Source organism: Cupressus sempervirens, chromosome 1 (assembly GCF_028749045.1).
Source record: "Cupressus sempervirens isolate cs-2001-9-10 chromosome 1, ASM2874904v1, whole genome shotgun sequence".
NCBI lineage: Eukaryota > Viridiplantae > Streptophyta > Pinopsida > Cupressales > Cupressaceae > Cupressus > Cupressus sempervirens.
The window spans coordinates 330,407,701-330,479,789 of record NC_143118.1 but is presented as its reverse complement, the minus strand read 5'-3'; the positions used below and the strand labels follow the sequence as shown (position 1 = coordinate 330,479,789).

General features: G+C 35.0%; 1 protein-coding gene across 1 annotated transcript; it reads right to left on the bottom strand.

Moving 5' to 3' along the window:
* Positions 1-30,558: 30,558 nt before the first annotated feature.
* On the bottom strand, positions 30,559-32,065 carry LOC149577513 (uncharacterized). Its single transcript, XM_089788322.1, has 3 exons — positions 31,895-32,065; positions 31,606-31,812; positions 30,559-30,840 (listed from the first exon to the last, which is right to left on the bottom strand). Exons 1-3 carry the CDS (start codon positions 31,949-31,951, stop codon positions 30,814-30,816), a joined length of 291 nt encoding a protein of 96 aa, XP_089644448.1. The 5' UTR covers positions 31,952-32,065; the 3' UTR covers positions 30,559-30,813.
* Between the last annotated feature and the right edge of the window lie 40,024 nt (positions 32,066-72,089).

Sequence of the window (72,089 nt, the reverse complement as noted above, 5' to 3'; positions counted from 1 at the left end):
ATGAATTCACACATCCCATGCCATGCTTTCAACCTTCACAAATGCTCCCTTGGCTAACCTGTCAAGCCTTGTCTCGCTCGACTCTTGCCTTTTGTCACTCTAACTCTCTCTCTACAACAACTACCCTTGTGGCTGCTTATATAGTAGCAAGTCCCACAAAACCACTAAGTGGTATTACATAAACCATGTACTAAAACCATGTGCTACCTAACCCACTGACCCCACATTTAATATTGGGCATTTGATTATTTTCCCCAATATTAAATAATTACATGAAATACTATCACAATGTTACAATACAACTCATCAAGAATATTCCATGGGAATCTTTACATGTTGCACGTCCATCTAGGTACAACATTACATAGTAAAAATAAAATAATAAAATAACAATATTATGCAATGTGTGCAACACCCATTATCTCAACAAACAATACTTAGACATCAATTTTGGACACATACTTTCATACCAAAAACTTTGGGCTTGAAAGGAGAAGATTAAAACTTGGCAACAACTGGCTCTAACTAGGGACTTAGGCAATGCAAATGTCTAAGAAAGGACCCATAATTTCTAGTTTTGAATAGCTAGAATGGAAAATTACAACAAGCAACTAAATTAAGCACACAATAGAAAGGAAAACTAACCTAGGAAAGTAGGAAAACAATGAAAGGAAAAACACAAAGCAAACCTACCTAGGCTAACACTAACTAGGGGTTACCTACTTTCAATGGTAAACTTGATACAAATTTAGATCCTAGCCATTGTAAGAAAATGGGGGAATCTCTCCAAAAGGATACACCAGAATGAAAGAGTTGTTTTGATTTGTTTTCATAATCTTGAAAGGACCCTTCCAAAGTGAGTCAAACTTGTGATGCATACCTTTGGGTTCATGCCTCCTATCCCATACAAATACCAAATTTCCCTCCATGAACTTCCTTTGTTTGGCCTTCTTGTTGAATAATGTCTTCATGTGCTTCCAATGTTCTGTAATATGATCAACCGTCCTTTCATATTCTTCTTCTAACTTAGTTAAGTACATAATGCACTTCTCCCAGACATCTTCGAATATTGGATCCTTGATCACTTGCTATAGTTTGCAAATAAATAACTCTAATGGTAGAGGAAGGCTAGCTTCAACTTTGTATACTAGCTCAAACATGGAAATATTGATTTCTTTCTTAGGGGTTTCTCTATCTACCTAGTGCACATTGTGTAATTTCTTGTGCCATTTCTTCTGGTTCTTAGACCTCCAACTTCTTCATGATATTGATCAAGTTTTTATTTCTTGATTCTACTTAACCATTTCCTTGAGGGAAATAGTTAGATGAATGACTAAGATGTATGCTATTATTATAGAATAATTCCATAATCTCCACAAAAGAAAAGTAGGAGTTGTTGTCTATGACAAGCTTCATTGGTACCCCAAACCTTATCAAAATGTTCTCCTTGATGAACTCATAGATGACCTCAGAAGTAATTTTCTTAGTTGGCTTGGCCTCCATCCATTTGGTCAAGTAGTCCATAGTAGTGATGACATATAAATGACCAACAAAAGAGGGTAGATTGATTGATCGAATGAAATCAATTGCCCACTACTGAAAGGGGCCTTCAATTACAACTAGCTTTAGAGGTAGAGCATCTAACTGAGGCTTGTTGGAAAAAATCGTACACTTATCAACTTGGCCACCCACTTATAAGCATCCTTGAACATGCTAGGCTAGTAATAGCATTGCCTCAAAATCTTGTATGATGTAACTATTGCTGAAAAATGACCACCACAGGCCTCATTGTGGAAATTAGGAAGAAAACTCTCTTGTTGAGGTTTAGCCACACATCTCAAGAAGGTCCCATATATTTCTCTCTTGTATTGTTGGTCATCATATATGACATAATTAACTGATTTAATCCTGAGGTCTCTTTTCTACTTGTATGTTATTCCATTAGGCAATCTCTGTAAGTTAGCAAATAGAAAATGTTTGAGAACTAGGAGTCTTGGAGACTCACCATTAGTGCCCTTGAAAATTCATCTTCTTGGATTAAGTCCCAACTTTCTACAATCATCTTGCACAAGCCACTCCCTCACACCAATTTTGTTGGCTTTAGCTCAATATCATACTCTTGAACTTTTTCTATCCACACACCTCTAGTATTGCAACCTATCTCTTTTTAGGTTAATATTCTTTTGATCACCAAATCAAGAAAAAATACAATAGAATGATAGTGCTCTTACCATTTCATAGGCATGCTTTTCCATTTGAGAATATCTCAACTCATGCTCCTTAAGGGGAGCACTCATGAAACCAATTGGCTCTTGGATATCTTCCTTGTTCTATTGCATGAGTAATGCATATACTGTATGGGATGAGGCATAGCAATATAGTATGAACTCCTTGGTGTAATCTAGATGTACCAACATGAGTGCTTTGGCTATGATATCTTTAATTTGATCAAAATCTTTTCTTCCAAAATCATTCCATTTGAAACTTTGACTTCGTTTCATCATATCTATTATGCATTTGGTGAATTCAAAAAAATTAGGGAAAAAGCATCTTAGAAGGTTCACCTATCCAAATAATGATTTGACTCTAGATTTTCTTCTTGGAAAATTTAACTAATGGATGGCTCTAACATGTCCTGGGTCAATCTCGATGCCTTCTTGAGAGATTATGTGACCCAAAATTTTCCTTTTGTAACAAAAGACTGATTTCTCAAGATTTAGTGAAATCCCATGTTCCTTGCATCTTTTCAACACTTTATCCAAGTCCCTTAGATGATTTTCTCTTTTCTTGGTGAAGATTGATAGATCATTCAAGTAGATAATGATGATCTTATCCTTTAGATTAGTGAAGGAGGAATTCATAGCCCTTTGAAAGGTGGCACCAACATTAATGAGCCCAAATGGAATTCTATTATATGAAAATGTTCCCCAAGGAGTGGTGAACGTAGTCTTGAATTGATCTTCTAGGTTTACCTAAATTTGGTTGAAATTCAAAAATCCATCTAGCATGGACATCATTTTAGAGCCAACTACTATTTGTAGTAAATGATCCATATTGGGAAAAGTGTAATTGTCCTTTAGGGATGCCTGATTCAAATTCTTGAAATCCACACAAATTCTAATCTCCCCACTCTTTTTTTGGACTGGGACAATGTTGGGTATCCATGTTGAATGATGTATGGTGTAGATAATTCTTTCTTCCAACATCTTGTGAACTTCCCTAAAGATAGAATCTAAGACCATAGGGTTTTAGTTACACTATTTTTCCTAAAGGGAGTGGCATCAGGCTTGAGGGGAATTTTGTGCTTTAGTTCACCATTCCTAAAGGTCTTTAGGTCCTCACATTCCCAAGAAAACACATCTTGGTATTCTGACAACAATCCTTTTTCTTTTTTCATTTCTTCCTTTGAGAAACTACTACTAATATTAACCATCTTGGGTTTATATTTAGTGTGAATGTTCATTCCTTCATACTCTCTAGAAGTTCCACCTTTTCTTCCCCCCTCCCTTCTAATAAATGCATCATGCCTATTGAATAGTTTCTCAAGGGGAATAAGATGTCGAGGGATCTTGTTACCTTTGAGTTAATCAACTCCAAGATCCAACTCTTTCTTAGTGTCAAGAGAGAAATCTTTGTAGGTATTTTCACTCCTTCCAAAGTACTAATCTCCAAAAGGTTCAGATCATTCCAGGAAATATTCAATCTTCTTATCATCATTGAACACTTTCTATGTCTCAACATTGTCAAGAACATTTGGCCTAAACAAGACTTCGACCTTGTATTGATTATCTGTGAAACCTGGATATGGGAGTAGTAGCAAGGATGATGTAGCTAACAAGTCTGCCCTTACATTCTACTCCCTTAGAACAACTTGTATTGAGAAGGCATCTAGATGATCAATCTCATCCTAGATCCTATTCTATAATTCTTGAGCCTGGCATTATTTAGAGTGTACTGAGATAGAACTCGCTTCACTATAACCTCTACATCTCCTTGAGCTCATAATATTTTCACTCCTCTCTACTTTGCAATGCTAATACCTAACAACAAGGTTTCATACTATGCTATGTTGTTGGTATTTTTGAATTGTAGCTTGTATGAAAGCTGAGTCACATCTCCATCTAGAGATACAAGCACGATGCCAATTTTAGACCTAGTAGTAGTGCAACTATCAACAAACTCTAGTGTCCATATCTTTGGGTCACTAGAAGGCTCTAGCTATTCCTTAGAACAATTAAAGTCAAGGAACATCATATAATTTACAAACTCCATTTCTTGATATAAGATTTGTGCCTTAGGATCATCAAACTTCAAGACCATGAACATGGTCTTCTCCTCAGGTTCCAACTTGATTTTCTTGTTACCCACAAGAATTATGGCACGAGCCCAATCCATCTTGATTTTCCCTTCCATTTCCCTACAAAAGCTTCTACTCAAAAGCATACCATAGATGGTTGGAATGTATGCTACCAAGATGGTTAGCTTCATTCTCTTTGCAAGGTGAGCAACCAATTCTATTTGTACATCTTTCACTTGACTTATTAGAGGGAACTACTTTGTATCCATGGAATAGCAACATCCAAATATCTTAGTGAGGGTCAAGCCAAGGGAATGAGCAATAGAAGAGGGCATGACATTATCAAAGGCTCTAGAATCAATTATTTAGTTATTAAGCTTATGGTCATTTATGTATAAGGACACATAGAATTGGTCAAGCTTCTAACCAGGAGAGGTAGCAAAAACTGATGCTTCTTCCTCTTTGAAGAGCATAGGAAAAAATGCTCTTCATTAACTAGTGGGCCACTATCAAACTGAGGTTGGTCATTGCTAATGGTAGAGTTAACATTAGTTTGACTTTTGGCATTAGCATCACCTTTACAATAATCTACTAGCTTTTGTAATTCAACAGAATGAGTTTTGAGATAATTAAGCAGAGACGCCTAGATACGAGCATCCTTACAATATTGGATTATGCCAAATGAGAATTAAGGATTACCATTTGGTTCAAACCTTGATTTCTCTTTCCTAGGAAGTGGATGCTCCAGCTATAGGAAAAGGGCCAGTGGCTATTTTCTGAGAAGGAACAATGTTCACTAGGTTCTTCTCTCTTTGACTTCTCATAGCTATGATCATCTGAATTCCATCTAAGGTGGTGAAGTAGTTTCTTCAAACCTTCAAATCTAATTCATACTTCAAAAAGAATGTTACAAAGTTGCAATGGTGAGCAAAATCATTTTCACTTTTAGGGTATTTGATGGCTAGCTCATTAGTAGTAGTGAGCTGCTTATATCTGTTCATTTTTAAGAATGAATCACCATTGTGATCCACTCATAGATGAAAAGTGCACATATTTTTCTTCTTGGGTGGTGTCTCAACAACAACCTTTTGCTGAGAAAAGGACAATTGCAAAGGTCTACCTTCGTGAGGCCTTTGGGGAATATCTTGATATGGTTGCTAAAGTGAAGAAATGGGATTTCTCATTTGTCTCTTCATGGAAATAATTTCATTACAGATCTTCTGAAGCATTTCTTTAGTATTTTTAGTTACACCAAGGAAAAATCTTGTTGAGGCTCCACTCTAAATTTCTCTTTTCCAAAAAACATCCTCCATTTCGATTGCCAAGGTATGAGAAACTAGAAAATTAGCCACATGTGCATATCTAATTTGAAAGCTTATCTCAGGGGCACAAATCTAATGAAGAACATCTTCTAGTTATTAGCAATAGGTCTTCTTGTAGGGGGAATCCTATTGACCAATTTGTTAGATTTTGCAATGAAGTCTCTCATAGGAGCACTTGGTTCCTTCTTTATCTGGGTAAGTTGAGTTAATAGAGTATGTTCATCCTCTGTACTCCTATAGCATGCTTCAAGTCAATTTCATATATCATCCCAAGTTGTGATACATCCTACTAGAAGGTGCTAAAACTAGTCAGTTGCATAGTCAACCAAGGTTTCCACAAACATCCTCATTGCTACATCTTCATGTTGAGGAAAAATGACACTACATGTGGTGAAGAAAGTTGTTATGTGTTCATCAGAAGAGACCTTCCCATCACCATTGAATTTGGGAAAATTCTTTTGAGAAGCTCTAGAGAGGTCATTGTTGGCATCAAGTCACAAAGGGCCAATAACATTACCCTAGGGAATAACCATTGAGGTAGGGAGAATTACTGGTATAGCCTAAAAAGTAATAGTAGTAGGGGTAACTACTCTATGAAGAGTGAGGGTGTTTCAAAATGATGGGATTTGAGTATAAAAAATAAGAGGAGAAGATGAATGGTACACAAGATAAATAAGTGGATCACTCCCAAAGATGAGAAAGTGAAAGTATCACTATATAGGTACACAAGATGAAAAGTCAAAGGGGATCTTAAGATGTCTTTTTTTTTCTTGTAAAATCAACAAACTCTAAAAATTAACAAGAAAATCAAGATACTTAATCTCAATATTTAAACATGCAACAAGAGAAAAAGTTCTAGTATTATAAATTTAATAAATCTAAGACACTAAATTATTTTGACAATGAGGGACAATAAAGGCCTCAAAATGAGGGAACACACAAATTGGTCTTTTTTTCATACAAAAATATAGCATAGTGTTTGGTGTGCTTCCTCTAAAATGTAAATTAAAAAAATGAACTAGTTTGGTGAGAAGTTAGCTAATGTCATGTAGTTTATCTTAGATTTTTTGGCTAATTTTTTGTTGAATGTATGATTTGTTACTAATTTTTTAAGTGGGTGCATTGTAAATCATGAAATTTGAGCATGCTCCCCACTAAATTTATTTAAAACAAATCAAAATTTAAAACTTGTATTTTTTAAGGTTTGTAGAATAGAGTCTAGTTTTGAAAAATGTAATTTGTATAAAATTTTTACAAATGTCCCAAAATCTAGGCCCAATATACCATATGCTAGTTTATGACAAAAAAAAATGCACACAAAAGAAATTTGAGATGGAAAGCTTAACATTTTCAAGATCCAAAATAAATTATATAGTTAGATAGATATTAGAGTGATCGATAGAATTCTGGTATTTTTATCTATGTATCACCACATGCAAACTTGATGTAGAGCACAAATCAAAAAATGAGAATTATTTTAGTGTTCTGAATAACATGTCTTTGGCTTAAAATATTTATCCAAACCTTTTGTTTAGATGTATGACTAAGGCTCAATGTTTCCCATGGTCTTTAATATGGAACAAAACATATATGGATTGTGCCAATTTATGTAAATCCTATTCTTAATGTGTTTTCCACAAAACATTTTACTAGCCAAATATTTTACATTGCCAATTTGTATGTATCTCTTTCTCTATCTGCAAACTTGATTAAAATGTAGACCTTATGGTTTCAAGACATTGTGTCCACATCTCCATACATGCTCAATTAACTTGATTCCCTATATCATCATTTATTCACATCAACCCTCTCTCTCTCTCTCTCTCTCTCTCTCTCTCTCTCTCTCTCTCTCTATGTGGAATAATAATGAACTGCACACTACGAAGAAGGGGTGACTTTTTCATGAGAAGATTAAAAAATTTAAATTATTAATCACATGTAACATCTAAAATATATAGTATGATGCTTGAATAAACATACACAAAACATAGTTCATACTAGGGTAAAAGAACAAACTTGTGTCACCTTTTAGGATAACTGAGTAGGTCCAACCAAAATGGTTTCGGTCAAACCTCTTTCAGTTGGACAAACGTCATGTGCTACATATGTGACAAGGTTGATTTTGTTGAAACAAGGGATTTTGGTTGAAGTGTTTGGTCAAACACCCGAATAAGTATATAAACCCCAAAGAATCTCCTAAAGGGATCATTTGCACTAAATAGGTTCCAAGATTTGTGAAATGCTTTAGAGCTATTCATCTTGTTTGGTCATATCAGGTAAGTGAAATTTTGGTTTTGGTTATTTTATGATTTCTTATATTTTATTTTACTTTACTTAGTTGTATAGTATTTTAAAAATATTTTTAATGTATAAATATGTTTCTATAATATTTTTTAAATGTATTAAAATTTGTTTTATTTTTAAATTTATTGAAACATGTATTTATTCTTATTACAAATATTGTTACAAGAACCTAGAAAAATCAACTATTTATCCTTAGAGACAATGTTAGAAAACTCGATAATGGTTTTGATTATTTACTATCACTAGTACATTTGAGGTCATTTTTTGACCAAAAATTTTGACCATCAATTAATAAGGTTTTGATTGGTTGGATTGTAGAAGGAAAACTTTCTTGTTTTTAAAAATCTAAGCCTATGTTGGTCAAAATTTTGACCAACACGGGCTTAAATTTAACATGAAAAATTGTTTACAATTTCATTGTTGAGCACGCGAAGTAGCTGGAGGTACAGAACCTTGGGTCAACCCATGCCAATGTTGCTTGCTTTCCCATCACTGGCTCCTCATCTGGAACACTAGACTCCATCTCTCGCATCTGGCTCTGAATCTAGCACTTTCTGCACTTAAACTGGTATTTACCTCATACATTTTTTATGTGTTCACACATTTGGTTGATTATTTCATTTCTTCCAGTGGTTTGAGTGTTCCCACGCTTAGGCACTTACACTAAATATGGCATGCTCTTCTTTCATGAGGTTTATTGAAAACCTAAAGCCTTCCACCGATAATGCCTTTGGTGTAATGTCATTAGACTGGATTACATTGCACATTTTACTGTCACAAAATGCCATTTGCGTCCCCTACTCTTGTCAATCTTGCACCATACTGCCCATTTATAGAGGGCTAGTTGAAGGAGATGCTTCACATTTTGATTTCAACACACAAACCCCCTAAATATTGCTCCACAGATGTCTAATGCTTACATAATTGCATTGAATAGAACACCTTTTTTACAAGGCGAAAATGTCCTCCCATTTCCTCACTCACAGGCAATTTGCCTTTGGTGTGTATCCTAGTCATAGGTTGTTGAGTGTTCTACCTTGCCTAAATTTGCTCTTATTTTTGGGCTTCTTCCTCTTGGATCTAAGACACCTTTGGGGCATATCTTTGAGAGGATTTTTGAAAGATTAGCGATTTTTGTATCAGAAATGTGTAGAAGGAAGTTCCCTTGGAGCTTATCTTTCGATGCCCTAGTTTGGCCTTTCATGATCCTTCCCTTGGTGTTTGAAGTACTGCACCCCCCCCCCCCACTAAGTGCATTGTCCAAAATTGTAGTTGAAAAGAGGGTTTCCCTTTGAAACCCTCTTTAACATTGGCCCAATAATAGGTCACACATCAAAAGTACCCTTGTTAGTTTTGGTTTGACACCCTTTATTCAAAACTAGACATTAGATCGTAAGGTTCTAGGATCTCATTCTACCACTTACTCTTTTTCTCACAGTTGCTAATAAAGAAATTATTTTTTCATACCCAAGCCCTTGTTATAATGTTCATCAAGTTATTATATTTTGGGGGAATATTTTCCTCTTTAATCCTACTCCAACATCAATTACCTGAGAACATACTACGGATTTCAATATCAAAGCTTCAAGTTTCCTTAATCCTCATTAACTTGTGAATGAGTAATTAGAAACCCCGAGGCTTGGACACAAGTAATAATTCAATTTTGGTTTTACTGAGATTGTGTTGGCTTTGTATACTAATAAAATATTATCTTATAGGAAAAGATAGAGTTGAGAGCATAGCTTCCTCATCATCCACACCAGTGGAAACCCAACACAAGTATCATCAAACCCATGGGAAAGAAGAGAAAAGTTGATCAAAGAGTTTGAAAAGGTAGTGCTAACAATGAAATATATGAAGGATGATGTGCTCCAAGTGTTGAAGATAGAGAACTTGGTTTGATTTCTAATGGACATAGACATCAAAGAATGCAACTTAAGAGGAAATCAAGGAAGATATACACAAAGGAAATGTTTCTCAATACGAATACTATACCAACCTTCTTAGTCCAGGATAGTTTAGAAATGCTTCTTTCCTACATCCATTTACTGTCCAAAAATCAGCAACACCTTGGACAATAATTACTCACCAGCTACATGATTTTGTTCCCTACCAGACAATACTATCATTGTTGCCTTTGATTCTATCAACACAACCATAGTCTTCCAAACTCCTAGAAGAAAGTACATGACTTTGAACAATAAGGTCTTTAACCTTAGGGAGTATCAATCAATGAAGCATGAATGCAAGTGATAAGTGAACACATAGTGGATAATCCTCCTCACCCACTATCTCTAGGAAAAAAGTCATATTTCCCATCCAAGGGATCATCATTATTTTATGTCGCATATTTATGGAATTAAATGTGAAAGAATATTCCCCAAGGATGTATTATCTAATCTCAGCATTATTGAATCTACTACCTTTTTTGACTAGGCACAAATGATCTTTGAAAATATTGGTTGACAACTAAAAGAGTTGTAGCAGACTCACAATTTTTATATGACATCTTAAGTAGTTTGGATGATAGATTTTTGTTGACAATATGAAGCGTTGGAGACAAAAGACCACACGGGGGTTGAATTTTGAAATATGTTTTGCAATATTTTGCAAGGCTAATGGTACATTCCTATACAACACAATAATATGCCTACAAGGGGACCCCATATTTTAATTGTCCAAAAAGGAGAAAACCTTTATCAAGCCACGGGGGATGTGGTTCATAAAGAATTGGTGACACACCTATATCCATGTGTATGGGTTCTAATGACATCCCTATCTACTACCTCAACATTATAGTGATCAAATCATCATGCTCGAGTTCTACAATTAAATCTTGGATGTACATAACGCATTTTCCATAGAAAAGGTAAAAGTTGTGGGGTTCTCATTATCATGTAGAGGATAGAAGTGCACTTTGGCAACTGCTAAAGATGCAAGTACCAAATTGGAAATCCTTAAACTAAGAAAGTTCTACTTTTTGAGGCCCAATTTTGACACCAAGAGGTAAGTTAAACAAGACATTTACCAGTAGCTATGGTGGTCACCTCCCTTGCCTTGAGGATTTATAAGCAGATTGTCAAGATGACTTTGATGCATTCTTATGGAGTCATTGCCAAATTAGAACAAAAAACATGAAGTTGTTTAGGTTGAGGAATTTCTCAAAGAAATACATTGATGACACATTGATCTTGGATTCACAGTTCAATAAAAAGAAAATGGGAAGTATTCTTCTAGAGCCTTTTGATTGGAACACCCCAAATGTTTATGACATTAAAGTGATCAACAAGCCAATGATTGATAATAGCTCACTAGTACATTAGGCCCCCATTTTCGACCAAATTTTTTGACCAAAGGCTTATTTTCATTTTTTTTTGAAAAAATGGTCCCGATATGGTTGAAATTTTGACCATGGTTAAATTGGTTAAATTTTGACCTTTAGAACATATGTGATAATAAAAGGTCACAGCAGTGTTAACTCTTTTTTCGCGCGCGTGGTGACTACAATGGGCGGGAGTTTGGTGTAGGGTCAATAGGAGAGGAGAAGGAGGTAAGAATCGACCACCCTGTAGTTCCAATATTATCATGTTGTTGGTGACTGAAAATAAAGCATGTGGCCATGACTACTTAATCTAATGGGAACTTTACACTCATAGGGCTCAAGAGATTTGATGTTTTCTATGGGGATAATTTTTTGTTTGTCATAGTTGCCTCACTATCCATTAGTTTTGACTTGGAAGAATTGGTATAGCAAGTGGGTGCAACATCAATTGCACTGTACTTTTTTCTAGCTGAGATTGCTCTATCCCAATCTCAGCCTATCTAAAGATAATTGTATAAGGTTCCATGACCACTTCCTCGACTAGTTGTGTTGTCCTTATACCCCACTTTGGAATAATTTCAATGCAAAATAGGCCAAAACTATATTACCAATTTTGCCTCTTCAAGCAAGAGCCTCCATTGTCCAATTTAGCAGCAGAATGAGGACTGCATTTACATATTTAAATCTGGTCATTAGATATCATTCCAAGTTTGTTATCTATCAGAAAGTTGCAGAGGCAGATTCCAAAGCTATTCAATGCCTTTACATTTTCTCTTTCTCTTCTACTCATCGCAATTTAAAAAACAGAGCCACTGTTAATTCTTTCAGGTCACAAAGTTGTTTTATAGATGATGCTTAGGTTCAGGGTTAGCATATATTTAAGTGCAAGGATAAAGCTGTGGAAAATTTATATTTTTGATATCACGAGTTATATCTTAAAGTTTAGTTCACTAGACACTTGTATTCTCTCTGTAAGGCCTTGTCCCTTTTGTGGCTCAGATTTTCTCTCACCCATTTGGATCTATGTCCAAATATTGAATTCATACTAATGGATGATAATAGACTTTTTTTTAGCAAGCTTCACAAATCTAGAAGTTAGTAAGCACGTACTTTACTTGGTAAAAGTCTTGAAATACTAAAATAGTTTTCTGTTCTAGTGAAGCCTCGAAAGTTTTTGGTTCGCTTCTCCTTTATTAATTCTTCAGCTATAATGAAAATTTGAAGTAGAGATGGAAATCCCATCCTTTGCTTGGTAGGAAAAGACTTGAAAGACAAAATTGTTTTTTGTAACAGTGAAGTGTCAAAACGTTTTTGGCTAGCTTCTCCATTGTTAATGTTTTGGCCATAGATGAATGCCTTGAGTTCTTGATGTTTGATAAAACTTGGATTATTGTGTGCTCAAAATCATTTTTTTTGGAAATGCATTATCATCTTTACAGTTACTGCTCTTGTTTGTTAAATTTCATTTGCACTTTTCTTGGAGACATATGCCCATTGTGAGCTATTTCTTAAAAGACTAAGAATTGTAGAATATATGAATAAGATTTAATACTAAATATTTTCTTCAAATCTTGTGTTCTGGTATCAACAGCGATGTGTGGAGAGTAGTTGTGTAGAAAGTTGTTCTGATTTTCTGATTTGTGATTAGTGACAATTTTCAGAAGTCCCTCTCTTTCACATATATAAACTACTTCCTAACAACTATAGAAGTACAATCTTCAAATCTTGTATTGATTTATTGTTTAGTTTCTATGAAGTCATGTACTCCATTGCTCATGGATAATGTGAATGTGATCAAAACTATTTAGATGGTTTCTGAGTTTCATGGGTTTCGAGGTTATTGAGATCTTCATATTTATCCTAAGAGAGTTCTTGAAGGAGGCATGAACCATTGGAATAAGAGTGATAGTGACAGAATGACAACATTGTAGGATAGTTATATTCAACTATTATGCTCTCTTTTTTGTTTAAGTTCTTTGGCAACTTCCAACAAAATGAATTGTTCAGTTGCACCGATTAGGTAATCTAACTTACAAAAATATTACTTTATCATCGAGACAAAGATACATTGAGGATTGTTTCTTTCTCACTATTATAAATCGTATTTTACTCAGCTCTACAAGTATAGAATCATTCTAAATGATGTTTTAGATGATATATGATTGTTCCATCTTCATTTTTGCTTGCATAAAAATTGATTTGCAACAATTAATGACAATTTCCACCTACGGTAGAGGTGTATGATCTATTGAAGCTCAAGATAGTTATTGTAATGCTAAAAAGGCGGTTTTATATAGTTTTTGTTTTTTAATGTCATTAGAAGACATTTATTATTTGAGTTTTCTAATAATTGAATGGTCATAAATTAAGGGAGGATTGTGTGTCACTGTGTAGTAACTTAGTTTTGGAAGATCCCCTTTTTGAACTGTATCTGAAAGTGTATAGAAAATTCTCGAGCAATCCAGGAAAACAATATCAGCTTTAAAGGAAGATTACAAACAGGAAAAATTTGCAATTAAAGAAAGAGAATACATAATATCAAACCATAAGAAAGAAGGTTTGTATGCATGTAGTGTTATTTAGTAGATGTAGTTTATAGGATATTCCTAGATGAGACTTACATTAGGGATGTTGTATGGTGAGCAGAAACACTCTGACTGAGTAGGCTTGCACACCTCTCTCTGATTTGGAGAGATCTGTTAAAGACATTGAAGGGTTATTTGCTAAAATAGGTATGTTGACCTAGGCCTTTTCAAAGATTCAAAATATTTTATGACATTGCAATGCATAGATTGTTAGCTGGACATTTTTGTTCTGATTGTGTCAATTTATAGAAATGGAAATCAATATAGGGAATGGATTTGGAATTTCCTACCCTGTAAAGTAGTAGTTTAGTGCGTAAGTAATAGTTAATAGAATAGTTTTGTAAAAGATAAATAAAATTTGTAGTGTGTGCTTGATATTATCGCATGTCTATAACTCAAATTGTTGTCAATATAAGAGGGAGAATTCCTTTCAGAATTTGTAAGAGTTCAAAATGCAGCCAACTCAGTATTAGTAACAATCTTGACTTATGTCCTATCACATACGTTTCTACTACACAGTCCCTTGTTCTAGCCCTAAAAGTTTAGATGTATAGTTGTATTGATGATGAACATTTATTGCCCCTAATTTTATTTTATAAGAAAAATTGGGTTGCAAATGGTAGTTAAGTCAATCACGAGGATCACAATGCATGAATATGGAGTTGATTATTTAAGTCACATGGGTGTGAGTTCTTAGTGTCTTCATGGGAACTCAGATCACTAGTTGTGAGGCTCCACTGTTATCTTTATTGCGTAATCATCACAACACCTTCTGATAGAGACACTAAATGCATCTTTAATTCACTTTTATAACTCTTTTTGATAACCCTACAAATGGAGCAATTTACTCACCTATAACTAGTTTGGATCAAAGAGTAACTTAGAATGAATACAAAAACAAGGACATTGATCAAAGATGCCTTGATTGGTAGTTAAGTTGTGCATATGTAACTCAGTTGTTATGGTATCTTTCTACCCATTATATTATGTAGGTGTAGATGGAGCTTTCGAAGATTCTCTTTTCAATATTTCCCTGTTTCACCTTAAGGGTAGTATTACTTGATCTTTCATCAACATTATCTTTCTTTCCTCCATCTATATCATATTAAATTTTCCCTCATCCGATAGATAGAGATTAGAGAGAAAATAAGACCTAAATCTGTTTCTCTCCTGCATAAGTTTCCAAACATTAATGGTCTTAATCAAAGAACAATGAAAGAAAACAAACTCTTCATCAGTATATCTCTTACTTCCAAATACTTCCAAATGGTTAAGGAGGTAAGGAAGATTAGTTTTACTCCATGAAACCCACAATTGCAATGAGAATTATTGTAGGCTAAACGTAAACAATTAATCTCAGGTTTTACTAGTACCTAACATTTCATATTTAGGCAATGCTTAATTTTAAGCCAAACTATCGATAGCTAAAGGATTTAATATGATCTGAGATATATTGCATTGTAATTGTCACATGGATTTCCAATGAGACAAAATATTGTTTTGAGGCTTGATCTTGGGCCGTATGAGAGGCCAATGATGCAGCCCTCGAGATTGTTTTTTCATGCAACAAGAGATGGGGACAGTGAAACACAACTTGTAGAGATCCAAAACTTCCCAATATCTCTTGGAAAAACTTGTTGTGGATTGTTCATGGTTTAGACCCTTGCTACCTTAGTTTATGTTGATAAAAAATGAAGAGAGGCTATCAAAGTGAAGTATAAACATAAACATCTTGAGCATGAATTCTTATATTGCAAACACCTAAATATTTTGCAAACTTGGCAATTTAAGAGCCCTGTTTCAATAATGTAACACCTTTCAATAAGCCTGCTTGAATTGGGTAATCCAAAATTTAACATCTTGAGCATGAATTCTTATGTTGCAGACTCCTAAATATTTTTTTAGACTTGGCAATTTGAGAGCCCTGTGTCAATAATATAATGCCTTTCAATAAGCGTGCTTGAATTGGGTAACCCAAAATTTAATGGTAGATATTGGGTATTTTATGGTGAGTTCAATCGATTCTTTAAGTTTTAGAAATGGGTCCTCTCCAAATTTGCCACTTTTCATATAGATCAGTTTCTATATCAATGCTTGGATTGGGAAAATGAAGGCATTACTTATCCATTCAGTCTTTCTCAATGCCCCCCACTTCTTAACAATATCTTTATCTTTTTACACACATACAAATCTCCGTGCATAAGAATTTAGAAGGAATCCCTCAGAAGGAACTGAACTTATGATACAACTTTGAAGAACTTCGACTGTGTACTTGAAGGTGAATGCATTAAAATCTTAGAAACAATTGAGTTTTAGCAATGAAAAGATAACAAAATCCATGAATGGTGAAGCTTGGGAATCTTATACAAGCATAAAACTCCACAAATATCCTACACCACTCTAAGAGTGCGGCATTTTTTTGGATGGGTGTTGTATCTCAGTCTAATAAAAGGTCCTGCTATCTCCACACACCCTTCTCCCATCTATCCTTACCAATATGTATCTTAGCAATGCTATGCCATTGTCTTCTATGTTTTAGGGCTTGATATTATTGCCAGCATATATGCTCCCTGGAACATGAGAATGCAATTGATTTTAGGGGATCAAGGGAGGATTTTGAGATGCCAGACCAAACAATTCTTTACTCTGTATTTGAGAAGCTTATTTATTAAATATGTATCTTTCTGAACCATTCAAAACTTCAAAGCCACATCATATATGTGGATTGAGAAGATTATAGGGATTTGCTCAATTGCCCTAGAAAATATCTAACATCAATCTTTTGACTGGATTTCAAGAAGGTTTCAATTTCTAGTTCACTGAATGACCTCTGACCATTTTCCAACAAATCCTTTTGCATAAGAAGCTTGAAAATAAAATTGTAATGGGGTATAATAGTTGCAAATCTTAATTAGAAACTAGAGCCGTATTATTTAACTACAGTTCACATAACATTTTGTTCTATTGAAGTTTCATATACCCATTTGATGAGGATTTTTGTGGGTATAGTTTTAAAAATATTTTTTATTTGTTTGTTAGTAGGATGTCAAATGAAAAATGGAAATAGAATACCTTTGACTCAGTGTCTTAGTAGAAAATCAATGAATAGATGGTTGTTTCCCAAGGATCAAGGTTTTGTGTCTAATATAACTGAATACTTCTTAGATAATTATTATTTAATCTGTGTCAGTGAATTATAAAAGTGCTATTTTATTTGTCATGCTCAAGAATTGATTAGCTTCTCTATGCTCCATCAGAGTGCTTGGAATATCAAATGTACTTGATAGTTGTTAGATTATGCTCCTTGCTGAAATTTGTTCTGTTGTCAGATGATGAGAGACTCCACATTTTTTCACCTGGAAGAACTACCAGTGAAACAGATGTTGCCAAAGCATTATTGAGAAAGATTACTTCTGTAAAAGGAAGAGTTATTACTACACAATTTGCCTCAAATATTCATCGTCTTGGTAGTGTGAAAGTAGTAGCTGAGCTCACTCACAGGAAACTGGTAGGAATATAATTTTTAGTCTCTGTTTCATCATGTGCCACCACACATGACTTTGTATAAATCCATCAGGTGGCATCAAAGCATCAACAAGGTTTGATTGGGAGTTGATAAGTTGCACGTTTCATCATCTAGGAATTTTTGTTCAGGTTTCAACTTTTATTTTTAATGTTATCTACATATAATTTTTTGGCATTCACGCAAGGCATATGACTGTAACTTCAAAACTCATTTTACTTCGACACTAGTACACTGGTTCCTTCATTATATTTATGACTAAAACTCAGTTATCTTTCAACATATTGATATCTTCAATTTTCTAGATTATATTTTGAGCTGTTGGAGATTTCTATAACTCAATGGTCAGATCTTCTAGTTAAGGAGAATTGTAACCATCAATCGCTTTGAATGGAGTCGTCTAAATTGATTAATGGTGTATTGTTTCAAAATTATTAATCATCATTCTGGGATTTGTCCACATTTTTTGTTCATCTTCTGATTATATTCCTCAACAGACTTTCAAGCCTCAATCCACTACTTCCAAGCCTCTATTCATGACTTTTTTTTTTCCCCACATCCCATAGTGTTTATAATATTGGAATGGTAGGAAATGTGGGAACATGTCCTTGATGACCATAGAGGGCAGGAGGCCTTTTTTGTGTGAAACAATGGGGGATAGCAATAAAAAAAGGAAAATTTTAAAACATTAAAATGTCAAGTATTTATATAATAATTCATTCATCATATGCATTATATAAATGTTTCACATAACATTAGAGCTGAATTCAAAATTCACACAAGTTGACAAACAAATTAACTGAATTTCTCTATTTTTGTTGTCAATGTACACATACAACAAAAAGCTGAAGGTCACAACTAGAAAATGACAAAGCATAGAAATTAGGAAAAAATATATTTCATAATTCAGAACATTTTTGTATTTAGTATTACATCAGGTCAATAATCATGCGCCCCCCCCCCCCCCCACCCCCCCATGGCCTGGAAATAGTCTGCCTGCGTGCATCTGGAAGCACCACATGGTGGATATAAGAGGTCTGAGGGTTAGAATGGATAAATGAAGGTTGGAAACATTTAGAGGAGCATAGTTTAAGGTGTCTAAACCATCTGAATGGTTTTGTGTAACTATTAAGGGTCTTTTCTAGAGATCCCTAGGTTAGAAACCCTTATAATGAGGGTTTGATGAAAGAATGCTTAGATGTGAGTGGATGTTCAAACAAATTTAGGAATCATACTATTTAATATATTCATTAAGACTATTTCAAGGTTTGGAATGTTGAGAGCAAGTGTAAAAGGTAGTTGCTTTGTAATTGGAGGGCTAATTAAGCCTAGTTGCAAATAGGAATAGTCATACAAAGGTTCATTAGTCACAGGATGAAGGACTGAGATTTATAGGGTTTGAAGAACTCAATAAAGGGTATTTGAAAAGATGAAGAGGTTACTAGGTTGTTTGAGAAGTTTGGAAGTAAAGTGCATCAAGTGGTGCACACCAGGTGCGATCATTCATTTCATCCTTGATCAAATATCTCCTTGAAGCAATCTAATCAAACATGGTGTTGCATGTTATATTTCATAATTGAATTGTGATGGAAGTATGACATTTGGCACTTTGTTAAATGAATTGGTATCCTTTCATTCCCTTTCATAGAGACCCATTGACACCAATGTCATGAATGCCTTTGGTCAAACAATTCATGTTCTTTGTACATGCTTTGACCATCTGGATTAAAATATTTCATAGCAAGCTGATTGTGTAGAGAAGTTGCAGGTGTATCTCATGCACTGAGCCAATAGAGTCAAAGCCATTTTTGACATAAAACATTACATATCATGCTTTCCCATATGCATGTCCATCAATCAGCATTCCAAGCTCTGTTTTGAGCATTCTATCAAAAAATTTGATATCTTACTAATCCCATTGCACTATGCATTTCAAGTGCCAAGCTTTATCTTTACTAAGACCATTGAACGGTTAAGAATCTCTTTGATGTTTCTTGCATTTTCTTTGTAAATCCGTGCACTATCTCCATGATTCCATGTTTGGTCCTTAGCCTCTTTGCAATAACCACATGATCAATGATTTCCAAATAGTGCCAACATACTATGTGGAAAGGCCCTTTCTAGATCATATTTCAATGCAACAATTTATCAAACGATGATGCTTTGATCTTAGGCTCACAAGTTTTTGAGATTTACCCATCTTTTGAGCTCACATGCTCTTGATTGAAGATTGCATTAATATGTTTCAATATTTTAGTCATCTTCATTAGTTGATGCATTAATCAGATTAGTCATTGCTATCAGGATTAGTCATGGCATGTTGCTATTAGCACCTAAGTAACTTTCAGCTTGTGACATCTCTTTGAGGCATTTTGCAAATAACTAAGATACATTGTCTATAAATCCACATTTTGCAAACATCTAGACCTTCTAGAAATTATAGGATCATTTTAGTTACATTTGAAAACATTAATCAACAATTTCCATATGTGCAGATATAAACATTAACTACAACATGTCCAATTTATTTGCAGGTATATTATCCTGTGAAGAAAGACCACACCTGACAATATGAACCCAGAAAAAAATATTGAGACAATGGTTGCATTGTGTGCTTAGTTTCGAAGAAAACCTAATAAATTTTATTGTCCTTGAAAAAAGTGTAAGGGCTTGAAGAATCGAAGAATTCTAATCACAACAGCCCAAAGTCATTGTAGGCAATATGGTCATGTTGAAGGGGGCCATGATTTTCATCCATTGTTGAATGTGGATTTCTTACTGGAGGAACATGGAGGTGTGAATATCCAAGCTGGGGATAACACCCCCATGGAAGAAGATGATAATGTGCCAGAGGACATGATTGAAGAAGATGGTATTGGGGTAGGTGATGAAGAGGCTCACAAGGATGGTACTAGTGAATCTGATAATAATGATGAAGATGGTCTTGATATACCTTTACTTGAGAAGGCACACGAGCCCTTATACAAAGGCTCCCAAACAACTCTACTATCGACTATAGTTTTTTTTGGTGAACTTAAAGGTTATGAATAGTATATCCAATGTAGCAAAGTCACGTATGCTAAGGTATGTCATTTTTTTCATCTTCAATGTTAGCATACAATTACTATTCATTATATTAACAATGCATATTTGTTGTTGTAGGTTGATTAGTGAGTTTTTGTTACCACCATCAAATATTTTGCCTCGTTCATACCGAGAATTATCTAACATTATGGATCAGATTGAAATGAAATATCAGACAATACATGCATGTCCCAATGATCACATTCTATATCATAAACAACATGAATTTGCAATAGAATGCCCTAATTTTCATGGTAGTAGATATCGGTCAGATCAAACAACAAAAAAAGTGCCTCACAAGTTTCTTCGGTACATTCCCATTATTCCACGTCTTGAATGGTTATTCAAGTGCACTAGCTTGGCACAATTTATGGATTACCATGCATGCAATAGAAGTCAGGATGACATTATGCAAATGCCTGCCGATGGTTTTGCATTTAAAGAGATAGAAGAAACATGGTCACACTTTAAAAAAGAACCTCATAATCTGAAACTTTCATTGACAGTGGACAATGTCAATCCATATGGAGATATGAGATCTATTTACTCAGTATGGCCTATTTTTATTATTAACAATAACATTCCTCCTTGGATTTCCATAAAGAGGGAGCACATAATGTTGTCAAAGATTGTGCCAGGTATTTTTTTATTTTATAGTTATCTAAATTAATTTATAGATAGTGCATGAAAATGGTTATAATAATTACGTAATATTTATATTCATTCAATTGCTAGGTAAATACCAAGTTCAAGATATAAACGTGTATATTGAGCCTCTAATTGACGCGTTGTTGAAGTTATGGAATGGCATCACTATGTATGACATCTCTAGACCGATAGGACATCGACAATTTCAATTCCATGCAATGCTTGTATGGACAATACGTGATGCCCCTGGGATAACTCATTTTTGTGGTATGTTATATTGTTAAGTTCACATATTTTTGGTCTATTATAGTGCTTACACATTACTATCGAATGCTTAATTGTGCATGATAATTGTGTTGGAGTTGAGGAAAGCCAACTCCGAAGACGCCAAGATCACCTGCATGCGAACCTGTCAAAGAGAAGCCATAGAAGGGGAGGAGCATGGAGCACGGGCAAAAATCCTAAACGGACATGAAAGCCAAAAATGCAAACACAATAAGAAATGTATTTACAATAAGAAATGGCTTTCGATGTTAAAATACAATGAGGAGAGCTCGAATATAAAGAGCTCATGGAAGCTTGTAGAACAAGCTAGAAGATAAGTGTGACAACTAGAAGGGAACAAACTCCCGTGTTGTCACAACATGCATTAAATATGAAATATTAAATAAATGCATGACCTAAGTAAACTTAAGCAATAGAATAAATAATTAAATATTAATTATTTACTCTAACACCCCCCCTTAAGTGCAACTTAGGGAAATGCCTTAAGCTCACAAAGCTAAGATGAATGCATAATGGGTCCCGACAACGAGGCCATTTTAGGTACCCAAGTACAAATGCAACCTCTGTAAGCAAGGAAAGAGAGAAAAAAACCACATGGGAAAAACCCTCCCCTAAAAAGAGGTAAGAACCCAGTGAAGAGCTGAAGAAGTCTCCAACTAGGGAAAATGTCCCCTAAAACAGGAACAATGAGTGATCATGAAGAAGCAGCATCACTGAAGCATGAAGAACCGCAAATCTGTCAAACTGCTGATCTGAAGAAACCTCCATGGAAGAAGAAGGCATGAGCCAAGCATGTCTATATGGTAGATGATCCATCTCACCGAAATGCATAGGTAGCCAGCCACTGCAATCGCCTTGTATGTAGGATCAACCACTGAATACATAGTTCACACTATCGAACCATCGAACCACGGATGCATTAGAACACAGCATAATCCCCCCTTAATGCAGACGGGGTGTGATGACAGGCAACTGAGAACGTGAGCCAAATTTTTTGCAAACGAACCAAGAATGAGGAGAGAGGAAAAGAAGTACAGACACTGATAAAGACACGGTCTAACTGACTCTGCATGGGGCTAATGTCGTGGAAGGGACACTCACTTGACAAAGGGAGAATGCCTAAAACAGCAAACAAATAATCCCCCCCATGGTGCTTTATGAAAATAGTGCAAGTACACCTGACTCAAAACAACGTTCATGACTCCCAAAATGTAAAGGTGACAGTTTATCTCAGTGCGAAAAAGAAAAGTGCTTCAAAAAGATAGCTACAATGATCAGAACTGAAAAAGAGCTGAACCAAAAGAAAGTACAGCCGAAAAGAAAGCAAACCATGCCAGGAAAACGATCCTCGGGCCTAAAATACTCAAAATATCCACCATAGAGAAAAAATGCCAAAACTATGATAGAAAGAGAAGAGGCCAAAAAAGAAGAAAAAAGACAACAGTTCTGAAAAGATGAGAAAACCAGCTTTCCAAAAATATAAAGTTTTCAAAAAACAGGCATGGGACGCAAAAGATATGCATGCCGGAGTCAAAAATAGGACTTCGGACTTCAACAGAAAAAATGAGCAATAAAAAAGCATCAAAACCTAAAAATACCTGCACCAAAATCTCCGTCTCGGAACTAGCTTTCCGGCGCTTCTTTCGGATCGGAAAAATACCTCCGTATGCAAGAGTTATGGCCAAAAAACCACAAGTAGGTCCAAAAGTGAATCAGGAGAGGTGCATGCAAGGGCTGATGTAGTGCTGACGTCAGCAAGTCACGCGATTAAATTTGACGGCTTGGAGGCTGTCGCTGCAAAAAAGAGTGCCACGTGGCATAGCCACGTGGCAGCTGATGTGGCAGCTGATGTGGCAGGGGTGACGTGGCGGGTCCACGTGGCAATGTGCCACGTGGCGCCCATGCCACGTGTCACCCCCGCAGTGGCCTATGCGGCTGACGTTGCTGCAGAGTTGGCTGAGCGGAGCAGAGGCGGGCGGAGGCGGCCGCAGGGGCGGCGGAACCGGCGGAGACCGGGCGTTGGCGGAGTGCGGGCTGAGAAGTGGAGAGGCGCCGTCAGCGGAGGGTGGCGGCCAGGAGGCGGCCAGGCCGCGGTGGTTCGCGGGCGGCGCGCGGGTGGCGCGGTGGTGGCCCCGCGGTGGCGCAGCGGCGGTGCGCCCGTTAACCCTTTTTTTAAAAAAAAAATTACGCCCTGCGTCCGTACGACCGTACGGCAGACTCCTGGAGGCCTCAAAAATTCGCCAAAATTGCCCTGTCTCCAAAAATGACAAGTTTTATATGAATCCTGACTGCAAACGGCCTTCTAGATCCAATGGTGATGTCCGTTTGGGCCCAAAGTGCTCCGAAAAATTGTTAATCCCCTGATTTGAAGAAAAAATGCACAAACAAACTAGGGTTTGTGACTTCAAATCACGGCTTCAAAATTTCTTCAACGAAGCTGCAACAGGAAGGCTCTGATACCATGTTGGAGTTGAGGAAAGCCAACTCCAAAGACGCCAAGATCACCTGCATGCGAACCTGTCAAAGAGAAGCCATAGAAGGGGAGGAGCATGGAGCACGGGCAAAAACCCTAAACGGACATGAGAGCCAAAAATGCAAACACAATAAGAAATGTATTTACAATAAGAAATGGCTTTCGATGTTAAAATACAATGAGGAGAGCTCGAACATAAAGAGCTCATGGAAGCTTGTAGAACAAGCTAGAAGATAAGTGTGACAACTAGAAGGGAACAAACTCCCGTGTTGTCACAACATGCATTAAATACGAAATATTAAATAAATGCATGACCTAAGTAAACTTAAGCAATAGAATAAATAATTAAATATTAATTATTTACTCTAACAAATTGTACATGATCCAATTATACATGATCTTTTAGGTCTTCAAACAAAGGGAAAATTTGCATTTCCAATTTTTGGTCTGAAGATGAAATGTCATCATTCGAGAAGTTTAGGAAAGTAGGTGTTTGATGATTTTAGACACTTTCTCCACAATAATCATAGGTATCGAATTGTTGAAAAACATCTTTTCAATGGGAAAGAAGAGACATCATCAAGGCCATGAAGAATGACACCTCATTTATGAAGTTGGAATACAATCGACTAAATCATTGAGGTAATGTCCAATTTGTCGTCTGAAGTTTACAATTTGTATTTTGATATTGTCTTATATTTACTAATGTTGTAATTGATGCTCATGAAGGTCATCAAGGCATCAATGACCAACTTCCTAGAGGAATGAAAAGTTATCCTACTCAATTTAGTAGGTTATCATACTACAAGATCTCCTAATCATGCATTTGTTTGATGCTATGCATATTGGAAAGAATGTAACAAAGACACTATGGAAAATGTTGGATGGAAGATGTGATAGAGAACAAATTGCTAAAATTTGTATTGACATTCAAAATCCAATCATGCACTAAAAGTTTTCATTGAATCAAATAGGAATGGAGACTGCATAAATACAAGTGCCCTTCCTTAGTTATGAATGGAGCAACAAAGTGATGCATTAAAAGAAGTCATAAAAAAAACAAAATTTTCAACAGGATTCGCTGCAAATATAAGCACTCTTCTATCAAAGAAAGGTGATTTTGGGCCAGGGTTGAAAACACATGATTGGCATACCTTCCTGAAAGTAAGTCATGTTTTCTATTTATAGTATATTTTTAAGATTAAATGTAGTACCAATTGCATTATTTAATAATATATTGACATGATCATTTTTTAATGATTGTAATTCATCCTACCTCTATCCCTTCCACAATAGTTTGACAACAGTATTAAACAAGTTATATATGATCTTGGAAAATATATGAGGTTAGAAGTGTTTTTTCTTAGATCTGTAGCTTTTTATCAGAAATCTATTGTATAATTTTATTTAAAATCTCCTTTATGTGTTTTTGTGTGTTGAATCTCTTTTAGGTGGTTATCGTCTAAATAAATTGATTAAAAAGATATAAAATATTGGAAGAGAAAGATTTCACAGCTTATGTATGAAATGCAAAAGTTTTTACCTCCAACATTTTTCAATGCTCAAGAACACTACCTCATATATCAAGTTGAGGAGATTGAAGTGTGTGGACCTGTACAAGCTAGATCAATGTGGATGGTTGAGAGGCACTTGAAATTTATGAAGGGCTTGGTTCGACAAAGATTGCATCCTGAGGGTTCTATGATAGAGGGATATATGATATACCAGACCATGGTGTATATTAGTGAATATCTTCCAAAGTTTGCAGCAGGTATCCATGTAGATCGCATTTGAGATCCCAACTGTAATGACAAATTCAAAGGGGAGTACCTAACGGGGAAAGGTAGATTGAGGAGGATGAGAGGTAATTATAAGTTTTTTTTTGTAATTTAACAATTCTTATCCATCATCAATATATATAATTTGTTTCTAACTGGTGTAATTGTCTTCTTTATAGTTGGCCGTGAGTGGGATGCACTACACTTGTATATTGCAAACAATTTTGATTGGATGATAGTATGGATTGAACAGTCTCAAGAAAATGGTCACTCATTAACATGGGATGGTGTTGCATTTTTGGTTAAAGAAGCTCATCATAATGGAGATCCCAATATTATGCCAATGGTACTTGATCTAATATATGGTTTAAGAGATACAAAGGTATGCATAAGATTATTAATCATGAGACATAAGTTTAATATCAACTCATAGATCAATGAGAAGATTCTTGACATGTTTGAATAATTGCAGGTCAAATACCAAAAAGCTATGTACTACCATGGCTATAAATTCCGCACAAAAAAGTTAGATAAAATGAAGAAAACGTGTGACCTGCATGCTCGAAACAGATATGGGACTGGTTCAAAAATAGGCTTTATTATAGAGCATGGCAGAAAATTCGATGGTAGTTATCATTGGCATGATTTTTTTAAGTAAAAACCATTTAGCTAGAAAACTATTAGGGTTAGAATAAGGGCATACCCGCCCTGGTCATGGCAAGACCTGAAGAGTAGAGGTTTTGACCCTTCAAAGTGTTGAAACTGTTCGTTGACCTGAACTGTATCTTTGGAGTGTTGGTCATTTGAAGGTATTTTCCAAATTGTAATTTTGTGGCCCAACAGATTGGTAACTCTGTTGGGGAGAATTTTTATTTCAAAGTTGTACTATTCCTTTTTTTTAAATGGTGGTGACTCTATTTTAAGGCAATAATGTTATAAAATGATGGACTTCAGTAAGATTAGGGGTTTCCCAAATCCTATACCATTTGGTATCAGGGGTGTTATTCCCAGATTTGGAGGTACAGAGGACAATGCAAAAGAACATGTCAGAAATTTTGAATACCTAATTGAGGATTTTGAAGTAGAATATGAGGGTGTCTTCATGAGGTTATTTGCTTGCTCAAACCCTAGTTGTAGACACTAGAGATTGGTGGTGCAATCTGACTCTGCAATCAATTGATTCTTGGCTGAAATTGAGGTCAGTTTTTCTTGAGTATTTTGGTGAAAAGAAAAGTGACTCTGTTTTACTTAGAGAATTTGGGAACATTCAAAAAGCGGAAGATGGAAAAAGTCATCCTTTTTAATATTAGATTCTTAAGGACTATTCAGGATTTGCTAAAAGCAATGTGACCTGATGAGGTGTGGGCGTGAGCAGATGCTCTCAATTTCAAAGTTAGAATGGAAGAACCAAGATATTTACACAATGCATTCTTCATTGCTGGAAATATTGAGAAAGTTGAAAAGTTTGGCTGAATCATGAGATTTAAGCCTGAAAAAAGGATGTTGCAATACCTACTATATCTTACATGGGTCATTCACATAAGAGTCCTTTGAATTGGTCTTATTATTGTCCATCATTTCAGAATGAAGAAATGACAGAGTCCCCTATTTGTGAGAATGATAACAGTGATCTTGACTCTTTATCTGATGATGAAGCAGAGGAAGAACAAATGGAGGGAATTGATATAATTAGCCCCTTGTTCAATCAAGAGGAAGGAGACGTAAGTTAGGGATTTGTATAGGGCTACAATACAGTGACATGCAATTATACGCAAACCCATTATATGAAGAATATGAGGATCTTGAACAGGAAGAAATTGGGCGATCCAAGGAACGTGAATGATAATGTTTAAATTTCACTATTAACAAACCAAGCAGGAAGAGGATAATCTGCCATTAGCAAGATATTGTTTCCCTTCAGGCGAGATTGGGACCCAAAGCGAGTGTCAAGGTTTGATCCTCCCAATAATCACAATTTTTTAATTTTCCTCATTTTGAAGCAAATTATAACAAGAAGCATCATGTACAGAATTATTCAAAAATATTGCTTTGGAACAATATATACTTTATCATCCTCTGGATATGTTCACATAAAAAGGTATTTTAACACAGGAAAGGTGGGAGTTTTCATTTTGGTTGCCATTGGCCGCCATACTGTTTAAATTTCTGGTCTGCTTCATCCAGAGATTGCTAGATTCTTGCAACATCCGACATGATATTGCATGCCCAGAAAGAGCCACTGGTGGAACCCCACAAATCCATTAGGGAGTTCATATACAAATGTTAAGCGCTATTTTGCAAAGGTAATTCCCAAGGGTATCCGAAATAGCAACCAACCCTATTTCAGGGTTAATGTAATGTAGAGATTGCAAAATAGTGGTATCGCTATCTTGGAGAACACACTTTTTGATTCATGTGAAACAACGAATAAATGGTATTTTGCACGGAAAGGACATGCATGTATTGCGATACAGCGAGGAAGGTCACATCTTCTGCAGGTGGCATTTGATCACTGGACAAATCAATAGTTTAGAATTAATCATATGGTTGGCAAATCGGCTGTTTGGTTTTCAAAAGATTACAATCAATGTTTACCAAAGGGGTATTACTTACAAATTTGTCGTTGATAAGTGGACAGAGTGTCAAACGAGTGACACGTAAAGGTGGTAGACTGATGATATCATTTCCAAGGACAAATACCTTGTGTAGAATGTCTGTGTGCATTTATGGCAAAATGAAGGTTGGTTGTAAAACATTCCATAAAATGCAAACATGCTGCTTACTTTTCCAAGTAACTAATTCCACTGCAAAGATGGGATTGCCTAGATTAAAGTGATTTTCAAATGATAACCCATGTCATGTTGACCAACCAGACTTAAATTAAGAAGAGAATGAAGAACATAGTGATGTCTGGACTGGCCTCATAATAGCCTCACCGAATCTTTCTGCTAACCTTAAGGAAGCAATGACCGTGTTGGAAAAAGAACAAGGCAGAGCTTTGTGCTTTGTTTATCGATTTCAAAATGGATCCTGTGGATTTTGAGGAGCAGATAGCAGAGATGTGACCGAGAACTGGGATCTCAACGACTTCTGGATGGTTTGAAGGGTGATTTTGCAAGAATCATCAGTTGATGGTTTTTATGAGATATTTTTTGATGTAGTTATTAAAACTAAAAAATGTGATGGTTGGAAGCTTGTCACTTCCCTTTCAGACAGAAACCACGACCGTTTTTGTCATTAGTATATAGAGATAGATAGACATATGAAGAAACGATATGAAATGTACATTAGTAATATGAATATATAAAGGCATACCCTTTTCTATGCTCTGGGTGTCATGTGCTTTGTTCCTTTCAATACTGGTTCTTTCACAATGATTGAACTATGTGTTTGGTTGTTATTTTCAAAACTCGTGTAAATATGTTAAAATCTTTGCAAGTTAATTTGGAAAAATAAGAAGTTACTACGAAGCGTTGTCTGGTTGCTTCTTATCCAATTGGTTTCCTTAAGGAATTAAAGACCATTGGACAAGTTGACCCTGCAAATTTAAGATGTTACATTGATAGAATTAAGTAAATGATGATTCATGAAAAGTTTGGATTGTCTTATGAAAATGTACTAAGTTTTGATGGAATTGACTCTACGCCCAAAATAGATAAGGGACTGATTAAAAATAGATTTTATTACAGAGCATGGCAGATAATTCAATGGTAGTTATCAGTGGTGTGATTTTTTAAAGTAAAAAATAGTTTGGAAACTATTAGGGCTAGAATAAGGGTACACTCACCCTGGTCATGATAAGAGTTAAAGAACAGAGGTTTTGACCCTTCAAAGTGTCAAACCTGTTCGTTGGCCTGAATTGCATCTTTGGATTGTTGGTCTTGAAGTTATTTTCCAAAGAACAGAGGTTTTGACCCTTCAAAGTGTCAAACTTGTTCGTTGGCCTGAATTGCATCTTTGGAGTGTTGGTCTTGAAGGTATTTTCCAAATTGTAATTCTGTGACCCAACGGTGCGTAGCAATGGTAGTCCATCATTTTGATGTAAAGAAGGTATAAAAATTGGAAAAATTACCAAAATTCAGACAAAAGGGTACAGTAAGCACTAAAATTTCCAGTTATTAATTTACCACAAGATGCGAGTCAGAGTAGTAGTTGAGTTTGTGTACAACGGTTATCCTAATGTCTTTGCTGGGCGAAATTGTAAATTTTTACTAGCTGAGAGTTGCGAATGACAGTGAATCATATCAGATATGCAAAGAAATGCTTTAAAAGTGTGGATCTCCTTGGAACAAATGCAAAGAAATTCATTCGTTGATTTTTGTTAGGAGACTTCCAGGAAGTCTTTGAACAGCGCATACTAATTTTTATATGGGTCAAATACAAAAAAACCTACATGAAATACTCAAAATTCAATAAAAGTGATATGTTGTTTTATGAGTTGGTTGAATTTTGAAGAATAATTTCAGTCTTGGTTTTTTTACTATAAGTAATTTTCCTTCAAGAAAATTGACATGAATACTATGCCCTCATCGCACTCACTTTTTTCGCTTAAATTTGTTAAGTCTAATTATCAATTCTTAGGAAAGAAAGCATGTTGAAAGTTTCGGACAAAAACTACAACTGATGTGTGTTGGTATCGAGTTTTTACGCCAAAATATAGAACAATATATAAAAAATAAAAACCTAGAATGTCAACAATACAAAGTTGAAGGTCAACTAATCCTAAGTCATGAAATTAGATGTTCAATGCAGAAATCAGAAGCATACAACTACCAGCTTTATAACTGGGAATTAAATTTGATTGCAGATTGCTACTTGTTGTGCTTATTATTAAAACCCAAAAATATTGCTGGAGACCTCATTTGAAACACAGACATGGAAGACAATCTTTGAATAGTAAATTGTTGAGGGAAAATAAATAATCATAAATCAAAGAATACCCAATAAAAATATTTAGTTTATTTGTTTACAGATTCAACAAATGAAAGTAAAGTTACAAATTCTTGAAATGCCTTCAAATAATTAAACTGGTGGAATTTCATAATATGCTTTACATACAGTTTGCATATCATCTTCCCTTACCATTCAATTGAAAAGGAAACCAAACCCTGGAGCAAGATCTGATTTCATCGACAAAACTGAAATTGAAGCCAAACTGTTATTCCGTCAACTAAAACTGCACTTTGTCCACATTAATTAGCCGGGGATTCATCAAGTGCCTGCAATAGCAGTAAATTCAAGGCATTCAAGGACTGGATATGATCATGGGCTCTCTTTAAACTATAAGAACATGCAGAAAAACTATTACATCGATGGAAAAAAAAATATAGATTTAGAGGCCCCAAAAACATATGGACTGATCCTGAAAGCCAAAAATCCATAGGATTCAGTGGAAACTCTTCTTATATGAGTATTTAGATAAGTCTTGGAACTTCATATCATATTTGATATTTCCTGCTACCATATCTAGCGGTAGGAGGCAGGTAAGGGGAGGACAGAGAATGTTTAATGCTGAATTTAATTTACTTATTTTTGGAACAATGCATTTCTTGTCCTTATATGGTGCGGGAGCACCTCAAATATTCAAGCCACAGTTGAAGATTATGCTGCCTTTGCACTTCATTCTACCACTCGGCAAAGAAGGCATTTTGTCAAACAGTTGATAGCTTTACTAATTGCATTCTTCGCGATGACTTTTACCAAATAGAACGCATTTCCTTCTCTTCCTTCTCGTCAGAGAGAAAATCATGAAGCACATATAGTTTACGGTCTCAGCCAAGCGGACGCAATGTTTAAGAAACGAAAACACCAAAGTCAAAGGGGTAAAGTAATTTTAATGTGGAAACTTGGCCAATGCTTTTAGAAAAATTGCAGATGGGCTTAATCTATGTTTACTGACTTATAAAAAAAACAATTAGTAGCTGCTTCTCTAGCTAGGCTACGACCCGGATGAAGAATTAAGGAAAAACATAAAACAAACTTACTTTTTGGATTGTCTCCAATTCCGAAATTAAGTTGTCAAGCTCAACTTTGGTGTACTCGCTTATGAGAACCAGTGGGTTCTCTACTGCAGGTTGATGATCTGGAATCGAGTTTGGGTTGTTTATAACCTGGGGAGTATTTGAGATGCACAATTCCAATCGAAGGAGAGGTTTCGTCATGGTAGCCAGGGAGCTACTCGAAACTGCATACTGAAAAAAGGGATGAAAGATCACAAGGAAATTAAAACTGAGTAGAGCAAATGAGAAGGGTGTATACGGTATATATACATACCTTAAGTTTCCAATCGAAATCGATCAGCTGATGCGCGGGAAGATTGTGTGGATTCATACCCTCCTTTGCCTACCCTCCCATGAACTGGAATGCCAGTGCCGGCTGTACCTGTAAAAGATAACAGTTTAGTTTAGTTTATTGTTATGCTTTCAATTAGTAATAATAATAACGGAAATTGATGATTTGCCTACTTTAACAATTATAGGCTCCTGTTTTCCTCTAGAAGTTATAGCTAAACAAGATTACTTTATGAAATTATTTATATAATGATATTATAAAATTTAATGTAACTATTAAATTTTTAAATGTTTGTATAGACAATCGTGTTCTTCATTAAAGAATCTTTATTTTTTATAGAGGTCTTTAGAAGTCACCTGTGTAGAGGTTGGCAACTATTCTAAGTATCATCTCTATATTATTAGTTATATCTCTATTTGTATCTCTTTATAGGCTTTTCCTACTATTTGGTTTTGGTCCAAATAATTTCAATAGGAAGCCAATATGTGGTATTTTTTTTTAATATATCTAGAAGGAGATTAGTTTAATCATAAGATATATTCAAGTCAGATATATACAAAGTATTAGCCAACCAAATGTTTGGGACTAGATCAAGATGGACACAACTCATCACAAAAACCATCAAACTAATGAATAATGAGGTTATACAATTTTGATAATCTAAAGATTGATCTTATGTGGTTCATAGGACATGATGAATTTATTTCAATTAATGTTACTACGTACACATGTAGGTTTGCATGGGTCAGTGAATTAAAACACTAAAATTCATTCTTCAAATTGAATTCAATAAGAAGATTGATAGAATAGTGTGAGAAAATAAGTGAAATACATGGAAAACAATTATGAGGATTTAGACAAGAATTTAATAAGGTGGATTAAAGATGAGTTCATTGTGTTTATTTTTTCTGATACAATTTTCTACAACATAGAACAAAATAAGGAAAGGAGTTTGAATAAAGGTAAACTCATCTATGTTGAACACTAATTCTAATTACACAAACATTAATGTTAAACACTATATGTGTAATTAATTGATTCTAATTACACTTTACTTAAGCTTTCTTAATATAATGCATTGCATAGCAGTTTGCATTGTAGACACCTAAGTGTCTGCATCTTATTTTAGCACATGGTGTAGGAGAGTTCCACTTTAGGTAGTGATGGTTTTTATCTCATTCCACTTTGTGTGAGAAATCCAGTACATACTTCATTGTACAATGGATGACGGTCCACCTTTGGTGTATATTTGATGCTATGTAGCTTGGTTGATAGGTTATCAACTAGCATATCTCTTAGTTATCATGCCTTTCCTATATAAGCAGGACATATACATTGTATTCATGGGCTTTATTCATGTATTATTGATCATTATTGAATCCATTCAATTTATTGATTATATCATTTGCCTATCTTTTGTTCTATTCATTGGGCTTCCAGATATTGGCATATGTGTTCATTACCTTATGCAAATTCTTACATGGTATTAGGGCTTGAGAAAAATTCTTACAAAAATATATGGATGTTGGGGACGGGATGTTAGATCAACATATATTGAAGCTCGATAGCTCTACCATAATTCTAAAAAAACTTGTTATGAGTCTATCTAATTCACAACTAAATATATATTGATGAAGGAACACACACATGAACACTATATTTACATGAAAAATTTAATGTGGACAAAACCATAGTGAGAATCTCACTCACTTTATGAATTGATCAATTACAATTTTTTTTTTACCAAACAAAGACCAAGGAACTCACAATCTCTTATTTTTCTAAGGTCAACTACCAAGGATCTAATTTTTCTCAAGAGTGTCATGTCCCAAAATTTTAATGTAAATTTTTTAAATTAAATTAATTAATTAACTGGTCTTAGAATTTAAATAATATAAGGACCTTTAATTAGTTACTTTAACTAATTAATATGGGGCCCAAGTTAATATTTGGATTTATGGTTCTAATTGATTTAATATATCTTGGACCTATTTTTATTTTAGTTTCCGTTGGTAAGTGTTTCCGTCGGCTATCTTTGTACACCCTCAGAAAGGTTTTCCCTGACGAGTATTTAAGCACAGCTTGTAGGTAGTCATAGATTGGCAATTTGGATTATTTTCGCTATACTGTGAATTCCTTTAGGGGATTCTCTGTTGTTTTCCATTTCGGAAGTGAAAGATCTTCCCTACTTGGATCTCCAGTTTTAGTGGGCTTCAACCCTCACCCTATTCCGTCGTCTCTAATACTTCACTCGGATCTAGCAAATTGGAGCATCATCTTTTGACATATATATTACTAAATGGAATATTCGTATTCAAGCATCTAATATTATGTCTAGATTTCATCTAAATATATTTTGTTTGTGTATGAACAAGATTGTATTCAGATTTGGGCTCAGATACCTAACCGTGTGGCCTCCTGTCATTCTCGTATTGCTTACTCCTTGACCATACGGCCTTCACCCATATGTTTATCCATATTACTCAATATTTCATTTGTACGACTCTGTATATCTGCCACCATATGGCCTTGTTCACATCTTACCTCTACACCATATGGCTTCACCTCTATTCATCATACGACCAACACCCATGATTGCTCCCTTGTCTCCACTGTACAGCCTCTACACATTCCTCCTCCCTCCACCATACTATCCCAGTTGTGCCACCATACACCCTCCTCACCTCCATACGACCATGACATAGACACCATACGACCAACCCTTTGGCACTGTATGACCCATCTGCACCAATATTATTTTTGTGTACGGCCATCCTCAACGTCACACTCGATCCATACTACACTTTGTAGCTATTCAACAGGAACAAAATTGAGATTCAATGAAATCTTGTCTTCAACGGCATCGGAACATTACAGTGGTATTAGAGCATAAACCTTTTGCGAACATCTCCGAAACATTCGAAAACATTACCACAACTGTTTGGGAGCATCTATGAAACTTTTGGGAATATTACCGAAATTGTTTAGAACATTACAGTGGTATTAGAGCAGAAACCTTTCGAGAACATCTCCGAAACCATTTCGGGAACATCTCTAAAACTTTCATGAACATTACCTAAACTATTCGAAACATTATAGTGGTATTAGAGCCGAAACCTTTTGGGAACATCTCCAAAACTATTTCGGAAGCATCTTTGAAACAATTGGGAATATTGTTGCAACTGTTCGAGATCATCTCTAAAACTTTCAGGAACATTACCAAAACCATTCGAAACATTACAATGGTATCAAAGCTAGTGATCTTGCCAACCTACTAGGATGATTGAGAGATTTTGGTACTTGGATCACACTATGGACCCTAATAGTGATGGAGAGTGGTGGTTGAAGGCACTACAAAGGACTGACAAAGAGCTCAGTGGGGGTGTTGATCTTCCATTAGATATATTGGAAGTTTGTTTGTGTCAGGTGAACCAATTACCTTCAAGATTTATATAGGGAATCCTCTTGCCAATTAAGGAGACCTTAAGTCAACCTAGGCTTTTGAGACACCATGATAAGGATAAAATATTAGTAGTTGCAGCATGTCTCAGGGAGGTCTTGAGAATTTCATCTCCTAAAGCACCATATGATGATAACACCATGATAGAGATATTGCAATTGATAGTTGATAGCTTTCAAAGTCTTAATGACTTTAGTAGTGACCCTTTTGGTAGGAGATCTGCAATATTGGAGAATTGTGCAAATGTCAAAGTAAGTAACCTTCTCTTAGATCTCGAATTGAAAAAGTTGGTCCACAATATGTTTCATCACTTCTTGGTCACCATCAAGGAAGATCATGATACTAAGATTTCAGTTGTTATGGAGAGTCTTATGATTTCGTGCATTGAAGAGATGGATGAAATATCCCAACCCATCACATCTATGTTATGGGTTGTTCATAATCTAGAATGTATTCCCTCTATAGCAACATATAGATTGGTTAGTAATGTTTTCAAGCATTGTGAAGAAAAACTAATATCTCATTTGCACAAGTGGAAGAAAATGACTAACAACAATAAGGGTGATGCTTTATGAGAGGAGAATGAAGGTATTATTATAGGACCACTCCTAGAGGATTTGCTAAATCTTTCTACTACACCAACATGGGGAGAACACCAAAAAAATGAAGAAGTTGCTTGCACAGATCTTGTGAAGACATGGACGGATCAAGTTGTTCCCATCATCAAAGTTGTGCCTGAGGTTGTGTCTATCATGGAGGTTGTGTTTGTTGTTGAGGCTATGTGTTTGTCACTAAAGCAATGTCCATCATTGTTTTCTTTCCCGTTGCTAGGGTTGTATATCTATCACCATCCTTGTGTTTGTCACCATCATGTCCATCATCATCATGTTGTTCACTGATGCCAAGTTTGTGTCTGTCACCATCATGTTCATCACCATTGTGTCTGTCATTGTCATGTCCATCACTATCATGTCTATCATTGGTGTCGAGTTTGTGCCCATCACCATCATGTCCTTCATCGTCATCAAGTTTGTGTCTATCACCATTGTGTCTACCATCGTGTCCATCATCGACGTTGAGTTCATGTCTATCATTGAGTTTACATCCATCATTGACGTTGAGTTTGTATCCATCACTGATACAAAGGCTCTATCCATCATCAACTTTGTGTCTATTACCATTGTATCCATCACTGATGTCAAGTCTATGTCTATTGTTGAGTTTGTGTCTGTCATCATTGTCATATTTTTCATCATTGTGTCCATCACTGATGCCAAGTTTGTGCCCATCGTCGAGTTCGTGTATGTCACCATCATTGTGTCTATCACCATCGTGTCCATCACCGTCTATCACCATCATGTCCATCACTGTCATGTTCGTCACCAACGTCAAGTTTGTGTCTATCATCAAGTTTGTGTCCATCCGTCACCGATACTTAGTCCATCATCGAGTTCATATCCATCACCTTTGTCCTGTCTATCACTATGTCCTTCACCAATGTTGAGTTCATGTCATCATCAAATTCATGTTTGTTACCATTGTGTCCATCACCAACGCCGAGTTCATTTCCCTTGTCAAGTTCATATCTATCACCATCGTGTTAGCCACCAACATCAAGTCTATGTTTTTTGTCGAGTTCATGTCTGTTACCATCGTTGTGTCCATTGTTGTCACCATCTCCATATTTGTCATCATCATTGTGTCTATTGTCATAATTACCACCTTGTCTATTGCCATGTCTGACACCACTATCGTTGTCATGTATGTCATCTTCATTATATCCATTATCATCACTATAGTTGTGTCTATTACCAAGTTCATCATCATGTTCATCACCATCATTGCATCTATCAATGTTGTCGTGTCTGTCACCGACGTCAAGTTTGTATCCATTGTCAAGGGTATATTTGTCACTATGATAATATCTATCGACGACATCATGACTGTCTTTGTCATCATTGTATGTTCATCATTATGACTGCACCAGTCCCAGTAGCTACATTTTTCACCATTGAGACATTTCTCGTTGTCAAGGCTCTATCCATCATCGAGGTTCTGTGTGCCATTGAGGTTTTATCTGTAGCTAAAATATGGTTTGCCACCGAAGTACTCTCCATTGAGTTTTTTTTGCCAAGGTTCCCTTTACTGAGGTACTCCTTATTGAGGCTCCCATCATCATAGCAAAATTCACCAAAGCTCATGTCATCGAGGTTCTCACAGTCGAGCCCACCTTCATCAACATTCTCACCACTAAAGATCTCTTTATCAAGGTTTCATCTATCAAGAATATAATAATGATTATTGTGGTTGTGTCAATGAGTAAGTTAGTGCCAACATTAGCATCTATGTGCATGACCATACCTAAAGATATTTTTGGATATGATGACATAAAATATTTCATCAATTTGTATCATTGGGATCCTAGTGAGGGATACAACCATGTGTATATTAGAGTGGCACAATGAAAGTTTGATAGCAATGTGGTGCTACAGAAGATTGATGTCATTTCACTTGTCTTGCCTGCACTATTGATTTGGGACCCTGGAGTTGTTGGTGTTTCGTCAGATGATGGATAGCTTGAGGGAAAGCAATCTTTGGGCAATGAGGATTTTTCATGTCCCCAAATTTTAAGGTAATTTTTTAAATTAAATTAATTAATTAACTAGCCCCGGAATTTAAATAATGTACAAAGGACCTTTAATTAGTTACTTTAATTAATTAATATGGGGCCCAAGTTAATATTTGGATTTGTAGTTCCGATTGATTTAATATATCTTGGACCTATTTTTATTTTAGTTTCCATTGGTAAGTGTTGCCATCGACTATCTTTGTACACCCTCGAAAAGGTTTTCCCCAATAGGTATTTAAGCATGGCTTGTAGGTAGTCGTAGATTGGCAATTTGGATTATTTTCGCTATACTATGAATTCTTGTGGGGGATTCTCTATCATTTTCCATTTTGGAAGTGAAAGATCTTCCCTAGTTTTATCTCTAGTTTTGGTGGGATTCAACCCTCACCCTATTTCGTCGCTTGTAATACTTTGCTCGGGTTTGGAAAATCGAAGCATCATCCTTCGACATATATATTACTAAAAGGATTATTCATATTCAAGCCTCTAATATTGTGTTTGGATTTCATCTAAATCTATTGTGTTTGTGTATGAAAAAGATTGTATTCAAATTTGGGCTCTATTTTTTCACCACTATATTACTGTGTTCACATCTTACCTCGACACCATATGGATTCACCTCTATTCACCATATGGCCAACACCCACGATTTCTCCCCTATCTCCATCGTACAGCCTTGATACCATATGACCTCTGCACATTCTTCCTCCCTCCATCGTACTATCATAGCCATGCCACTGTACACCCTCCTCACCTTCGTATGGGCAAGACATAGACACTATACAACCATCCCTTTGGCACTGTATGACCCATCTACACCAATATTATTACTCTGTACGACCATCTTCGATATCAAACTCGATCTGTACTACACCCTCTAGCTACTTGACATGAACAAAATTGAGATTCAGTGAAATATTGTATTCAACAACATTAGAACATTACAATGGTATAGAGCATAAACCTTTCAGGAAAATTTGTGAAACTATTTTAGGAGCATCTCTGAAACATTCAAGAACATTACTGCAACTGTTTGGGAGCATCTTTGAAACTTTCAGGAACATTACTGAAACCATTCAAAACATAATAGTGGTATCAAAGTAGAAACCTTTTGAGTATCTTCGAAACCTTTTTAGGAGCATCTCTGAAACATTCAGGAACATTATAGTAACCGTTCAGGAGCATCTATGAAACTTTCGAGAACATTACCAAAATCGTTCAGAACATTACAGTGGTATCAGAGTAGAAACCTTTTGGGAACATCTTCAAAACCATTTTGGGAGCATCTCTGAAACATTCGAGAACATTACCACAACCATTTGGGAGCATCTTCGAAACTTTTGGGAACATTATTGGAACTATTCAGAACATTACAAAGAGAACTTGCACAACAAATATAAATATAAAAGAGCCACTCATTAGCCCATTATAGATAATTGATCTAAAACACCTTTCATGGGCTAAGTTTTGTACATTTTTGGTACAAGAAGTGCAATGTGTTTTCTACACTAGTTTTTCAGGTGGGCAAAAACATCATGTGTGTGTTTTCCATCAGTGTAACTTGGCTTTCCACTAGAAGATCTTAGGCACACCACGATGGGAAACACTATGCTAGTAACTCCTATTGGGGTAACATTTTTTGTCTCTAATAAATGCTTAGCTGAAAATATTATCTTTTCTCACTCGTGAGATCAATGGTTCATATTTCATCATGTGAGCATGATTAATCTAGGATGTGAAAAACATTAAGTTCACACAGTTGTGATAAAAAAACATCATGTATCTTTTGCAATGTGGGTCTCGGTCACTTTATTTTCATAGATTTAGATGTTAGCCACCTTTTCTAAGATTGATGAATCATATTTTATTGCACTTTCACAATTAAATATAAGGAGCATGAAATGTTAAGTGCAGAATTCTGTAACACTAAAAAGGTTTTGTATTTTTTACCATTTTGGCAAAAATGTTGTATGCTTTCACACTTACGCTAATTTTTACTAGTGACTGAGATACAAACCAAGAGTAGAATATTTATTTTCTAATTGCATTTTTTGGGTTCTACATGCAATACAAATATGTGTTCTTCCTTTGTGACCACTTACATGGATCTAATATATACAAAAATCAGATTGCTCTAATTTATTCCACTTGCGTTGTTTCTTCCTTCTAGTGGGTTATTTGTTGTTACTTTATATTCAAATGTATGCATGGGATTAGATTTTCTTTAATATTTTTTTACTTGTAATTTCGTAGCTTAACACTAGTGTGGTTGGAGTTTGAACTTCATTGTTGTAATTTGAGTTATGTCTGACCTATAATGGAAAGCTTTGTACATATTTTTTGGGTTTTCCTTTTTTTCTCTTGTAGTAGCTATCCTCTGTGTATATAGATTTATATTTGCCTTATATCAATGAAAATTCGTGTTTTACCCCCTTTCACCATTCAACTAGCTTGTGTATATATCTTGTCTTGTATTAGTGTTTCTCTTTTGTATTCCAATTTTATATATTGTGTCTAATTTTCTTATGGGTGTTATATTGTGAATGTTTCTTTCCTTTTATCATCTTATTGGTCTAGACCTTCATATGAGTCCTTAGAGGGTAGATTAAAGTGAAATTTATGTATATTATGAGGCTTTGTTGGTATTTTGTGTAGCTACAAACAAGAAGAAATCATGTCTCACTCTAGTGCACTACTTCACTTTAATTAAAAGAAATCCTTCTCTCTTTTCCTAAAAAAATGTATTTAAGTACACATCAATTGTAAGGAAGTTCAACTTCTTCAAAGATTCAACCTTAAAGCACAAGTCCTACACTTGGACATTGTTTCATTTTTCAAAAGGCTTTTTGGGGGTCAAGTGTTGGAATTACTTAATGGAAAAGTGAATTCTGAGAGGGGGTGAATCAACACTTCAAAAATTTAACCACAACATATTCACCACACATCCATCTCATAATCTAATCTACAAACTAAAATAACTATCCATGCATTTCATACATAACTTAAAGAAAATAACATTTGACACAAGATATTGGTTACAAAAACCCTCTAAAGAGAAGGTAAAACTAAGGTGGGGATGACACTCACCAATCCTTACTACTGCAATTGTAAAGTTTACCCAATTATGGTTACAATGAGTTTCATCATAAACTATGATCTACCCTATGAGGGGTTTTCCCTATCAAAGGCTACAAAGATTGTTAGGTCTCACCTTGTTAGAGGATTTTAAGTCACAATGAAGTAAGCACTCTATTAAGAGATTTACAAGAGCCTATTAGAAATCAAAACCTATTAAGGATACTCTATTAGGAGATTTACTCTATATCACCTGTTAAAATGATTCAACACCATGATCCTTCAGTTAGCACCTCACTACTAGATGTTAGATCTTCTCTTTCCTGATGTATACTTGATCCTTCTAATAAGATATGTCTCCTTTACCCTTCCTCTGCTTTGTTTTTTTCTCTCTAACTGATTCTGCAATTCATACCTTGGTATCAACCTCCTTAGCCACCATGAATGTCCTCTTTCCTCTTAGCATTCATCTTCTTGCACATACAAACTTTTAAGGGTTTTTCCTCCCTATATAAGCATCTTTATGGGTAGGCTAGGGCTTGATCAATGGCTATGGTTGATCCATATTGCCGCTTATTTCATATCTTTTTCTGATTGGTTGCATGTCATGCATAGGGATTCTCAATACACATTCATACTTATCTTCTAGAATCATAAAATGATCATTGGGTAAGCCCAAAAATGGTTTACATAGAAGTTTGTGCCATTACAAACAATTATGCCAAAAATTGTTTACTTGGCACCCAAAGTCTTTGATGCTCAACCATCACTATATCTTCAATGTTGTAACTTGGCTTCTAAATGGCTCGACATACACTATTTACTTGACACTTGAATCACTCAGTATGTATAGACTTTGTCGTCACTTGAGTGACTGGGCACATACTATCTTCTTGACACATACTAGTGTTGGACACTAACTAAGTATATTGCTTAACATGCATTGTCTAACAACTTATGCTTGTTTTACTCTTTACACTCGGCTCATACTATTACTCTGCTAGAGTATGAATTAAGTGTTTTGTCACTACTTTGTCAAAACCAAAATGAGATCAAAAATCTTGCCATTACTTGGCTTCCATGAAAAATTACAAAATTTCCAAAATTCCAAAACTAATGACTTATCTTTCATACCTCATTTCTCCAAAAATTTATAACCCCTTGACTAGATGTTTTTTTTTTGTATCTAAATTTTGTAATCCTACTGAGTAAATGTTTTCTCTTTTGATGTCCCCTATTTCTACATTAGTACTCCCCCTTACTCAAAATTTTACTACGCACATTACTTTCCTCTTATTTCCTCACTTTCCTCTTTTGTATCTATTCCTCCTTTTTTTGACACGTATGTCCTATGTGGTACTCAAATAGTGTGCTTATCCAAAAAATGTTTTATGGGTCTCCATTATTATTTTCAATGTTGCATCCAAGTTGTTGCATGCTACCTCCAAAGATTGGTATTGAATATCTAGTTGGGCAGAAAGGTCAACTAAGCCATTATGAGTTGAAAGTTGATTATATTTCTTCATCAATAATTCAACAAAGACTAGTTCCTTATACAACACTTCCATGTGTGGGGTCAACATGGATTGGATACTAATCAAGGTAGCTCTTATATTTGTATCTTGTATTTTTAACTCAACTAGCTTACCTTGAGTTGTTAGTAGCCTATGGAAATATGATTGACTTTGACTAGGAGATAGTTGCAATGTTGTACTTGTTAGCTGTAGATCTCCTTGCAGTTGGTCAATAGCCCTCTGTACTTCCTGTGTAAATAGATTCACATCACATAGATTGGTGTAAAGAGAGAATATGTTATCCAACACATTCTTCACACTCTCCACTTTGGTTGCTAGATCAACTTGTCTTAGTACAATAGCACTGGATATCTTTTCAAGTACTTTAGAACAAAATTTTCTCTTAGACCATTCTAAAAGTTTTAAATTTGAATCCAAGTCTTCATCTCTAATCTTGTCAACAATGTTTACAAGTTTCTCAATGATAGGTTTCTCTTCATTTGGCTCTAGAAGGATGAAAGCATCAAGAAATATGTCTTTGATGTCATAAAGAACTTGCTTCTTCTTATGCTCCCTTCTTAGCAACTCTTGATGTTTCTTTCTTTGTAGAGCTTCCTGTAGAATGCTCATCTACTCTATGATGATTGTGTTAAAATAAAAATTTGGTAGTTTAATCACCTCATCTAGGCTTAAATCTCCATAAGATGTGTCATCTTGACTCCTTGATATTTCTACACTTGGCCTTGATATATATTAAGGTGTGGCATCTGTGTTCAACCTTTGAACAGTTTGACTAGTAAGAGGAGATACATAAACTGGTAGTGTGACCAATGTCTATATGGAAATTTGTTCCTTTGGCTTAGTAGTCAAAGTTGACTCTTTAGTCTAATTATCCTCCTTTACTTCCTTTTGAACTTCACTTTGAACTTGTGAAATAGGTACAAGACTAGCTTCCCGACCTATGTGAACTTTAGTTCCATCTTTTTCAATAGTTAATATGACTTGCATTCCTAAAATGTTTGGCACTAATGTATCTACATTCTATGTCACTGCCTCCTTCACCTGAAATACCACTACAAGCATTGCAACTTGAGTTTCAGTTGTAACACTTGTCTAATCAATGTTTTCAGTTTGATTTTCTTTAAGATCCTTTGTTTCTTTCTCCTTGTCTTCTATAGATTGAGGGGGCACATTAGATGTTTATTGTGGTTTCTCCCTTGTAGATGCCAATTCTACCTTCTCAATCTTATCTACTCTCACCAACACAGGATTTGTGCATATTTTTTTGTACTATGGTGGAATCAGTCAAAATATTCTTCATGTCTTCCTCAGTTAAGGGATTATTTTTCTAAGTTGAATCATCAGGAACATCCTTTATTTGCACTAAGTCCTGTTGACTCACTTGGTCTATATGTAGAGGACTAGCACTTGATACTTGTACATTTGGTACATTCTTATCTCCTTGTTTCTCTTCATTAGTTGTGGCCTCTTTTGTTGTTGTCTCCTTAGTGCCTCCCACATTACCATCCTTGACTTTTACCTCTTTTACAACCTCTGTTGCCTCTTATTCACCTTTCTCTATAATTGCCTTAGTGGATAAGCCATAAATAGTTTTCCAAATTAATGTACTCTTGCTTACCATAGCTTCTATGTTCTTCAAGATATGGAATGCCCTGTATTTTGGAGTAAATTTACTTTTATTCAATTCCATAGCCTCATTAATCATTTGTTTATTCAATTTAGGCATCTTTGTGGCTAGTGTTGTTTCCCTAATTTGTCTTTCTGTTTGTAAGTTGAATTGCCATTTCTACTCAACTTGGTCATATAGACTCTTGGGTAGTGAGTTGGCAATATCAAGAGGAGTTGATTTGAATGTACCCATCATCTCATATATGGCTTCATCAACTTTATTCTGATCAACTTTCCCTAACTTATCAAATTCAATGTGTACAAAACTAGATAAATATGCATTTAACTTTATAGTATCACACAAATTGTCTAAGCTAGAGGAGGGATTGTATCTTACCACCTTGAACTAGCTCAGGTCATCTGACTCTATTTTCTCCTCATCTGACTTGACTGCTAGAGTATACTTCCTCCTTAACCTCTTATATGTCTTCTTTATAGGTTGGCTCGGCTTTGCTATGGCAATAGTTCTTTTTCCCTTAGGCTTTTCAGCTTCTTTGATTTGTTTGGTGGATGCCCTTGTGCTAGACCTATTAGTAGGTATTGTTGGCTTCTATTGTGATTTTTTCACAAGCTTCTTACATTTCTTCACTTCTAGCTCCTATGTCTTTCTTTTCTTCTTAGTTGGTTGAGGTGCTTCCTTGACTTCTTTTTCCTCAACACCTTTTGCATCTTCTTCCTTATCCTCTCCTTGGCTTTTAGAAAATGCCAATGGGTCTTGGCCTTGTTCTTCCTCTTCATCATCTTCCTCCTCTTCTTCTTTCCCCCCTTCACCAAATCTCTACTTTAGCTTCTTCACAAGCTTATTCTTCTTTCTTATCACTGAAGCTGTTTGCAAGTTTATAGTGATCCTAGACTTGGCTTCCTCATAATTCCCAAATGAGGTGGCACTCTTATCAATGTCTCCTGCTAGTAAGGTTGTGATAGCTATAAATGCCTCATCTACATTGATCTCGTATGGCCAAGGCTTCAACCATCTAGCCCTAGGTGTAGCTTCTTGTACATATGTGTAGTTTGCATCCACTAGGAAACAAACATCTTTGTAATGTTGTTCTGCCAGTGATACAAAAATCCTTAACCTTTATTTCATGGATTTGTTAAAATCCTCAAAATAGTTGGTCATGAATAAATCAAAATTTTCTCCAAGCTACTCTATAAACTCTACAATCTAAAGTGTGATTAGCTTATTAGTCTTCTACACCACTTTTCCAAATGTAGGAACAATATTCTACACATAAGAGAATATGCAGACCAATAGAGAACCAAACTTGCATGATGCACTATTTATTTTCTTGATGGCCTCCAAGTTTTTAGATAATTGTTAAAGTTGTAACTCAACAAGGTCATAGGTGTGGTCTCTCTTCACTATCATTCATCCCAAATCAATGGTCATACATGATATACTATTCAGTCGGCTAGACTGAAAGAACTTGTGAGAAATCACTCTCACTACAAAGGCAATTAGGGTGTTTGAGAAAGAATCAATAGACATCCCTCTCTTATTCCACAAGACACCTATATTTTTCTCAACTACCTCCTTTTCATCACTATGCATGCTCTTAGGTCCATCTAGGGTAGGGTACCCTAATACTCAGTTAATGATCTTTTTTGTGATCTTAATTGGTCCATTTCCTAACCATATGAAGTCATCATGTATTTTACTGAGCACAATTTTGATCCATTCAGTCTTGAATACATTCAAGAAATCTAGGGTAAACCCTTTTCTCTTGACAATTTTTTTTCTTCCCTCAAGACTCCATTCTCACACAATTTATTTTATACTTCTCTTATCTCCATGTCTCCTATGCTTCCAACTTTACATGCATAGCAGCATCTAACATCCTAAATCATAAGAACTTTTGGTGGTACCATTGATAATGCACCAGATGGGTCTCCTTTGTATGCAATTTCAGGTATTTCTCAAAGAGGTGGTTGTCTCACATCATTACTAATTAATTTCAGATTGAAAACTTCCTTTCCTTCCTTCTTGACACTTGTAGAAGAGTTAGCTACCATCTTGACTACTTGGGGTTTATGGAAATTCAAACAACATAACTTGACATTAGTAAAATACCTTTTAATCTAATTAATTATGTCAAGTAGTAGTCAAATCCAATTTAAAAATGCTAAAATCTATTGTTGCAATTTTCCTTCATGCTCATCATGCTCTTTTCAATCGCTCATGAATGCAAATGAGTCGAGAATCGACTATATAACCCTTGGAATTCAACAATAAATGCTTAGTGTTTATGCAATTGTAAGCTTGGCTATCATAGGATTTCCAACTCACTCAGCTCACACATGATTTCCAGTACACTCAACTAACATAGTGAGCTCAGCCAATACTGATACAACTCCATTTCTTAGCAATAACTAAAATTCCATTCACACTCGACAACAACTATAAAAGTTTCCATGTTTAGCAACAACATAGAAAACAACAAAACCAAATATTTTCTCCAGGTCCTAATCACTCCATTGCATATTAATTCATGCATTTATGTACTATTCAAATCTTATATTCTTAGAATTGATGCATAATATAACTTTTAAATATCATTCTCATACATACCTTTTGATTGCCTAGTTAGGGGTGATGTGATCACCTGATCCTTTTGATGAAGTGACCTTATCTTGACTTGATGTTTTGCAATCTTCTCTCTTCTTCCATGTCTTGTTCTCTACACCTTAAACTTTTCAACATCTACCTTCTCTTTACCCTTATTGAATTCATTGCTTGACATAGGTGACCTTGTTGGATAATTTATGCTAAAATGACTAGTTTTCAAATAACTAAAGCATGTAGTCTTACTCAACCATGTACTGTAATTGCTTTTGAAATGTGTTCTTATGCAATTCTCAAGAACATGTCCATACTCTTGACAATAGTGACAACTATACCTTGTGTTGTAATCTCAATTGTAAGAGTTTCCATTATGCTCTACCTTGGCTTACTTGTTTGATGACCATTTAGGCTTAGATCTACACTCATATGCTTTACGTCCATACTTCTGACAATTGTAACATTATCCTTCAAATATTTAGGTGTTCATGGTCTTGGTCCTGTATTCATGTGTGTGATGTCCTTGCTTGTTGCAATTGTAGAAGTTTCCTTTGTATTTGTGCTTAAGGCTTTGGTTGACAATTTTACTTCTATAGACATTTGTTGTATGACCTAGCTTTCTACAATTATGACAAGTGGGTTTTTTGTTCTTACCTTTGTTACTTTTTGTTCACCACTTTTAGATGATTCTCCTTCTTGAGTAGTAGTATAACCCAATCCAGTATTATCATTGATAGGTCTTGGTGATTCCATCAGTTTCTCAAAATATTTTATGGCTTCACTTGGCTTGTTAAGCTTTTCTTTTTCAGCTCTCAATTCATTCTACAGTAGATCATTATGTGACTTCAAGTTTGTGATCTCAATATCCTTTCCATTCAATTCATGATTAGTAATCATCAACAAATTCATTGTATCCAATTGCATGTTGGCAAGATTTTGTATATTTGATGTCTTTTCTTCCATTTTGTTAGTCAATATCCTTTTGTCTTCTTCAATCATGACTTTTTCATCTTCTACTTTCTTTTTCTTTTTAGTCATCTCACATAGAAATACTAATTGCATTTCTTTCTCTCTTTTGAGATTCTCAAATTCTTCATTTAGGGATCCATACTTTTCCATCAGATCTATAGTTGTTGCATCAAACTTTAGAGTTTCCTTCTACAAATAACCCACTAGTGTCAATCTCTTTGTATTGTGTGTCATCATGTTGCATGGATTTAATTCTTTTATTTTCTTCAATGACTACTTTAACACATCTCTTGCTTCATTCAACTAATGTAGGATAAGTTGTATTTCAATCTTCTGATTGTCAATGTTCTTTTCCAATAGGTAGACTTTCATGTTTAAGATCTTTCCTCTCAAGCTGCCAAGCTTTCCTCCGAGAGAACAAACACTCTGATACCAATTGTTGGAATTACTTAATGGAAATGTGAATTCTAGGAGGGAAGAGGGGGTGAATCAACACTTCAAAAATTTAACCATAACATATTCACCACACATCCATCTCATAATTGAATATATAAAATGAAATAACTATCCATGCATTTCATATATAACATAAAGAAAATAATATTTGACACAAGATATTAGTTACCTAGAAACCCTCCAAAGAGAAGGTAATATTTGGGTGGGGATGACACCCACAAATCTTCACTACTTAGTTGTAAAGTGTACCCAATTATGGTTACAATGAGTTTGATCATAAACTATGATCTACCCTATGAGGGGTCTGCCCTATTAAAAGATACAAAAACTATTAGGTCTCACCTTGTTAGAGGATTTTAACTCACAATGAAGTAAGCACTTTGTTAAGATATTTACAAGATCCTGTTAGAAATAAAAACTTGTTAAGGGTACTCTGTTAGGAGATTTAATTTTATCACCTATTAAAATGATTCAACACCATGATCCTTTGGTTAGCCCCTCACTTCTAGATGTTTAATCTTCTCTTTGCTAATGTATCCTTGATCCTTCCAATTAGATATGTCTTTTGTGTTGTTGCTCTGCTTTATTCTATTCTCTCTAATTGATTATGCTATTCATACCTCTATCTCAACCTCCTTAGCAACCATGAATGCCCTCTTACCTCTTAGCATTTTTCTTCTTGCACATATAAACTTTTTAGGGTTTTTCATCCTTATATAAGCATCTTCATGGGTAGGCTAGGGCTTGATCAACAACTATGGTTGATCCATATTGCCACTTATTTCATCCATTTTTATGATTGGTTGCATGTCATGCATATGAATTCTCAATACACATTCATACTTGTCTCCCAGAATCATAAAACAATCGTTAGGTTGACCCAAAATTGGTTTACATAGAAGTTTGTACCATTACAAACATTTATGCTAAAAACTGTTTACTCAACACCCAAAGGCTCTGATGCTCATCCATCACTATATCTTTAATGATGTAACTCAACATCTGAATGGCTCGACATGTATCATTTACTTGGCACCTAAATCACTCAACATGTATAGACTTCCTTGGCACTTGAGTGACTCAACACATACTATCTGCTTGACACATACTAATGCTCCACACTAACTAATTATATTGCTTAGCATGCATTGTCTAAAAACTTATGCCCGAATTATAATCAATTCCTTCTTCTTGAGAATAGCCTTTACACACTAATCTAGCTTTATTTCTTGATACTTGTCCATCTTCATTCAACTTATTTATGAATACAAATTTTGTTCCAATCACATTTTTATCTTCAGACCTAGGAACAAGAGTCCAAGTTTTGTTCTTTTCTATCTGTTCTATTTCTTTGTTCATTGTTTCAATCCAACTTTCATTTTCTAGAGCATCGTTAGTACTTCTAGGTTCAAAATCAGTAAGTAAACATGTACCTATTAATTTTCTTCTTGTCATAGTACCTTTTGATTTATCTCCAATAATCTGATTAGGTGCATGATACCTTCTGACATACTTGGTCAATACAAATTATTTTCCTTTTGAATGAATTGCACTATCATCATTTTGAATTTCAACTTCAGGCTTAGGTGGTTCAAACTCGGTAGCTTCAGAATGTGACTTGGGTCCCTATGACTCAGTTTTTACTTCTTGTAACTCGGTAACTATGGAAGACTTGGGAGGTGAAGTCTCCTTATTGTTAGATATGGCTAGAAATGTATCAAGTTCAAAGTAAACAAATCTTTTGTAATCTTCTGGTTCCTTTTTTCTTTCTTCTTCAATCTTTTCTACAAAATCATCAATTCTCACATGTGCACTTTCTATGATTTTATGAGTAGAAAAATTCAAACATTTATATGCCTTACTTCTACAAGAATATCCTAAGAATATACCTTTATCACCTTTCACATCAAACTTGCCTTTTTTAGATTCTTTCAAGATATAACATTTATTGCTAAATACTTTCAGGTAACTTACATTGGGTTTGTAGCCATACCATAATTCATAGGGAGTTTTATCTGAGTCCTTCTTCAACTATACTTAGTTCAAAGTATGAAATATAGTGTTGATGGCTTCCTTCCAGTATTTGAATGCAACATTCTTTTCAATCATTAGAGTCCTTGCACACAATCCATGATGGATCTGTTTCTTCTTTCAGCTATTCCATTTTGCTCAAGAGTGCTAGGGGCTAATACTTGCCTTTTAATTCCTCTTTCAATGCAAAAACTATTGAATTAGTTGGAGATGAATTCACCACCTCTTTATGATCTTAAGAATTTAAATCTTTTTCTTGTTTTTTAATACTCTTGCCAGATACCATTTGAATTTCTCGAATGCTTCTGACTTTTCTCTAAGATACATAATAGTCATCATTCTAGAGTAGTCATCAACAAAAAGAATAAAGATTTTTTCTCCACTATAAATTTCAATTCCAATAGGTCCACACAAATTAGTATGCACAATTTTCAAGACATCTTCAGATTGATAGCTTTTGCTCTTAAAACTAGTCTTTCCCATTTTGCCAATCGGACAATTTTTGCATAAACCAACATCTGGTTTCTTCAAACTAGGGATACCTCTTACTTTTCTAAATTTTCTTATCTTGACCATATTATCAAAGTTTACATGACACAGTCTTCTGTTCCATAGCCAACTTTCTTTCATTTGAGCAATAAAACATGAGCAATCACCAAGATGAAGATAAAATAGGTTACCTCTTGTTTGTTTGCCTGATCTAATCAAATTCCCTTTGTCATTCAACAGTCTTTCCATGCCATGCATGAATTCTACCTTGAATCCAATGTTGATTAGCTATGCCACATTTAGTAGGTTATGTTTCAGTCCTTCAACCCAATAGGCATTGTCACATACAAGTTCATTGGTTAATAAGATGCGACCTTTCCCTTTTATGCAACAAGGTTCATTATTTCCAAACCTTGCAGTACCTCCATTATAGTGTTCAAAGTGTTCAAATTTTATTTTGTCTTCAATGATATGATGTGAACATCCACTATCTATGATCCATGTGTCATTTTTACTAACATGAGAGATAAGTGTCATCTTATCTTCTTCTTCATTAGATTCATCTTTTACAACAATGTACACTATTTCATCTTCACTATTATCAAAATCTTTAGCCATAAAACAAGTCTTCTTACATTTGTCTTTGAAGGATTTGTGACTTTTGGATTCCTTCTTGCCTTTGTACCTATGGCTCTTCTTCTCATCCTTTCTTTCTCTGTTTGGGCACCTAGTAGCATTATGACCAATTTCTTCACATGAAAAGCATATTAAAGGAACTTTACCTTTGTACTTTCCTCTACCTCTAGAATATTTCTTTGCAAGTAAAGCTTCAACAACATCAAGGTCACTATCTAAAATTTTCTTTGTTTCCTCTTCACTTTCTAACTGATTTCCTTTGTTTTCTTGCCTTTTTCTTTGAGTGAAAGTTTAGCTTCAAATGTAGACTTGACATTTTTGGAAGCTAGAACATAATTGTCAAAGTTGTCTAGCTCAAAAGCTATCAATCATCCTGCCAAGGCATCCAAACTTAACTTGTGATTTGGGTCACATCTCTTTTCTTGAATAGAAAATACATTAATTGCATAGATAGGAAGCAAGGTTCTGAGAACTTTACTTATAATAATTTCTTCCTTGATTTCTCCTCTAGAAGATCTGATTGCACTAACACCAGCTTTGATTCTTTCCATAAATTTGGCAACATTTTCATCTTCTCTCATAATCATCTGATCAAATTGTCCTCTAAGGCCTTTTTCTTTTTTCTCTCCTTACATTGTCATCACCACCATAGATATCTTTTATCTTGTTCCACATATCAAAAGCATTTTTACAGTCTTTGATCTCATCAAATTCATCATAGTTGAGAACAAATGCAATATCAATCATCATGATGTTGTGGTTCTTTTTCTCAGCAAGATCTCCAATAGATAATGTAATAGTAGGAGTTTTGTATTCTTCATCAAGGTATTTGTAGCCTGAATCACTAATGGTGGCCAGATGAAGTCTCATGAGTCCCTGCCATGCTAAAAAGTTGTCTATTTAGCTTTGGAATCTCTCTCTTGTAAGACATCCTGATCTTTAGCTTAGGTCTTTGAAACCTTTCCTACAAGCACCAAAAGCTCTAATACAATTTTTTGAAAATATAGGAGTAACTGAGTGGGGGTGGGGGGGGGGGGGGCTGGGGTGTGGTGAATCAGTTACTACTAAAATAGATCCTAGATCCTTTAGATGTCAACAATAAAATTTACACTAAGAAAACTGATTGCTGCTAATGTTCGGTAAATAAGTAGAATTTGTTGTAACTCAGTAAATGTAGAGTGAATTACTTTTAACAGATCTTAAAACATTATTAGTAACTAACTTACAATCATAAGAGAAATAACATGAACACATGAGACAGTAGGATTTAATGTGGAAACCCAATTTGGGAAAAACCACCAATGTAACTAGTTACTATTTTTCACTCTTCTAAAGTGAGCCCTATTAGGAGCCAACCTTGTTAAAAGTTAAAAAATACACTATTAGGTGTGACCTTGTTAGAGGATTTAATCACCTTGTTAAGAGTGGCCTTGCAAGAGGTCTTAAAACAATTCAATGGAATTGCTACCTTGTTAGAGGATTTATAATTAGCTATTAAACCAACACTGTTAAGAGATTTTAGATCACTGATACAATGGCTAGAGAGTAACAATGAAATGACCCAATTGTGATGTAACTAAATTGTTGAATTCGGATCTCTTTTCTGCTTAAAATTGATCCTTCCTGATTGAATATTACTTTTCTGCTCCAGAAGGATACCTGCTTATCCTTCAAGTTTGCTCCCTCTCTTTTCTTATCAATTCAATCAACATAATTGCACACACACTAGAAATCTCAACTTGACCTTTTATTTATACCTTCTAGATTTTCAAGTCAGCCCAAATTCAAATTAGAATAACTAATATTCATCATCATAGTAAGCTAGAATCAATACATAAAGTAATTAAGCTTCATATGCCAAAATAAGAAAAAATCCTTCATAAGCCAACCCTGCTTGGTAAAAACTAACTTTGGAATAATTTCCAATGTTAAGCAACATAAGCTCGGTTAACACTACAAACTTGCAAAAATCTTTTGGCAACTGAGTGAACTCAGTGAATACTAACAATGTCCAACTTTCCCTTTGTTAATTGAGTGAGCTCAGTTAACACTCTTTTTCTGCCTCAATTCCTTCAATGCCCTAGTGAGCTCATTAGACACTATCATTTGTTCAAATTAAACTTGTGAACACTCGATAGACAAGGAAAACTATCTTTGCTAACCAAGTGAGCTCGATAAGCATCGTCTATCAATTGATATGACATTTGTGTAACATCAAAGACAACTCACAATTAATCAATTGTATCCAACAACTCTTGGTAGACCTAAGAGAATGCGTAGTGATACAAAGGAGGTGATTGAGAGAAATATAGGAGCAATATGGAACAAGAGAGAGATTTCTATTGACACAATCATAGATCCCTTAATTTCCTTTATAGTGAGAGTGGTTGCTCATAAGTTATTTTAGTCTAGCCGATTGAACAATGTTTCTTGTATGGCTATGGATTTGGGATACAAGATAGTAAAGAGAGACCATTCCTATGACATTGTCGAGTTGCAACTTTAGCAATTATCTAAAAACTTGGAGGCCATAAGGAAAGCTAAGAGTTCACCTTGAAATTTTGGTTCTTTACTAGTTTGCATATTCTTTTATGTGTAGGACACATTTCCAACCTTTGGAAAGGTTGCTTGGAAGACCAACAGTCTATTGTTGTTCAAACTTTAGAATTCATAGAGAAGCTTAGAGATAATTTTGAGTTAGTAATGAGAAGCTATTTTGAAGATTTTAAGAAATCAATGAAATAGAGATTAAGGATTCTTGTGCCAATAGTAGATAAATATTACAACGATGTTTTCTTCTTAGTTGATGTTATTATACATATGTCTATTCAGCTATCCCTAGGGTTATATGGCTTAAGCCCCTGCCATATGATATAAATATAGATGAGGCATTTGTAGCTATCACAACTCTACTAACACAAGAAATGTATAAAAGTGCCACCTCATTTGGGAACTATGAGGAAGCCAAGTCTAGGATTACAGTTCACTTGAAAATAGCTATTGTTCTTAGAAAGAAGAATAAAATTGTGTAGAAGTTAATAGAGAGATTTGGTAAAGGGGAAGATGAAGAACAAGAAAAAGAAGAAGGAAGATAGGAAGAACAAGCCAAACCCTCATTAGTACTCACTCAAGGAGAAGGAGAAGATGAGGAAGTTAATGTAGAAGGTGCCAAGGAAAAAGAAGTCAAGGATGCACCTAAACCTACCAAGAAGAAGAAATGGAAAGAAAAAGAACAAGAGGTGGAGAAACCCAAGAAGCTTGTGAAGATTTCACAATAGAAGGTAGTAGAACCTACTACCAGGTCTAGCACAAGGGCACTGACCAGGAAATTTAAGGAAGCTAAGAAACCAAAAGGAAAAAGGACTGTTACCTCAACAGGGCCAAGCCATCCTGCAAAGAAGGCATACGTAAGGTGAAAATACACCCCAATAGCTGAGTTAGATGAGGAGAAAATAGAGTCTAGTGACATGAGTCAATTCAAGGTGGTAAGCCACAATCCCTCCTCTGACTTAGACAACTTGTCTGATAATATTAAGAAAAATATAGACTTGTTTGGATTCACACATGTTGAATTTGATAAGTTAGGAAAGATTGATATGAATAAGGTGGAAGATGCCATATATGAGATGATGGCTACATTCAAGACCACACCTATTGAGATTGCCAACTCATTACCCAAAAGTCTATATGACCAAGTTGAGCAAAAATGGCAATTCAACTTGCAAATTGAAAGACAAATAAGGGAGACTACTCTAGCCCAAGTCATGCCTGAATTTCCCAAGCATATGATTGATGAATCCATGGAATTAAAAAAAGGTAAATTTACACCCAAATATAGGGCATTCCATATTTTAAAGAAGAACATAGAGAATGTGGTAACCAAAAGCTAAGCTATTTGGGAATCTATTTATAGGTTACCCACTCCTACTATCATAGAGAAAGGTAAGCAAGATTTGCAAGATTCTAAGAAAAGTGAACTCAACAGCAAAGATTGGACAAGTGATTCAATTAAGGATTGTAGTATGGAAGGCACTGAGGAAGTTGTAGAAAAAGAGGCCACAACTGAAGAAGAGAAACATGATGAACAAAGTGTATAAGATGTACAAGTGTTGAGTAAAAATCCCCCATACATAGACCAAGTGAGTCAACATGACTTAATAAAAATCAAAGATGTTCCTTACAACTTTTCTCAAAACATCAATCCTCTAATTGATGATGATTTGAAGAAAATTTTGAAGGATTCCACCATGGAAGATCAATTGTGCACAAATCCTATACTGGTGAGAACAAATGAAATTGAAAAGGTTGAAGTGGCATCTACAAGGGAGAAGCAAATTAACACGTCTAGTGTGACCCCTCCATCTACAAGGGTAAAACATAAAGAATAAAAAAGTGCAAGTATTGCACAACAAGGTGTTACTGCTACAACACTATTTGCATTATTTCTAATGCTACTCATTGCAACTAAGAAAGCCTTAGTTATAGTTGAAAAGGATGGGACATAAGTAAAATTAGGTCAGGAAGAAAATCCTACACGTACACCTTAGGTATCAAGAGAAGAATATAAAGAGGAGAGTCTTAAGGATAGAACAAAAGAGTTGAAGTTGACTAATATTATAGAGGAGTAAGTTTCCATACATACTTTGGTTAACTTACCAGTTTTTGTGACTCCTACCAGTAGTCAAATACTGCAAAGGCCAAGCACTCATGCCACACCCTTGCATATATCAAGGCCAAGTATAGAAACATCTAGAAGCTCAAATGACATATCCTATGGAGATGTGAGTCTTGATGAGGTGATTGAACTACCCAAGTTTGATCTTAACACAATCACCATTGAGAAGATGAGCATTCTACAGGAATCTCTATAGAGCAAGAAACAATAAGAGTTATTGAGAAGGGAGCATAAGTAGAAGCAAGTGCTTCATGATATCAAAGATATATTCCTTGATGCTTTCAAATTTCGAGCCCCTAATGAAGACAAACCTTGATGAAGGGTGCTCTCCTTAAAACCATAAACTTATAATAGAAACAAAGAAATAATAGAAAATGTGAGAACAAAATATGGACTTCTTATTTACACCACAAATGCAAAATTATAGAATTCACAAGTACAATATGCTAACCCACATGGGCACCTTCATTATAGTAATTTGTAAGACTAAGCTACAAACTACTAGCTAGAGATGTCCTAAACAATGTTCAAGTCTTTCTTAAATAGGCAATTTTATGCCCTCGGGAAGGTTTTAGATGCTCAAACTTAATACCTAGGGCCGAAAAACCCTAACAATATATATAGAGTCACTTAAATACATTTTTGACAAATTATTTTAGAAATTTTGTTAGCCCAAATTTTGAAGGCCATAACTCTCAAACCACTACTTTGATTGGCTACTATAACCACTTTTTGAAAACACCAGCTCCTAATCTATAGGCTTGGAAATGTGCAAGTGCCCTTTCATCAAGTTTTTGGACATCATCCGAGCACTCTAAGGCCTCCAATGGTGAGCCTAAAGATATTTCTACAAAATTTTTCACCAAAAATCTGCAATAACTTCTCTGACACTAACTTGGAGCAATGAGGTTTTTATGGTAGGCTTATAACTCCAAAATGAACCTTCCTATAGAAAATTAGAACATTCTAAGCTCATATGGAAAACTTACTAAAAATAGCAAGTTCCCATAAATAGTAAGCACCCTATCTACTAGTCCTTATTAGAATAGAAAAGACTGAAAAGAAAATATTTTTGGATGATGCAAGATTGCTCTTACACCTAGGATGCTCCTACATCAAACCTATTATTGAGCAATTGGTAAATATTGTCCATAATATTACTGATGAAGACTTTTATTCTAATACCAAACTCCTATAATTTTCTAAAAGAAAATTTCACACTAAAGTACTTGAGAATACATCTAGTGTCATTGCACTATGATAGGTTGATCTAGCAACCAAGATGGAGAGTGTGTAGAAGGTGTTGGAGAACATATTCTCTCTGTACACCAAGTTGTGTGATGTGAATATTTTCACACAAGAAATTCAGAGGGATGTTGACCAACTAGAGGAGATCTAATAATTATAGGTAATACCTTAAAACTATATCCTAGTCAAAGTCAGTCACATTTTCAAAGACGGTTATCCACACAAGGTAGGCTTTCCAAGCTGAAAGCACAAGATGCAAAAATTCCACCTATCTTGATCAACATCTAATCCATGTTGACCCCACACATGGAAGTATTGCACAAGGAACTGGTCTATGCTAAGACCTTGATGAAGAAAGATTCTCATCTTTTCACTCATGATGGCTTAGTTCACCTTGCTACCGAGCTAGAGATTCAATATCATTATCTAGAGGTAGTGTGCAATAATTGGGATGCAACATTGAAGATTATCATGGAGATCCATAAATTTTTTTTGGATAAACACATTATCTGTGTATCACCTAGGACATAAGTGTAAAAAAAAGGGATAGTATCAAAAGGGGAATTATGAAGTTTCTGAAGTTTTGAGTAAGAGGGAATAGTAATTTAAAAATAGGGAACAAAAGGACACATTCAAGCATAGTAAGGAAACATTTAATTAGTTGGGAGTAATGGAGAAATAAGGTATGATAATTATTCATCCATTTTGTAAATTTTTTAAATTTTGCAATCTTGTATGAGAGACAAGTCACATATATTTATTGTCTAAGTTATGCTCATAATAAAGAGAGTATATTCATGACAACATGTTTTTTCCACTCATGTCAAAGGAGGAGATTTTTTATCTCATTGTGGTTTTGACAAATGAGTGACAACACACTTAGTCATTATCTATTAGAATCTCAGTGCAAGCTGAGTGATTAGAGTGAGCCAAGTGATCGAAGCATGTAGAGCATCAATTGTCAACAAAACATGCTAATCAATATACCTAATGCTTGCTGATTCACTCATGATTCAATAAATATATACATATTGAGTGATTCAGAGGTCAAGTAAATAGTGCATGTTGAGCCATTTAGAAGCCAAGTGGTAGCATTGAAGATATAGTGATGGTCGAGCATCAAAGACTCCAAGTGTCAAGTGAATAGTTTTTGACATACTTATTTGTAATGGCACAAACTTCTATATGAACCATTTTTAGGCTGACCTAATGATTGTTTTACTATTATAGAAGATATGAATGGAAGTATATTATGAATCCCTATGCATTACACAAAACCAATCAAATTGAGGGATGTTTTAGGTGGCAATATGAATCAACCTCAATCATTGATTTCTACCTAACCCTAGTCCACCTATATTTACTTAAGAAGGAAAACCTTAAGAAGTTTGTAAGGGAGCAAGGAGTGAAGGATACAAATACTAAAATAAGAGAGAGAATTCATGGTGGCTATGGAGGTTGTGATAAGGTTATGAATTGTAGAATTAGTTAAAAAGAATAGAGGAAAGAAGATAAAATGATAGAGGAGACATATCTAATCAGGAGGATCAATGACTTACAAGCAAAGAGAAGAATTGACATCTAGCAGTAGAGCTCTAACTAAAGGATCAAGGTGATGAATAATTGTAACAGGCAATGTAGAGAAAATCTCCTAACATAGTAGTCCTAACAAGCTTGTGTAAATCTCTTAACCGAGTGCTTACTTTATTATAAGTTAAAGTCCTCTAACAAGGTACACTTTTAGTAGGGTGTTGAAATCCTTTAACAGGGTGAGACCTAATAGTCTTTGTAAGCCTTTAATAGGGCAGATCTTTTATAGGGTAGATCATAGATTATGGTCAAATTTATTGTAACCTTAATTGGATGCACTTTATAGCTACAATAGTAAAGATTTATGGGTGTCATCCCAACCCTAGTTTTACCTTCTCATTGGAGGGTTTCTAGGTAACCAATTTACTATGTCATGTGTTATTTGTTTTATGCTATGGATGAACATGTGTAGTTATCTATTTCAATTTACATGTTAAATTGTTAGGTGGATATGTGGTGAATGTTTTTATGGTTAAAATTTTGAAGTGCTTATTTGTCCCCCCCTCTCCCCCCCAACCCTTCAGATTTTACTCTCCCACTGTTATTTCCAACATCCTTATCCGAGAACAGTCATCAAAAAATAAAATGAAATACTTACCTTCACAATAGCTTTGAGTGTCAAATAGGTCCACATAGATTTGTATGAACCAATTCTAGAATATCACTAGATGTGTATGTTTTGCTCTTGAAAATAGACTTGGTCATTTTTCACAATTGACATTGTTTACACATAGTATTGTGAGGATTTTTTTAGTTTTGAAAACCCTCTTACTTTCTTCATTTTACTAATATTCACCAAATTGTCAAAATTCACATCACATAACCTTTTGTTCCACAACCAAACATCTACTTGTTGTGCAAAAAACCATGTCTCATTAGATAAATCTAGATAGTACAAGTTACCTCTTGTCTGATCACCACTCCTAATCATCTTACCATCAACATTATAAATCTTGTTCTTTCTATGATAGAATTCAACTATGTATCCTAATTTTTTGATTGTGAAACACTCAACAGATTAAAGTTAAGTCCTTCCACCAGTAAACATTGTCACACTTGATCTTATTAGTCAATTGAATTGTATCTTTACCTTTCACAACACATGAAATATCATTACCAAACTTAACACATCCAACTTTGTATGGTACAATATCCTCAAATTTTTTTTATCACCATTCATATGATTAGAATAACCACTATCAATTAGCTATCTATCACTTTTCTTCACATAAAAGATTAATGCAATTTTCTCATCTTCATTAGAATTTTCTTTCATAGTAACATAGACAACTTCATCATCATTATGTCACGATTGAGTGTCAATTTTTTCTTCAGCAATATAACAAGACTTATTACCTTTGTCATCCTTGTTCTTCTTTTAATCTCAGTCATCTCCTCTTCCTTTGTACTTGTTTTCCTTTCTTCCATCCTTGTCTTATCTATTAGGACACCTAGCAATAATATGACCAACCTTGTTGCATGAAAACTAAATAATAGGTAATCTACCTTTGTATTTACCTTTGCCTCTTCCAAATCTTTTAACAATAATTTTTACTCAACTTGTATAATCAATAGCTAGACCAATTTAACTGGGTTATGTCTTGGGCATGTGCTATTCCCATTTATCATATGGTTGTAATGTTGGAGGCAACATTTTTTCTAAAGTGGCAACAAGTTTTGTATTATTGGATTTGTTCAAGTCCTAATTTTAATGATGTAACACAATGGTTTTTAGGGTGGAAATGACTATTTTCCCCCAAGATTCTTGCTAATGAGAGGGTAAGAAGTTAGCTAAATGTAGCCCTTGAAATGATGAATCAATTTGTAGAGGGTACAATTTGGAACAACTTGGGGCTAGAGAGAATGTAAGCTATCTTAGGGTGATGGAGCAGTGCCAATTTAAGATACTTCAGTAGTAATAAGCAATAACAACATATTCTCAATAGCAAGCCTCAGCTTCCATGGGTGGAGGATTCACCTGAATAATTCTATGGGTGCACCTTAGTTGAGTTTGAAGGATGCGATTGAAACATATGCACAAGAACATGACATCCAATTTTTTCCTAGAGTAAGAAACACATATGTGGTCTTTAGGTGTATGGATTTGGAACTGTTATTATCTATCTAGATTATGTAAAACAAGAGATGGATGGGTGATTTCATCATTGGAGAAGCTAGTTGAGATGCACCCTAATCAAACTAGAGGAAAACATTGATAAACCAAACATATAATGAAGAGGAAACTTGAAAACTTAAATGTTGAAATGTTAAAATGAAAGCTATCGGGGATCAAACACCTATGCCAGAGTTACAACACAATGTAAAGTTGATTTTAGATATGGTAGAGGAAGATATTCAAAAGTTTGATCAAAATTCAAGGTACGAGAGAGAGAGAGAGAGAGAGAGAGAGAGAGAGAGAGAGAGAGAGAGAGAGAGAGAGAGAGAGAGAGAAAGAGAGAGAGAGAGAGAGAGAGAGAGAGAGAGAGAGAGAGAGAGAGAGAGAGAGAGAGAGAGAGAGAGTCTATGGCAATATAGTAGAAGGAGAAGGAGTGGCTTTAGAAAGAGACTACACATTAGAAATAACAACTAGACAACATAGAGGATATTATGGGAGCACTATATAGAATCCAAGAAAGTGTTGTGATAGGTACTAAGACATTGGAATCACTTGCAAGTGTCTTTGGGAATTCACTGTCCAAATACTTGGACTACAAGATTTGGAATTTGTCATGTATTGCATCTGCATTTTCTTTGCCATTTCTTATAAGAGTGTTTCAAGGTTGGGAACCACTTCAACATCATTTGCATGGTTTAAAGGTAATATCATTGTGGCAGAGGCTTCTACAAGGGAATGAGCCTCATGATTATAACATTTACATAGAAACAAAACTTTCTTATTCAACTCCTTACACTCAACTCTTCACTGAAGTTATTCTTCTACTAGTGAGAATAACTACTATGAATCCCTAGGAGCCAAGGGACCTTGAACCTATGTAGTAGATACTTGGGATTCTTGTGGGAGACTATGCCAATACATACATGGTTGCATCCTTGGCTTCCATTGTTGGGACAACACATGGAGCCTTTATATCTTGCAAGCATTCATTCTAAGTTGGGGAATGTGCTTCATGCCTAGCATGCAAGTGATGCATCTACATATGCAATTTTATCACCTTAAAAAGATGTATTTGATCCTGCTAGCTGGGAATAGCTGATTATTATTTTTATTGTACCTAAACCGATGATAGTTCTACAGGAATTTGTAATCAACCTAGCTAATCAACAACTAGACCAATTTAACTAGTTTATGGCTTGTCTTTCTAAAAATATCTACTACGATATCTTTTTGTAAAATTTCTTTCAAGCTATACCCATTTTTTTTGGTTTGCATTGTTTTTGTGCAAGATCTTGAGGTAAGTCACTTAGCATGGCTTGAGTGATTTTTATTGTTTTATTATTTTAATTTTGGAATATGTATGCAACTAGATCAATTTTTTTGTTGTGCTAAGATGTATCAAGCATATTAAAAAAGATATCTTTGTATATATACATACATACATAGATACACACATGTGTGTGTATGTGTATATATATACACATATACATATTTATATACATACATACATATATATTGTTGGAAATATAAGGTAGGTGAGTTTATAGGGAAAGGAAGGGTGAATTAGGAACTAATAAAATCTTATCTTACTTCACCAATTAATCCTTCATATAATATTCTGATCTAATTGCATGCATGAAAGAATGGAACCAAATAAGCATTCATAACAATTTGACAAAAGATATGGTGACCCAAAAACTTTCCAATTAGAAAATAAAACTGGGGTAGGGATGATACCCCCAAGCTTTAGTACTATAGTATAAAGTTAACTTGTTAAGGCTTACAATTTACCACTTCAGGTGATTTTCCCTATTCGGAGCAATAAGGATTGTGAGGTCCACCTTGTAAAAGGATTTACAAACATACAATGAAGTATGCACTCGGTTAAGAGATTTAGAAAAGATGTTAAATCTACCCTATTAAAGAATTTGACTGATGCATCTGTTAGGATGAACTAGTGGCTGATCTCTGATTTGCAACTCTAATTTGTTGATTGAGATTCCTTGTATTGAAATGATTACCTGACTATGATAGATAAATATTTGTTATCCCTTATACTACTTGTAGTCTTCCTTAATTTGCACTTTTTCTCATCATATATTATTTTACATATATTCTTGGATATGATACAATACATTACATATATACCAATCCAAATTACAACTTTTTGGAGTTGGCCACAATACCAACTTTATCATAATTCATAATGTTAGCCCAACTGATGTAACTTGGGTTCTAAAGATAAACTTGGTGATGTTCTCATACATGCCAAACATTGTCAACACTCGACAATCTTTTCCACTTGGTTGAACTTGAAGCTCAGATCATACTAATTAATTCCAAGTAGCTTGAACTTGATTGACATTGTGTGACTTAGTGAACTCTGAGAAACTCAATAGCAACTGGATCACTCGGTTGACAATGTATGACTTGGTCAACACTAGATCCACTTTGTTAACCCTGTGAGCTCGATAGGCACTATTGGACTTGGTTAACACTATAGAGCCCAATTAACACTACAATCTTCTTCACTTCCATTGACTAGCTTGGTAGCCTCTGCTATGCTCAGTTTGCACTAAACTTTGTCTCTGCAGCTCAATTGATATTGCAAACTAACTCCTTAGCTCAGGAACAAATGAATCACTTGGTTAGCACTACAAACTAAATGATAAGCTTAGTAGCCTCTGTAGAGCTCAATAGCAATGTAACCAATTTGACTAAGTGTTGAGTCACTGATAGACAAATTAACCTTAATGTCAACTTATACATACATACATACATACATACTCACAGTAGACATGTGTGTATGTATATGTATGTATGTATGCATTCATCTATGTATTTATATTAAATTTGATTAAATTGAGTTTTAAATCATATTTTTGAAATCCCCTAACATTAATTAAAATATAAAAGAAAATTATATTCTACTTTCCTTCTAAAATTCAATCTTATATTAATTTTAAAAAAATTAGTCTGACTTCAATTTACATAATCTTATCCATTTCATTTTCTCCACAACTTAAGTAGAAAGAAGGTAAATCACAACATTCTTGAGAAGCCCTTAATTCATATTTGAATATGTTCAACCACCATTCCACATTTTTTTAAAAATGGCCTTCAAAAACTTGTGAAATAAAATAAATGGTAGGATGATCATTTATGTAATGCAAGAGCATCCTAGCTTCCAAGTCATCAATCTTTTGGAGGGAAATCCTAGAAAAACATGGTCTTTTAATTTATGAGGAATTCTAATTTCTTGATGTAAATAATTGTATTCTCTATGTTGATGAATAATTTCTAGAGAGGATGAGTTACAGGTCTAGATGGATATAGTTGGATAGAGTAGTATAAATAGTTTATGTTTCAATAAAGATCATCTTAATGGTGAAATGCATGAGAGTAAAACTACCCTTATTTCACATGTTACTAAGAATGACTTAGCGATTATTGATAGTGGTTATTCACATCACATGACTGGTGATCTAAGTAAGTTTGATAAATTTTAAGAAATTGATGATGGTGGAAATGTTAAGTTTGGTAGTGATGTTCCATACTCGGTGAAAGGTAAAGGATCAATAATGTTAAATGATAAGATCATATGTGATGATTCATATTGGGTTCAAGGACTCAACTGTAATAATTTGAGTGTTGTATAGCTAAATAACTCAGGTGACAAGCTAAAATTGAAAAAAGGTTAAGATCTTTGATGGTGAATGTAATTTGATTGGAAAAGGAATGAAAACAAAAGGTAACTTATTCTGCCTTGATCATAAAATTGATACATGCTTATTTTCTAGATTTGAGGATGTGTGGTTATGACATAAAAGGTTGTGTCATGTAAACTTTGAGAATATGGTGAAAATCAATAGAAAGAAAAGAGTAAGAGGCTTACCAAATCTGCAAAAACCAAAGAATTCTATGTGCAAAGAATGCCAACTTGGTAAGATGAAAAAATCTAGTTTTTCTAGAAAAACACACACTTCAAATCATATCTTGGAATTAGTGCATATAGATTTATGTGTTCCAATTGGAGTAGATAGTTACTATGGTCATAGATATTTCATATTGTTTGTTGATGACTATTCAAGGATGATGATTTTAATATTCATGAAGGTGAAATCACATCCATTTGATATGGTTAAATGGTATAAGCTAGAGTTGAAAAGGAAAATAGTAAATTTTTGAATTGTTTGAGATTTGATAGAGGTGGTGAGTTTATGTCTTCTGAATTCACTAACTTTTGTGCTAAGAATGGTATCAAAAGAAATTTATATGCACCTAGGACACCATAATAGAATGGTATTGTTGAAAGGAGGAATAGGCCAATTATGGATTGTGTAAGGACACCGATGATTGAGAAGGAGGTATCTCAGATATTCTTAAGAGAAGAATTTATTACTTAATATTTACACTCTCAAAAAATTTTAATTCAAGAAAGGAACAAACTAGACACCTTATAAGGTTTGGTATGGTCATACAATAAGTGTAAGTTATTATAAGATCTTTGCAAGTAGGTGTTACATTCATAAAGATACAAGGAATGGTAAAATTAATGTTAAAAGAGATGAAGGTATATTAATTGGAGATTCATCTAAGAGAAAAGCTTATAAGTGTTTAAACAAATCTAATATCAAGATAATTGAAAGTATAAATGTAATATTTTATGAGTTTTCATAAAGAAATGATGTGGAAAGCAAGAAGGAAACTGAAGACTACAACAAGTTTGTATATATCTATGAAGAGGTACCTGATACTCTACTCAAGTTACAACATAGACGTAGCAAGAAAGAGTCAGTACCTATTGAGTTATTGACTTCTATACCCAAGCACCAAATAATTAAACCTAGCCATGAGGCTAAACCTCTTCTAAGTGAAGGAAATGGTAAAAATTAAAGAATTGAACCTATATTGACCAAATATGTGAGGAAGAATCATTCAGCTAAATAGGTAAATGGAGATACAAATTCTTCAGTACAAAAAAGAAGAAAGATAAGAGAAGGTACATTTTAATAGATGATTTTGAACCTAGAATAGTAAAGGCTACATTGGATAATGAATGTTTGGTTAATGCTATGAATGAGGAGATTGATTAGATTGAAAAGAATAATGCCTAGACACTTGTACCAAGACCTACTAATAAGAATGTGAATGGAACCAAATGGATTTTTAGATACAAGATGAATGAGAATGGAGATGTGGCAAGAAATAATGCAATATTGGTTTGCAAAGGATATGCACAAGAAGAAGGAATATATTATGGTGAAACTTTTGCACCTATGGCAAGATTGGAAGGAGTAAGAACACTACTAGCCTATGCTACATATAGGAACTTCAAGGTATATCAAATATACATTTGTGAACAGAATACTTGAAGATGAAGTATATATTGAATAGGCTAAAAGATTCATTGAACCTGGAAAGAAGAACATGGTTTACAAGTTTAACAAAGCATTATAGAGATTGAAACAAGGGCCTAGAGCATGGCATGAAAGATTATACTCTTATTTGATTAAGATTAGATTTTCTAGAACAAGTGACAACAATAATGTATATTTGAAAAATTATCTTGTAGGTATGGTGTTGATTGCTTTTGTATTTTTTGATCACATAATATTTTTTGAAAATGACATACTGAGTAAGAAATTTGATGAACAAATGAATATTGAATTTGAAATGTCAATGTTTAGAGAGATAAAAATTTCAGTAGATTGCAAGTTCATCAAACAATGAAAGGAATATATGTTACTCAATCTAATTATATGAAATAAATCTTGAATATATTTGGGATGGATGAGTCTAAATGAGTTAGTACACCTATGGTGACTGGAGTGAAATTATCAAAAGAAGAAACTATTGGTGAAGTTGATCAAATATATTATAGATCTATGATTGGAAAACTATAGTGTGTTGTGCATAGTAGACCGGACATTGCACTAGCTGATTTAATTGTTGCAAGGTTTTCATTTGATCCAAGAAAAAAACATATGCCTATTGTGAAAATGATATTTAGATATCTAAAATAAATTGAAGATTATGAAATATTGTATTAACAAGAATATTACTTTAATATTAAAGTCTATAATGATGTTGATTGGGCTGAAAATGTCGATGACAAAAAAATCACAAGTGATGGAGCTTTATTTTTAGGAGAAAGGTTGATAACATGGATAAGAAAAAAATAAATTTGTATTTCATAGTATAATGTCGAAGTTGAATATGTTTTTGTTGCAATTAATTGTTCAAATATTATATGGATTAAACAACTATTAGAAGGAATGCAAGAAGAAGAAACCAAGCATGTTACCATTTACTATAATAATACAAGTTCTATAAATATTTTTGAAAATTGGTGATGAATGCAAAAACAAAGAACATATAAATCAAGTATCATTACTTGAGAGAGAAAGTTCAAGAGAAAAAAGTGAGCCTTGAGTATGTGAAGTCTATGGAACAAATTGATGATAACGACTATGCATGCAAGGTAAAATGATAACGACAAGGTTCCATAATGAAAACTTTAATGACCTTTGGAATTGTTGTCAAAGGGGGAGAATATTACTGATAAGGGAGAAGATTATTGAAATATGATGATACAAACGAGATGATATAGGGGGAGAATATACCCAAAGGGGAGAAGTATGCGAAGCGAGAAGATTACCAAAAAGGGGAGAGAACAAAATCAAGAAGGAACATATAGATTTTTTACAAAGATGAAGCCAAGATTGATGGGGACACAACCCAAGAACAGAATGGACACAACAAAAAAGGGAAATTATATTAATTGAGAAAATAATCTATTACAAATAGTACAGAGAAAATAAACTTCAGAACATGCCCTAAGGGCTTACAATAGCATAAATCTAGAAAATATTTCTCCTTTTAGCACCTCCTCTCAAACTCCACCCCAAACTGCCTTTTACAATGCCAGAAATCTCCTTAAATAGACCCCGGAGGGTTAAGGACTAGGAGTAAATTCTAGAAAGTGCTAGTAGGCATCCACCGATGAAATAGAAGGTTCCGAAAGCTGCGTTAGAAGTCGGTGCAAATCTAGAAGAATCCAAAAATGGTAACCGAACTTCCAAGAGGCATAACTTTTGAACCGTAGCTCCGATTGACGAACCGTTTACATTTTTGGAAAGCTCTCGAAGCACTCTATAGCCCTATGGACCAGCTTCACTTGTCCCCCATTTTTTGACCCTTTTTGAGGTCATTTATTTCCCCAAACCTGACTTTGAAGCATTCTTAGGAGGTCTCCAAAACTCAAAAAACTGCAATAACTTTCAAACTGTGGGGCCTATTGACCTGATTCTTTTTCTGGAATGCTTTAGCTTAGAGACCATCTCTTCTGATACCAAGTTATCAGTGGTACCACCATCAATGATCACATCACAACATTTATCCTCACACTTGCATCTGGTACAGAACAAACTCCTCCATTGTCCTGGTTCATTCTCACCACTTAGTAGGACTCTTTCATTTACCAAGGTCTCTCCTCTTTCTGCATCCTCTGAATGTGATGATTGTGCATCCTCATTCACATGAGCAACCCTAGCTTGGCCCTCAGCTCTCCTATCTGTCCTTCCTTGTTGTTGAGTGCATTCAAAGGCACGATGACCTTCTTCATTGCAATGGAAACAGGTACCACGGAAGCCTCCTCTTCCTTGTCCACGTCCTCTACCTCTTCCTCTTTGATTTCCAAAGTCTTGATCATGGGAGCGGTTGACCCCTTCCTCCTTGACCGCGCCCTCTTTGTCTTCCTTCAAACCTTTTATTCAGCTTCTCTTCAACTCGTAGGGCAAACTGGTATGCCTCTTCAACGCTGGTCATTCTTACCAGACTTAATTCCTCCTGGATGCTAGGTCGCAACCCACTGATATAATGAGCAACCTTTTCCTTATTTGCTTCTGCATGCCCCACTCTAATCAAGAGTCAGTAAAACTCCTCTGTATATTCTTGGACTGATCTTCCTGCTTGCTTTAACCCATGCATCTTCTTAAATAGATCTAGCTCATAGTCCACAGGAATGAACTGCTTCTTCAATTTGTCCACCATGCGATCCCATCTTGTGATCTTCTCCTTTCCTCTTCTAAGTCTTTCCAGTTGAACCTCTTGCCACCAGATTTTGGCATGGCTTTTCAGTTTGGCCTTTGCAAACTTAACCCTATCTGGGTCCCTTATATCCTCATACTCAAAGTATTCTTCCAGTTCATTGATCCAATCGATCAACTCATCTGGTTTCAGATTTTTTGAAAATATACCCACTTCAATTGTAGGTCTTTTCCCAAACTTAGTAATGGCCCTAAAAAGCCTTTCCTCTATAGGATTCAAAACTTCCCCGTCAACTTCCTCTTCTAGTCCCATTACTTCCTCTTCATTGTCATCCTCACTATTGTCACTTGCAGCAACATTTGCTCCTCTACAAAGCTCCTCTTGCAATGCTTGTACCTGCCTTTGGAGGGCTCTAACCTCCTCAGGATCAATAGCTCTGGCCCTTCCACCATACTCTCTTCGTGGAGGCATCTTCTAACTCGAACCCACAACCACACAGTCCTGGTGCAAACTGCCTCATAGTCGGCGCTCTGTCTACACACTCAGGAAAACCCGCTTTGATACGACTTGATTGGGACACAACCCAAGAATAGAATGGACACTACAGAAAAGGAAAATTATATTAATTGAGAAAATAAGCTATTACAAATAGTACAGATAAAATAAACTTCAGAACATGCCCTAAGGGCTTACAATAGCATAAATTTGGAGAATATTTCTCCTTTTAGCACCTCCTCTCAAACTCCACCCCGAACTGCCTTTTACAATGCCAGAAATCTCCTTAAATAGACCCTAAAGGGTTAAGGACTAGGAGTACATTCTAGAAAGTGCTAGTAGGCATCCACTGACAAAATAGAAGGTTACGAAAGCTGCGTTAGAAGTCGGTGCAAATCTAGAAGAATCCAAAAATGGTAACCGAACTTCCGGGAGGCATAACTTTTGAACCGTAGCTCTGATTGACGAACCGTTTACATTTTTAGAAAGCTCTCGAAGCGCTCTATAGCCCTATGGACAAGATTGACTTGTCTCCAATTTTTTGACCCTTTTTGAGGTCATTTAATGCCCCAAACCTGACTTTGAAGCATTCTTAGGAGGTCTCCAAAACCCAAAAAACTGCAATAACTTTCAAACCGTGGGGCCTATTGACCAGATTCTTTTTCTGGAATGCTCTAAATCATGATTACATTCATCTGGCCAATTCACACCTTCTAGTTTACTGAAGTGATGGCCCAAATACATGCTCCTATTTTTTTGAGATTTTCAAACGCACTGGTAGTTGAACTATGAGAGTTGGAACCTTTATTTGAGCCAAATGGGTATCCAAAAATGTAAAGGCATGAAATAGAAACTAAGTCTAAGTACATTTTTTTGCGTGACACAGGATTGCCCTTATACCTCTGGATGCTCCTGCATCAAAGATTGAAGATGGAACTTGCACTAAGAGATCACATCCTAAGGGGGGGAATGTTTGATGCAGGAGAATCCTAGGGTAGTTGGCTTTCTTACATGATTAAGAGATTTTGGTGGGGTTGAGTGGACCTATTTGAGTCTTGGGTAATTAATTTTGATGTATTTAATAATTATTGTAATCCTTTAAAGACATTTGGTATTTAATTTCTATTAGAGGTAGACTTGTGGTTCTTCAAGTAGTTAATGTAAGGGATATTTAATTTGTAGCATACTGGGCTGACTAGTGGCTTAGATTAGTATAAGTAGAGGTTGTGGTGAAGTCTTTAGTCATTATTCATACATCTTTGAGAAGAGGAGGTGGTAGAAGAGGAGATTTTGAGAAAGGCTAGTAGTTGAGGCTTAGGAAACAAGGAGATTGCTTAGTGGGCTTGTGAGTACTAGTTGGATCTTCCTTGGAGGTTTCTACTAGAGTGTGTTGTTGGAACTCAAAATTGTAGCCCAAATTTTGAGTGCTGTTGAGAAAATTGAGCCCTATAAATGCTTTTAAATGAGATTGTACTTGGCTGTACCTTTGAGGCCCCTAAGGTGTTTAATGTTTTTAACACCCTGCATTCAGTGTGTCTAAGTGTTCTATTAAGTTAGATTGTCATTCCAATTCATTCCATGAAGTCCTGTTTTGAGCATTTGCCAAATCTGCATTTTACCCTAAGTGTCAAATAGCGACAGGAAGTTGTATTTGTAACTGAATATCTTGTGCCCAGAAATGTTTCATGACTCACCACTTTGGGAGTGTTTAGTGTCCGTACCTGAGAGCCTATGTTTCAGATTTCAAGTCGTTTCAAGTCCATTTGACTAGGTTTTGAATCCCTCAAAGTTGGTCAGTTATCAATGTCATGCTGATATGAAATGCTCAAAATTTTGGGAAGCCTTATTTGATGTGCTATAACTTTTGACTAGTTGACCAAAATAAAAAAATTCCTTTTGCGTTGCATTATAGATGTCAGAGACTTGTTATGTTTCAAGTTCCAACACATGACAAATCTATTTGATCAGTTTTCAAACGCGATTCCAAACACAATTTCTATCTTTTTACTGGTGTTAGCAAATGTAGATTGTTTGGTACCCCTGTTTGTAATGTTATAATTTGAAATTAGTGATAGGTGAAGAAGAATGGATTGTACCACTATGTTGTCCTCCAAAAATAATTCAAGTGTGCCAGTTTTTAGGTCTTGACGAATCCATTTGCACACTTTTCCAGGTCAATTCCATTTACAAAAAATCACCTTTATGCCTTTGTTTCCAGTCAGCAATTCCAAGTAGCCCACTCTGACAGCTTTCCAAATGTGTCCTGTTATTCATCATGAGCCTAAATTGTAGATTTGTAATGTCCTCATGACAATGAACTAACACCCCAGTTTTCGTACCTCCAAGTGTCGGTTTGCCCAGTTTTTATAGCTAAATTTGAACTCAATTTAGTGTTTTCTAACATGTTTACTTGCAGGTAATTCTGAAAGGGTCACTTCGATGGTCAATATCTTTTGACGTTGAACTCGTCATGAGACGAGATTTGACATGGTG

Bases quoted from the DNA above. Each gene is read 5' to 3' on its own strand.
- LOC149577513 (XM_089788322.1), bottom strand. From the start codon at position 31,951: ATGAATCCACACAATCTTCCCGCGCATCAGCTGATCGATTTCGATTGG. The intron at 31,813-31,894 runs GTATGTATATAT...CCCTTTTTTCAG, and splicing joins ATTTCGATTGGAAACTTAAG to TATGCAGTTTCGAGTAGCTC. The intron at 30,841-31,605 runs GTAAGTTTGTTT...CTGCTATTGCAG, and splicing joins AATTGGAGACAATCCAAAAA to GCACTTGATGAATCCCCGGC.